We start from the raw sequence: 72,089 nt of genomic DNA, 5'->3' as shown, positions 1-72,089 counted from the left end.
AGGGATTCAGCTGAGTCCTATAGTAGGGACAGATCTCCTCTCTTTCCTTAGCTTTGGTAGCAGAACATAACAGTAAGTCCAGCCTGCAAATTCTCTAAGGAAAGATTTTTTTTTGTTCCATCATGGTGTCGGTTCAGGATTTGGCTAAACACCTGCAGGGACTCTCTCTGGAAGTGGCCGAGCTCCGTCAGCACGTGAGTAACTGTCCTGGAGCACATTTCTTGGAGCCTAAGGTATGTTTGCCGGATTTATTTTTTGGTGAACACCGAGAATTTTTTTCATTTAAAAATGCTTGCTTACTGTATTTTCGTTTGAGACCTAAGTCCTCTGGGGATGAATCCCAGCGCGTAGGGTTCATAATGTCACTTTTGCGCAAAGAGCCTCAGGAGTGGGCCTTTTCTTTGCAACCTAGTGATTCATGCTTCAGATCAGTGGATAGTTTTTTTTCTGCTTTGGGACTATTATATGATGATCCTGACCGTGTCGCATCAGCTGAGACTGAGTTGAGACGTTTAAAACAAGGATCGGGTAATGTGGAAAAATATTGTACACATTTTCGTCGTTGGTCCACTCAAACAGGGTGGAACGATTCTGCTCTGAAAAGTCTATTTCTTGCTGGGCTCAGTGAAAGGGTTAAAGACCTGCTAATTGCTTATCCTACACCTGAGGATTTGCAACAGGCTATGCAATTAGCTATACGGGTGGATAGAAGACTGCGTGCTAGGGTTAATGAGAGCAAATCCTCTGCTATGTCAGTTTCTGGTTATGATAATGTGTGTATTAACAGTGGTGAACCGATGGAGATTGGATCGGTGGCACCTCGCTCTCAAGAAAAAGACCGTCGTTTTTCGGAAGGCTTGTGTTTCTATTGCGGAAAATCTGGTCATTTGATTAAAGGCTGTGAGCTTCGTATGAAGAAAGAAAAAAAAATGGTCAGTCACACCCGTATTGCCTGTTTAAATTCCAAGGGTATATTTTTAGCTGCTTCCACGATTGCTCAGGAAAAATTGATGGAATTTCGGGTGTTTGTTGATTGCGGGTCTACACTGAATGTAATTGATGGGGGATTCATGGAAAAACTCAATTTAAAACCTGAACCTTTATCATCCCCCATTGCTGTGGTTTCTGTGGATGGCTCCCCTTTGAAGAATATTACTCTCAAGGTCAGTGAATTTCCTCTCACTATTAATGGTGTTCACCATGAGAAATTGGATTTGGTAGTGTTGAATAACTTGCCTTCTCCAGTAATATTGGGTTTGCCCTGGTTAAAATTTCACAATCCTGTACTGGATTGGTCTACCAGTGAAATTAAATCCTGGAGCCATAAATGTTATGACAAGTGTTGTAACGGGCGTATTGCAGCTTTGGATAGGGGAGAATTGCCTGTTCCTATTCAGGATTTTTGGAGAGTTTTTTCTGAGAAAGAATCGCAGGTTTTGCCTCCCCATAGAGACTATGATTGTTCTATTGAATTTGTCCCTGGAGCGACTCTTCCTAAGAGTCGTTTATTTAACCTTACTATTCCTGAGAGGAAGGCTTTGGAGGAATACATACAGACAAGCTTGGCCGCCGGTCACATTAGGCCCTCTAAGTCTCCTGTGGCGGTTGGATTTTTTTTTGTAAAAAAAAAGGACGGCGGTTTACGTCCTTGTCTGGATTTTCGTGAGATTAACAAAATTACGGTACGCAATCCTTACCCACTGCCATTGATTCCTGATCTGTTTAACCAGTTATTGGGGGCCAAGTGGTTCTCTAAAATTGACCTTAAGGGGGCATACAATCTGTTGCGCATGAAGGAGGGTGATGAATGGAAGACTGCTTTTAACACTCCTGTGGGTCATTTTGAGAATCTGGTTATGCCTTTTGGTCTTACTAATGCTCCTGCATTTTTTCAGAATCTGATTAATGACATCCTTAGACCTTTGATCGGTAAAAATGTGGTTGTGTATTTGGATGACATTTTGATTTATTCGCCAGATCTGGAGTCTCATTGGCGGAGCGTGCATGAAGTATTACAGTTATTAATGGACAATTCGCTTTTTGCTAAGCTGGAGAAATGTGAGTTCGCTGTACAGAGAATTAGTTTTTTGGGCTACATTATCTCCAGCAAAGGTTTTGAGATGGATCCGGTTAAGGTTCAGGCTGTGCAGGAATGGCCTAGGCCTATTGGTTTGAAATCGATACAGAGGTTTTTGGGTTTCGCCAATTACTATAGAAAATTCATAAAAATTTTTTCTAGTATTGTCAAACCTCTGACTGATCTCACCAGGAAAGGTGCTGATGCGGTTCAGTGGTCTTCTGAGGCCATTGAAGCTTTTGTGTATCTCAAGGAGAGGTTCACCTCTGCTCCCATCCTTATGCAGCCTGATGTTACTAGGCCGTTTTTGGTTGAGGTTGATGCTTCCTCTGTGGGGGTTGGCGCAGTATTGTCTCAGGATAACGGGGATGGATTACATCCCTGTGCCTTTTTTTCAAAAAAATTTTCGGAGACTGAATTGAATTACGATGTTGGTAATCGGGAATTATTGGCTATTAAACTCGCATTTGAACACTGGCGCCACTTCTTGGAAGGTGCGGAATTTCCCGTTCAGGTTCTTACGGATCATAAAAATCTGATATATCTTGATGCTGCCAAGCGCCTGAATGCCCGTCAGGCTAGGTGGGCACTGTTTTTCTCGCGGTTTAATTTCTCCGTTACTTACATCCCTGGTACTAAGAATGTTAAGGCGGATGCCTTGTCTCGCAGTTTTTCTCCCATAGTCGGTGCTGAGAAAGAGGAAAACATTTTACAAGAAGGTGTTGTGATAGCTGCTTTAGACTCCGTTTTGGAAGATGAGATTCTTAAAGCTCAGGAGAATGCTCAACATGGATAAAACAGAGTTCATCATCTTTCCACCCTCTCATTCACATCCCCCATCCGACCTATCCATCAACGTCAATGGCTGTTCACTCTCCCCAGTCCCACAAGCTCGCTGCCTTGGGGTAACCCTGGACTCTGATCTCTCCTTCAAGCCACATATTCAAGCCCTTTCCACCTCCTGCCGACTCCAACTCAAAAACATCTCCCGGATCCGTGCATTCCTCAGTAAAGACTCTGCAAAAACACTAGTGCATGCCCTCATCATATCCCGCCTCGACTACTGCAACCTCCTGCTCCGTGGCATCCCTTCCAACACTCTTGCACCTCTCCAATCTATCCTAAACTCTGCTGCTCGACTAATCCACCTGTCCCCCCGCTATTCCCCGGCCTCTCCTCTCTGTCAATCCCTTCACTGGCTCCCCATTGCCCAGAGAATTCAGTTCAAAACTCTAACCATGGCATACAAAGCCATCCACAACCTGTCTCCCCCATACATCTGTGACCTAGTCTCCCGGTACTTACCTGCACGCAACCTCCGATCCTCACAAGATCTCCTGCTCTACTCCCCTCTTATCTCCTCCTCCCACACTCGTATACAAGATTTCTCCCGTGCTTCCCCCCTACTCTGGAACTCTCTACCCCAACATATCAGACTCTCGCCGACCGTGGAAACCTTCAAAAGGAACCTGAAGACCCACCTCTTCCGACAAGCCTACAACCTGCAGTAAACACCACTGCACGACCAGCTCTACCCTCACCTACTGTATCCTCACCCATCCCTCGTAGACTGTGAGCCCTCGCGGGCAGGGTCCTCGCTCCTCCTGTACCAGTCGCTGACTCGTTTTGTTAAGATTATGTAAATGCTTTTGTTATGTATATCCCTATCACATGTAAAGCGCCATGGAATAAATGGCGCTATAATAATAAATAATAATAATAATAATAATGCCCCATCTAACACTCCTCATGGGAGGTTGTTTGTGCCTGGGACCTTTAGGAGAGATTTGTTTGTTGAGTGTCACGAATCTCGGTTGGCAGGTCATCCCGGAATCTCTGAGACCAAGAGACTGGTGGGTTGCAGTTTTTGGTGGCCTGGATGGCAGAAGGAAGTCATTAACTGGGTGCGCCAATGTACTATATGTGCTAGATCTAAGTCCTCACATACTCCTGCTGCGGGGTTGCTTTGTCCTTTGGAGGTCCCCAGTGCTCCTTGGACACATTTGGCTATGGACTTTATAACTGACCTTCCCCCCTCTGAGGGTTTTACTGTCATCTGTGTGGTCGTGGACCGTTTTAGCAAGATGTGTCACTTGGTTCCCTTCGTCAAACTGCCCTGCGCTAAAACTCTCGCTAAGACCTTTGTCAAAGAAATTGTCAGACTTCATGGCGTTCCTACTGACATTGTTTCTGATAGGGGTCCTCAGTTCGTGGCTCGTTTTTGGTGTGCCTTTTGTGACAGGTTGGGAATTCATTTGTCGTTTTCGTCCGGATATCATCCTGAATCTAATGGCCAGACAGAAAGGAAAAACCAGGATGTTGAGCAGTTCTTGCGTTGTTTTGTGGCAGACAATCAAGAGGGGTGGTCTGAGTTTCTGCCACTTGCCGAATTTGCTCTGAACAATCATACATCTTCTTCTGCTGGTTGTTCGCCTTTTTTTTGTTGTTCTGGGAGACATCCGTCGTTTGGGTCGTTCTCCAAGTTGGGATCTGCCGTGCCTGAGGAGGAGAATTTTTCCGGTGATTTGGAAAGAGTTTGGACGGATGTGCGTGGTAATCTTCAGGAGGCCAACAGAAAATCTAAAGACTACTTTGATAGGAAACGACAGGAGGTTTTGTTCGCTGTTGGTGACATGGTTTGGTTGTCCTCTAGGAATCTGCGGTTGAGGATTCCTTCTAAGAAATTGGGTCCCAAGTTTGTAGGGCCCTTTAAGGTGCTTCAGGTTGTCAACCAATCTGCTGTTAGGTTGGAGGTTCCTACCTCCTGGAGAATTAATCCGGTCTTTCATGTCTCTCTGTTAAAAAAAGCTGTTGTTTCGGATGGTGACGCCTCTGCCTCTGTTCCTCCGGTGGTGGAGGACGGGGAATATGAAATTTCTCGCATCCTTGACTCTAGATGGTATAGAGGTAGTTTGCAGTATCTTGTGGCCTGGAAAGGTTTCGGACCCGAGGATAACTCTTGGGTGAGGTCAGATGATGTTTCCGCGTCCAGACTTATCAGAGCGTTTCACAGGAGATTTCCTGATAAGCCTGGTCCTAGGGGATCCGGAGGATCCTCTTAGAAGGGGGGGTACTGTTAGAACCTTGCTGTTAGGTTTTTTTTCCTTTGCTGGTCACATGACCTTGTTGGCCTATTTAATCCTGCTCCGCCCTTCTGGCTTTGCTGGACTTCATTGTATATCTACTTTCTAGCTAGCCTGTGCTCTGTATCTATCTCTGTTAGTTTGCTTGGTCTACGGACCTCTATGTTCTATCTATTTTGTTTGTTCGTCTGTCTGCTACTATTTCTGTTAGGAGGTGTCCCATATTCCTTCCAGTCCTTAGTACTTGTAGGGATTCCCTCCCCACATCTATAGGTCTTCGTACAGACTAGATTAGGACTTTAGCAGGTCTGATCGCAGGATCAGGTTCCCTGTTACATCGTAGGGATTCAGCTGAGTCCTATAGTAGGGACAGATCTCCTCTCTTTCCTTAGCTTTGGTAGCAGAACATAACACTCTTCTTCTAACTTCTCCCATTTGAAGGGCAGCTTCTGGTTCTTGGCCTTCCGGGACTGGCCTATCAGGAGGTCCTGCATAGGAGCTGCCTTTTTGGTGAAACCGGGGATGAATCTGCGGTAATAGCCTACCAACCCGAGGAACTGCCGCACTTCCTTTACACTGGAGGGACTTGGCCATTCCTTAATTGCGGTGATCTTATCAGGGTCGGGAGCCACTCCGTCAGCGCTCACCACGTGTCCCAGGTACTGCACCTTTGGTTTTAGGAGGTGACACTTGGAGGGTTTTACCTTTAGGCCGTAGTTTGCCAGAGCTTCGAACACTTCCGCCAGGTGTTTCAGGTGGTCCTCATAAGTCTTGGAATATACGATGACATCGTCCAGGTACAACAGGACCGTCTCGAAGTTTTTGTGGCCCAGACAGCACTCCATTAATCGTTGAAAGGTTCCTGGTGCGTTACAGAGTCCGAACGGCATGCAGGTAAACTCGCTAAGTCCCATCGGGGTGGTGAATGCGGTCTTCTCCCGGTCCGCCTCTGCTACAGGAACCTGCCAGTACCCGCTAGTGAGATCCAAGGTAGAGAAGAAGTTAGCAGATCTTAAAGCAGCCAAAGACTCCTCTATCCTTGGTAAGGGGTACGCATCCTTGTGTGTGATACGGTTGATTTTCCGGTAATCTACACACATCCTCATGGTGTTGTCTTTCTTTTTGACTAAGACTAGTGGAGCTGCCCAGGGGTTACAGCTATCCCTGATCACCCCAGCCTCCTTCATGTCCCTAAGCATCCCCTTGGCGTGTTGGTAGTGTGCAGGGGGTACGGGTCGATACCTCTCTTTTATGGGAGGATGGTCTCCCGTGGGGATTTGGTGTTCCACCCCCTTGACTCGCCCGAAGTCTAACGGGTGTTTACTAAACACTCTCTCGTACTCTTGAACCACCCGATAGACTCCCTGTCTCTGGTGTGAGGGAGTGGAGTCAGTACCCAAATGTAGTTGCTGACACCAGTCCTCCATTGTTTCCTTAGAGCCGTTACTTTCCTCCGGGGAAGATGGAGGCAAGGGTTCTACGGACTGTATGGAATTTTGATTGATGGTATACAATTTGGCTAGCGTGGCATACCGGGGCAGGTACACTTCCCTCTTCCCGATATTTATTATGCGAACGGGCACCCTCCCATGGCGTACATTGACCACCCCCTGTGCTGTAAAAATGGTGGGCCTACTGTCTGAGTAAACTGGTTCTACCATTGCCTGGTAATCTCTACCTCTCAGACCAATAGCTGCCCGGCACCAAATCAACATTTCACTTTTTGGGGGCATGGCAATAGGGAAAGGGTCACACATTCTTACGCTACCAATCTCACCACCGGAGAGTTCTATCTATTGCCGTCGCATCAGTGCCCGGATCTCTTTCTGGAGCACTCGCTGCTGGCCGGAGCTGGCGTTCTTGGCAACCTGCTGTAAAAGGAAAATCACCTCTGCAAGACAATTTTCAATTACATTAGTTCCTAGAGTTATCTTTGGGTGACTCTCGTGTTTGTCAATGTCTACAATGATCAGTCCCTGTGCTGCCAGTTCGACTCTACCGATTTTAATGGTCACCTCTTTAAATCCAATCTGTGGCACGGGCTGACCATTGCTGGCGATGATACTCAAGTCGTCGTCAGGGTAGCGGGTGATATCCGAGTCATTCCAGTACTGCTTGAAGAGCACGTACGGGATGGTGGTGACCTGTGACCCGGTGTCCAGTAGGGCACTCATAGGAATGCCATCCAGTACCACGGGTAAGACTGGACGTCCTCCCACATATTTGTCGCGCCAGTTCGATGGGCCTGATGATCTTTTTCCTGGGGTTTGGCCCTCTACCCCAGGTTGTGCCAGTTTAAAAGACAGTACCTTGCCATATGTCCGGGTTGATTGCAGCGGCGGCAGATGGGTTGTCCGTCCTCGTTGTATCGGTCGCTGGGTCTTCCTCTGGCCGGTGGGGTCCTCCTTGGTCGACGCCACGGGATGTCCTCCGGTCCGGATGCCAGCTGGATCTTCCCTGGAGTGGAAACCTGTAAAGACTGCACAGTTCGGGTTAGCGCGGCAACGCTTTTAGCTAGCTCTTGGACCTGATGGTGCAGGTCTGGAGCCGGGTCATTGTTCAAAGCCTGCGCATCAGCTCCCACAGGCCCTGCCGACAAGGGCGCCGCCTCCTGGTGGTAAGTGGTAGTGGGGCGTCTGTGGGTCACAACGCCACCTGGTGCCGGTTCTCGGAGCACCCGGATGGCTCTGTCCTTGAACTGTGCAAATCCCAGATGAGGGTCCTGTAAGGCCATTGCCCGCAACTGGGTTCGGTGGGCATTGCAATATAAACCCTCTATAAATTGTTCAGTCAACAGCCTGTCCTCGTCTCCCACGCCGTCAGGGTCGGTCTGCTTAATGGCTCTCAGTGCCTCTTGTAGGTTCAGGGCATAGTCCCTTATACTCTCGTGTGCTCGCTGCTTGCACCCGTAGAATCTAAGCTTGATCTCGGCTGAGGTGCGGGTATCAAAGGTGTCCCTCAGCCGGGTTAGTATCCCTGCAACAGTCCTCCCCCCAGGTGGCCAGGACTTTACCTCCCTTTGGGCTGCCCCGGTTAATTGGGCCACCAGGATGCTCACTTTTTGCTCTTCTGTGAGGGGATACACCTGGAAGAGGCTATCCAGCTTTTCTCTAAAGTCATGCAGGGTATGGGACTCCCCTGAGTACTGGGGTAGCCAGGCCGCTCCCGGGATATAGGGCATGGTGAAAGGCATGACTGCAGCAGCGGTGGCGCTGGCGGGGGTTGAGGCAGTGAAGCTCTCCTCCGTATCCGACATCTTCCTCCCCCCTAGTGGACCGCAGTGGATCGTCAGGGTTGAGGACCTTCCGTCGCGCTCCTGTGACGTCGGCGTCTGCTGGGCTCCTTCCAGGACCTTACGCAACGTCCGGACGTGAGGCGGGGCTTCAGTTCTCGCGCGCTTTCGGAGTCCACGCCCCTCTTCTTCCCGCGCAGGCGTCTTCAAGATGGCGTCCAACGGCGGGAAAACTCCACGGATGGCGGGAAGAAGGCAGAAGATGGCGCCGGATGGCGGGAAAACTTCGCGGATGGCGGGAAGAAGGTAGAAGATGGCGCCGGATGGCGGGAAACCTCCACGGATGGCGGGAATCTTCACCACTGGTAAGTTTGAACAGTCTTTTTCAGGCACGCAGTACCCGGTGGTTGCGGGCACGAGATCCTGCCGACTACGCCAAAAGTTGACGCGCCCCTGGGCCTGTTTCGCGCTGCGTTGCGCACGTGGGAGCTTACCCGGAGCCGGATCTCTTGAGGGTTGTAGTCTCGTGGCGGTGATCCGGTCCGTGCCCAGGGAGTCAGACTAAGTGGCGCTGTATTAGCGGTAGATGTTGGACGACTACGCCACCCGTTGAGTACAGCTAAGGAGCTGCTGCTGCAGGGCAGACCGCTGAGGCCGGTGGTAGGATTGTGCAGCGTGATAGTATAACCCCCAACGGGAGGGGTATGGCCTCAGGGCAGCCGACGTGGATGATGGGGGTAGCAGGAACCACTCGGAGACGGTACGGTGTAGTTCAGGGTCTTTACTGGTGACAAAGATAGACCCTCCCGGAGTACTGGCTAGCGATTGAGGCCTGGTCAGTCCTTGAGCAGATGGGATCTCCCCTGGCCAGGCGGAGTTGTAGGCCTCCCAAACTAACGATACTCTTCCGGCTACCTTGCTAGAGGCGGGTATAAGTAGCCCACGTCCCTGAGTGTACCGTGTGGTGCTCACCCGTATGGCCGGTGACTCGGGGCCTTCTAGTAGCTTCCGCTCCACGACGGCGGTGCTGGTCCCACGCGTGTGACCGTGCCTTCGGGTTTCTGGGCCAGAGGACCTGCAATCCCCTGCCGGTCGGTTTCTGCTGCTGGATAGGAGTTAGTCCCCACAGCCTCGGACTCCGGGTCTGGTGATAACTTCTCAGTCAGGGCGAGCTCTGCAGCTGCCAGCCCCTGACTCCTTGTAGCACTGCTCCCACAGAGCTCCTGATGTTCTTTTCCTATATCTGCTTCTCTGTCTCTACTTCTTCTCTACTCCCTAACCCTGCCTCAGCCCTAGGTTTATATAGGGGAAGTTCTTCCCCTCCCAGGACTGGGCAGGAGGTGTGGCATGCATAGGATTCCTGACCAAGAGACCTCCCACCTGCTCTCAGACATAATATTGTTATTACTGTGGAAACCAGACCCCTGGGGTGCCACACATCCGTATGACATGCGTTTTTAACATCATCTTTTATGATATACTGTAATTCCAGGGCTGTGGAGTCGGTAAGCCAAACCTCCGACTCCTCAATTTCCTTGACACTGACTCCACGACTCCGACTCCCTCATACATGGCTCATGTTTAAGAGATAAATTTACTGTAGCACAGATTCATCTCCGCTAAAAGTCTAGACCCTTAGATCAGGAATAGGACAGACATTTATAGGACATTTCATAACTTTCCCAAATTCTTATGAAAAAATATTCCCCACAAACTGCATTGAACTACTGTACCCAATTTATTATATATTTTATACCGACTCCATCAAAATGGGCTCCGACTCCGACTCCACAGCCTTGTGTAATTCTCTATGTAATTTACAGCTAGTTTACAAACTAATAAAGCAATGTTATATACAAATACCGATATTAGATATATTAGAGATAGATCGAATATATAGATGTCCTGTAGACATATAATTTCACAAGATCCCTACATACAGGGTGGTCTAAAAGTAGGTGGCCGGAAAATAATACCATTTATTTTGATTTATATATAAAATTATATTTACTAACACAAGCATAACATTGACAATTAAATTTTATTCTGAACAATAATACAAAAGCCCTTAAATGTTATCAACGCAGGTGCTCAAACTGTTTTCCATTACAATTTGCACAGCTTTGAAGTCGCCTCTTACTCTTCGACAAACTTTTTTGCACAAGTCTCTTTGGATATTAATTTCTTGAAATGCATCTCTTATGTAATTTTTCAAATCGCTGACACTTTTTGGTTTTCGACTATAAACTTTGTCCTTGAGTACTCCCCAAAAGAAAAAATCCATTGGGGTCAAGTCTGGTGAACGTGCCGGCCAGTCAAGTGGGTCTCTTCGGCCAATCCATTTATTAGGAAATATTTCATCAAGATACTCGCGGACTACTCTTGAATAATGTGGAGGGGCCCCATCTTGTTGGAAATAAAGGTCATTTGAATTAGGCTGTTGCTGTAACTGGGGAACAACTTGATTCATTAGAATTTCGAGATACTTATCTCCTGTGACTGTTCCATCAAAAAATATTGGTCCTAAAACACCAAAACTTGAAATACTACCCCAAACATTGACACCAGGCTCATTTAGTTGTTGCTCTAATGTTAAATGCATGTTCTCATTATACCAGTAAATACAATTATATGTCTTAATATGGCCGGATAATTTGAAAGTAGCTTCATCACTCCACATAATGTTATCTAAAATTACTGGATTTTCTTCAATTTCGGTAAGCATAATCTCACTAAATTGCAGCCGCCTGTCTGGATCATCCTCCAATAAACCATGAATTAGACGTGGATGATAAGCTTTCCACCCAATAGATTTCAGGATTCGCATGATAGAAGCTCGTGAAATTCCCAATTCCAAAGAAGCTCTTCTGGTGGACTTGTAAGGAGTGAAAATTGGAATCTGATAGGCTGCTAAGGGCAACTGAGCCTGTTTTACTTTACACCATGTTTGATAAATCTCCCCCTTCATAACCTTATTACACTTTCTGTCCACCTACTTTTGGACCACCCTGTATAATAAACTTTCACCCTTTGGTGTGTTTCATGTAGCACTAACGGTGTTTAGCCTTATTTAACCCATTAAATAAATCTAAAAAAACGACGTGGCGCCCCCCCTATTGTTGATAACCAGCCAAGGTAAAGCTATGGGCTGATATGATCAGACAGAGAAAGTCCATGGTTATTGGGCCCTTCCCAGCCTAAAAATACAAGCCTGCAGCCCCCCCCCAGAATTGGCGCATCACATTAGAGTTGTCAAAGACAAATTCCAGGAAGTATGAAAAACTAAACAACTTTATTTAAAACATGACAAACCAAAAAGAGACAAAAAATGCAGTGACAAAAATGAGATAAAAACACAATAAAAAAACGCAAGTAACCTAATTTACTTAATAGGTGCAGAAAATCTGCAACATCAAAAACTCACTAAATAATCCTTGTAGGAACGTAGTCTAAGGTCGAGTTTAAAGTATAAGTATGGACCGCAGTGCAATGACTGGCCACGGGTCTCCTGGCCCGAACTTGACAGCCTCATGGGCATTCGGGTGAGGAGACCTGTCGCCAGTCCTTGTAATGTGGTCTGTGCACAGACTGAGATACATAGACATCTGAATTTGGCCTACAGGCTCATTGAGATGTCAGTGATTTTTCTCGTATGTGGAAAAACAGACGGCGTTTCATCAGTGTTTCGAATCAAAGATTCATAAGCGTTTGCTCAGTGTGTGAGATTTACCATCAGTTTTTCTTGTATGCAAAAACAAAAAAAACAACAAATGATGGAGGTCTCTCAGGATTCTCCTATCAGTTTTTTCACAAACCCCTAGAATAGCACTGGCGAGTTTGATGATAAAAATTGGACGTGTCCGTGGTCTTGTACATATCACTGTCGGCAAGAATACACGGACATGCGAACAGCAGCATAGACTATAATAAATACGAGGTTATCCCGTGAGAAACTGACATCTGAATGAGGCCTTTTGCTAAAATGTAAAAAAAATAGGCGTCACACAACCGCTATGATGAATCTACATCATGTCCATTTTTGAGGCAAGACACGGATCAAACTCATCAAATCAATGGCCCTGTGAAGAAAAAAACAAAACAGCACATGTATGCCATTCCTGTGCCACCCCAACGCTGTCTGTTTTTTACTGTTTAAGGCCTCGTTCACAAGTTCAGTATTTGAACGTGTGAATGTGGCCTATTCCGGTCCGATGTTGAGGATCAGAATAGGACGTCCTCAGTGGGTCTGTGCTATCAGCCACAGCACACAGACATTTACACGGATGTATGAATACACCCTTGGGCTATGTTCACACTACACTATTTTAGGCCCGAGTTCCGTCCATGAAAAAGACTGACATCACACAGACGTGTTAGTCAATGGCGCTGCTCAGAAGACACTTCTTGCATATGAACCAAATGTTCGATTGACCGAAACTTCAGCTCCTCCTGTATGTTGGATGAAACCCGTCTATGGGGGCGCAAACAAATCTAATCCTATATGGATACATCGCAATTCTTAAACTATTTGGTCCTGCAATATCGCCATTTTTTCTGGATTAAAGTCGGATCATTTCTTATTCGCTTGTGTGAATTAGCCTGATGGTGGTCTGCAATGTTAGGAACGCCAAGAGAAGCGAGAGCGGCCCCCTCTCTGCTCCTGCTCTGGAAATAGGAGCAGGTCTGAGGTGGGAGCCGCCCTGATATGGACCTGTTCGTGGTGGGAAGAGCACATTAGAAAATGCCAACAGTGCAATTTCCTACTAATTCTGCAATGTTGTCTCTCCTCTTATTGGCTGTGGTTCTCTATTCCAGCAGCAGGCTGCCTTCCTTCTTATGAGAACTCCTCCAGCTGATCAGGACAGACATCTGTGACAGAGAAATGACTGGACGAGCCTGTTACTTAGTGAATAAAACAAAAAAAAACTGAGCAAAGTTGACGCGCATGCGCAGCTTCTCATTGCGGGCCCGGCCGGGTGCGCGCTGACGTCACTAGGGATCTACGTCCCTTCTATTATGTGGTGCTCGCTGTGCGGAGACTCTTCGCCAGCCGGCGACTTTACCGGTTGCTCACGTTAACCGGTTTAATAATAAGGATTTCTAACTAAAGCTTGGTTATCGGTAGGTGCCTTCTTATGTGCTTGTAATGCGCATGTGCCGTTTACCTCTTCATACGGTATCACGCATGCCCCTTTAGAATTCCTACTGCGCAGGCTCGTTTTCCCATCAGCTTGAGTTTGAACTGCGCTTGCGTAGCGTCTTCTGTACCCCATATGGAGGAAAGAGCGATGATCGTATGCGCAGGCGCTTTACCGCCTATCGGCTTACGCCTGCGCAGTGCAGCTCTGCAGGGTTTCTCTCTTGCCAGATAGTGAGCATTCCTTGCTCCCCATATGCTGCCACATTATGAGCTGCCCTGCCTGGTGAGGCTGTAGGGGCTCTTGAGCAGTGGTCAGTAGGGGGAGCTGCCGATTACCGGGGTATTGGTACCTCGTAGCTCGAAGAGGAGTCAATTGGGGCCCCTGGGAACCTGAAAGGGGAGGGGCTACGAACCAGGAACTGACAGCTGCTTAATACATGGAATGAAGACTTCCTGTGGGTGATCAGCACTGAGATAATACTGACAGGACAGAGGTAGAGTGCCTGAGTGCTGTGTGTGTCATTGGTGACAGTATATACCCCTGCTGCGTGGTATATAGGAGCGTATGGATGTGGCATCCCTGCATGTTGTGTGATCGCCGGACCTGAGCCGTGCAACACCGGACCCATGTCCTCCACAAATGTCACTTTCCCTTCCTTATTTTTTTTTTAGTTTCGGCTTTTAATTCTGATTTCTGTAATGTTTAATCCATCCAAATTCATGATTGTTGTGATTGGCGTCCATCATGCCCCCTGCAGCACCTCCTCCTAGTAATCGATCATTATTTGATGTGTGAAGCCCATATGTACTGCCTGCAAAGCCGCCGGAGCCGGGATTGTGGACACGTAGGCCACTGGGTTGGTTGGTCGTAGAGATACCATTTCTTACAGGGATGCTGATCGGTTACAGTGACGCCTCCGCTCAGTGTGTGACACCTGCCTACATCTTAATATAAGATTCACTAACTCTGATTTTTTTTTTTTATTTTTTTTTTAAGGCTTCTTAGATCAAAGATTTGGGTTGGAATTAAATTGTCAACAATTGCTTATTCGGCGACTGCTCTGAGTTTTCTACGGTATTGAAAGGTAAGTTAAAGGGGCTATTCACTACCTTTGTATTGGGAGGTGTGAGATGCCAGGGACATTAGGTCTATGCAGGCAGTGCTTAACAATCACGTGTCCTGTCCTCATTTGTTGGACAGGTGGATGATACCTGTCCAGATGTGCACAAGACCTGATGATATCCATCATGTAAGCCTCACCTCTTGCATCAAAATATGGAAGCACGGGGTAATGGACAGTCCTGCTTAAAGGGGTTTTCCCACAAACAAAAGTTCATTTTCATCAATGGCTGTGTCTGACCGTGTACAGAACATGGTCTGATCATACCACATCTCCTGGGCAGGGGCGGAAACAAAAGAGCATACAGATATTACAGCAGGGGATCACAGCTGATTCTTTTTGGGAGGCAAAACATTTCACTGCCTATTTTTAAACAATGTTTTACTTCAAAGAAAGAATCAGCTGTGATCCCGTGCTGTAATGTCTGTATACTCTTTTGCTTCCTCCCCTGCCCAGGAGCTGTGGTATGATCAGACCATGCTCCTGCACGGTCAGACACAGCCATTGATGAAAATGAACTTTTGTTCGTGGGAAAACCCCTTTAATATTAGGTATAAGGGGGCTAAACACTTGAGGTGATGAATCGCCTACTGATGCCTTGAATGGAGGAACTGTGGCTAAGCACTGCACCCCTTCATTTGGGAAGTTGTAAGGGTACATCTGTATCAGGAGGTGAGTGGGGCTTGCAACGTCACGTCTACAGATGCCTATTCATTAGAACATGATAGATGCAAGATACTTGTCTTACATAGACGACCCGTCACCTGCCCCACTCTCCTCCCAATATAGAAGTGAACACAGCCGGATTACCCCATGAAGTTTAATGCACTCTGCTGTTTGCCTTCACTTCTGGGAGGAGATTACTAAACATGACAGTTCTCTGCAGAGCATTACAACACATTCATCAATGATGGTCACTACCCCAGAGAAGCCCCCAATGATATACCTTCAGATACACTTCAGCAATTGTGCTGCACACCACTTTTCCACATTTGGTGCTAAAAGTCACGCTCATGTCCAATAGCAGCCTCATCCCCTGACCATCCTGACGTGTGGTGCCTCTCCTCTACCGATGTGGAAGTGAGAGGTGTGGTACAACCCCTTTAAGGACTCTGTATTACGGCACGTTGTGTTCTGGTATAGAGGGAAAAATATCCCCATAATGTGTGCCATAACCCAAGTATGTAGAAAACCGATTTATGGCCACATGACTGAGCCCTAAAGATTCTATATTGTTTCCTCAGGAGAAGGCCCTTCGGGCTCCTTCCTCCGCTTCACAAACGCTTTCAAGCTGGCGATGTCGCGAGTTCCAAGTCCCCCTCCCCCGGCTGAGATGTCCAGTGGTCCCGTGGCTGAAAGCTGGTGTTATACTCAGGTGAGTTACCTTGTACTACCAACCATTTAATGAAAAGTATCTCAGACTGCGGATCCACAGTCTAAGGATGGTAATTGTTCTCTTGTATTTATCACCACAGATAAAAGTTGTGAAGTTTTCATACATGTGGACAATCAATAATTTCAGCTTCTGCCGGGAGGAGATGGGCGAGGTGATAAAAAGCTCCACGTTCTCATCTGGAGCCAACGACAAACTAAAATGGTAAGAGTGCGGCTTTTTTTGCATTTTTGAAGATCCTGCAGCAACAGACATCCAGGAATTATCTTTTAATCTGGCAGCACGGTGGCTCGGTGGTTAGCACTGCAGCTTTGCACCGCTGGAGTCCTGGGTTCAAATCCCACCAAGGACAACATCTGCAAGGAATTTATATGTTCTCCCCGTGTTTGTGTGGGTTTCCTCCCACACTCCAAAGACCTACTGATAGAGAATGTAGATTGTGAGCCCCAATGGGGACAGTGCCCATAATATCTGTAAAGTGCTGTGGGATATGATGGTGCTATATAAGCGAACATAAAATTATCTGTATCAATGATGGGGAAAAAAGGAGCATTTTAGTATTAGACTAGGAAACAATTATGGAATTCATGTTCTCTTGTAGCTTCAGTGTCAAAAATCATCATATGATATTCTGCAGGGTAGATGTATGGATATATATGCTTAGCGGCAGTAAGACCAGTATCTTTGTCCAGATGAGCATACTTGTCACTTTTGTGGTGCCCATGCAATCTGGATGGGGACAATGGCTGTCGTACTATAAATCTCTGATCTCGGCCGTGTAACTCCTGTGAATCCCGCAATCACCAGCATTCACAGGGCATGACAGAGTGAGGTGCACTTTGGTCAGATTACATGAAATATCAATAATGCTTTCAAGGTCCATATCTACAAATAACTTTATTAATTATTAGTCCCAAAATCTTGAATAACATACCTGTATTTGGTATCGTCATCATAGCATATTCCATTGCCCTTCTCATTATAAGCAGATCAGTGGTGGTCCAGGTCCATAGACCATCCCCACACCAATCACTAAAACTCCCCTCTCTAGAGAAGTGCGCAGCTCAGGAGGCATTTAGCCTATACTTCCTATTGACAGTACTCCGTGCTGTGGGTGCGCCGGGGCAGGAGCTGTTCACTGCTGCCTCCTGAGTCGTGCGCCCCCCCCCCTTCAGCGTTTTTTTTTTTTTAGCAATAGTTGGGGGTTCTCAGTATCCCAACCATTATCGATTTGCTTGTAATTACAATTCCAAAGAAGTTTGTAAAAACTTTACAAATGTTTATTTGCTCTTTAAATGTATGCACTCACCCATACATAGCCCCCCCAAAAAATGACATACAGTTACGGATATATCAAACAGCTGGAATGCAAAAAAAAAAAATGGAAAACTTATTCTGGTTCTCAAGTCCAAATTGGTCCGGTATTAAAGGGATTCTTTGGAATTTAACACAGCATTCAGGTGTGATTATTGGTGGTCAGACCGATGTACCCCGCTTGTTGTATAAAATATAGATTACCTGTTAATGTTCCTTGGAGCATGGTAATGTCATCTCCTCCGTTATTTGCAGGTGCCTACGAGTCAATCCTAAAGGTTTGGATGAAGAGAGTAAGGACTATTTATCGCTCTATCTGCTTCTAGTCAGTTGTCCAAAGAGCGAGGTCCGCGCCAAATTTAAATTTTCCATCCTCAATGCCAAAGGGGAAGAAACCAAGGCAATGGGTATGCGGCGTATATGTCCTTTTCCTTTTCTCCTTGTCATTCTCGCCGGCCTCTGAAGTCACCATACTGTTATGTGTTCCCTTCCAGAGAGTCAGCGGGCATACCGCTTTGTCCAGGGGAAGGACTGGGGTTTTAAGAAGTTTATTCGTAGGGATTTCCTGCTTGACGAGGCCAATGGTTTGCTCCCTGATGACAAGTTAACGCTATTTTGCGAGGTATGGAATTATGCTAAACACGGACCCTTAAAGGGAATCTGTCAGCAGGTTTTGCTATGTAATCTGAAGACAGCAGGAGATAGAGGCTGAAACACTGAATTCAGGGATGTGTCACTTCTCAAAGTCAGTGCTGTTGTTTACTAACTGAAGGAGTTATCACTAGGAGATTAACATTGCCGGACTAGTCCGACTCCGCCCCCTCCTGTTATAAGCAGTTCACTGTCTATAGACATTGTACACAGAGGCTGGTGGGGGCGGGGCTAGCTTTCTTAGCTCTGCTTCATTCTAAATCTAAAAGCTCTGATTGTGTCACAACGGCTGCACCCAGTAAACTAAGTGATACATAGCTGGATTCAGCTTCTATTTGCCTACATTACGCTGCTCTCATATGAGGTTGCAAAAACCTGCTGAGATTCCCTTTAAATGCAGGCTACTTTCAGTTAAAGGGGAGTGAAGTCTGTAATATAGGCTTATAGTGGGAGCACTTCAAGTGATTCTTTATTTTGTGTATAGTTGCACTGTAAGGGAATTGAACAACAGGTTCCCGCACAGACTAAAGCTTGGGGTTCTCATCATCAGGACCACCTAATATTTCCATACTGTGAAGACCCTTTTCTAACAAGGGATTGTCTGAAGTGGACAACCTCTTATAAGGGTTTTTCATTTTATGCAAATGTTATTTAAAGAGTAACCGTCATTTTAATTTTGATGTGATAAATCAATAGTGCACGTCATAATAAGAAACTTTGTTTTATATAGTATCAGAAATCTGCTTCTTTCTCCCCAATCTCAAAATTCTCACTGGGGACAGCTAAACCTGTCTTCAGTGAATACAGATTTTCCCATTACTGAGATAGGAGATGAAAGTTGGTGCTCATAAAGTTCTCACAGAAAAGGACATGAATTCAAAAAACATCACAGAAAAAAAAACAGCATTACCAACACCAGGTCAGATTACCAAAGCACTAGCAGGATGCAGCAGACCCCCATGATAAAGGCGGGGGCAACACAGGGGCAAAATACTGATGCGACAGCCACCCCCTCCATGAATTGGCAGATATGTGAGTGGCTGTGTAGTATTACCAATGCACACAGATCGGGCTTGCATAGGACGCCAGTCACACAGATAGGTGTGATGCACAATGTCTGGCTTACAGCCTATTAATGACGCCCATAATTTTAAATCAAGTGGGCTGCCCAGCACTATATACGTGCACCCCACAAGACAGACACCCCAATTCACCCAACCAACACTAAAGGGCCTAGCTGCATCCTGCAAATAATGAAAAATGTGCAATAAAAAGATGAAAAATAATGTGTAAAATAAATACATTGCATGAGGTATTGGTCGATATTTTGGCCAAAATATGCAAACTTGCAACCCGCATCAAGGGTCCTCATACTTGTGAGTCCCTACTCTAAAATTAAAAACGGCGCACAGAAAGGACATGTATTCAAAAAACATCACAGAAAAAAAAACGCTGCATCCTGCTTGTGATTTGGTAATCTGACCTGGTGTTGGAAAGGCCTACTTTTTTTTTTTTTTTTTCTTTCTGTGATGTTTTTTGAGGTCATAAAGTTCTATGGAGAGCTGTAACTGTTGTCTCCGGAGAACTTGCAGCAGATTGTCTGTGTCTGCCTACAGCTTCTTCCTCCTCTCCATAGAATTTTATAAGCACCAACTGCCATCCCTTATCTCAGTAATGGAAAAGTCTGTCTTCACTGAATACAGATTTTACCCATGACAAAGATCAGTCCTGGCAGAGAAAGAAGCAGGTTTCTCTGATAAGATATATTAAAAAGTTTCTGATTTTCATGTGTACTATTGATTTATGAAATAAAAATGAAAATGATGGTTCCCTTTTAGGCATTATAAAAAGAAGTTCTATCTAATATGTTTTGTCTTTTGATCCTTCGGCCTTTTCAAGACCTCTGCTTACTGTTACTGAATAGGAAAATTTGTGTTTAGACTCAGAAGCTGAAAACTTGTACAAGCCTACTCCTTCTCACGCCTGATGGTTTGTTAAAATTGTATCCAGTCTGTTCAATCTTTGCAAAAATCTCCTGTCCTGATAATTTTACTGGAGTCCTGGCTCTTTAACTCTTTGATGAATGCCTAGACTGGATACAATTGTATTTAAAGGGTCATTCCGAAGATAGTAAGTTAATAACTCTATGGGACTGAGAAAGCTGAGAATAGCACTCCGCTGTCTTTGTCAGGTTCATAGACCATGAATGAAGCGGAGGTGGAGCATCTGCACCATAGAGGATCAACAAAGGTCCCAGCGATCAGTTTCCCCCCCAACAATCAGTACGTTATCCCCCATCCTATGGGCACGACCCTTTAAAGCAGATTTGTGTGTGTGGCACCAAGCGCAGAATATTAGACAGCTGTATGAAGTCTTCATTATCACGTGCTTGATTAATGATGTAACCCGTGTCTCGCCCCCTAGGTCAGCGTGGTTCAGGATTCTGTGAACATTTCTGGTCAGAACACAATGAACATGGTGAAAGTCCCAGAATGTCGTCTAGCTGATGAGCTGGGAGGGTTATGGGAGAACTCTCGCTTTACAGACTGCTGCCTGTGTGTGGCCGGGCAGGAATTTCAGGCGCACAAAGCCATCCTCGCAGGTCGGTTTATTACATATGCAGTGGTCCTATGTATAACGTGTCTCTGCCGGGTTTATAATAACATACAGGGGAACTCCTCTTAAAGTGCTTTAGATATCATAGATACTTGACCCTAATTAATTTTCACCTAAAGGACCCTTGACTAAGAGTATAACCCCTTTGGCACTGCGCAGAGATTTCTAGTACAGAAAATCTCACACACTGCCATTGACGTAAATGGACTTTGGATTACAAGTTTGTCAGATTTCTGGTAACAGAAGCCTTTAAGAAGCCACAAAAGGGGTGTACAAGACACCAGAGCCTTTTATTCTGCAATGAATGAAGGTTGGAGATCTTAGAAGTCACCAATGTGATATCCTCATATGTACCTATGCCGCCAGGATTGGTGGATCTGCTGGATTTCCCCTCTAAACCACTATATACATAACATGATCTGCTGGTAATCTCTGCATTCCGGCGGAAAGGGAATTGAGAGGTGGCTGTGCTTATGCGTGACTCCCTCCATTCACTTCTATGGGAATTCTCAATTCAATCTTGACCAGTGTATCCTTCAGACATAGCTTTTTCCTGTAGATATAGTCAGTAAAATTTGGGATGAGAATACTCCCTTTAAAGGGAATATATATCTTCTGTTCACACAACTAAAGGTAAATCACCTATTAGGCTAGCTTCGTGTCCGTAATTCATGACCTGTCTACGTTCTGTGATGTCCAGACCGGCTGTGGGTCTCCTGACCTTATGTTTATGAAGCCGAGTCAGGAGATCCACGGCTGGTCCAGACATCGCTGTCTGCACACGGACCGAGCATGAAGCCGGCCTCCGATGAATATATTCCTCCTTTTAAAGAGCATATGTCACAGTGATGATCTAAAACTGTAGCTGAAGGGGAGACATACCTCATCCATAAAGACAAATTACTGGGAAATCAATACTCGGCCCAGCCCTTATTCAGAATATTCAGGGACATTTCTTTAATCCGGCATTTTCCGACTTGTCACCGGCACAGTAATGTAACCTGACTAAGGACTGCAGAAGATGGATCAGGGAGCAGCTACTAGGAAAGTCCTAAATGTTGGAATATTAGCAGAACAATCTCTTTAATATCACGTTCAGTCCATATAACCCAGTGATAGAGTCCTGACTGCAGAGTTTTGCTGGTTCCTTAAGAAAGCATCCACAAAATTTTCCCTGGTGTCTGATTGGCTGCCATCTGATTTCCTTTTAATTAAATCCACACAGTGTTAAATTATTCCATGATTGTTAGGAGAAGAACTGATAGGGGCGGCAGCAGTAAATATCCAAATGTCGCCCATTGTTTATTGCAGGTAATTAATAAAAATAAGGGGTGGGAGGTTTAGGAATTGTCTCTTTCCAAAAGAATTAAAGTGACAGCCTCTATAAGGGTCAAGACCCAGCTTTCCAAGAAACTTGAATGGCAGATGTGTACTGGTATAGAGATGATTGCTATTCATTCTCTGTGGAAAGCTGAGTGACAACCTTTGCAAGTAATGTAATGGCAAAACCAAAGAAATGAGCCGGAGCATAAGCTGGTATACATGTAATGTGTAAGAGCATGTTCACACTGTGGCCATTTCACAGACAAAACCCAAGAAAAAAACAAAATGAGCAAATGCCCTGTAGTAAGTAAATAGTAAATGTAAATATCATAAGGTACTTGGTTATCGCTATTTTGATCAAAACAGCATAAAGCTATCCCACCACGACAAGGTGACCCAATTGGGACGGAGGTAATGTAACGGGTGACCGCTATCACTTGTACATTTATGGCCAATCTAACACAGGTGAAGCTTCTCATATGCGACCCACCTACTCTGGCACAAACAGACTGGGGCCAGCTTCAGGGGACACCGATTCACCTACAAGCATTTGTTAGTCTGTGGGTGGAAGCCTCGGACCCCGAGGGAGCAGTATACAGTTGGGAAAAAAAGTATTTAGTCAGCCACCAATTGTGCAAGTTCTCCCACTTAAAAAGATGAGAGAGGCCTGTAATTGACATCATAGGTAGACCTCAACTATGAGAGACAAAATGAGAAAACAAATCCTGAAAATCACATTGTCTGATTTGGAAAGAAATTTTTTTCACATTTTGGTGGAAAATAAGTATTTGGTCAATTACAAAAGTTCATCTCAATACTTTGTTATATATATCCTTTGTTGGCAATGACAGAGGTGAAACATTTTCTGTAAGTCTTCACAAGGTTGGCACACACTGTTGCTGGTATGTTGGCCCATTCGTCCATGCAGATCTCCTCTAGAGCAGTGAGGTTTTGGGGTAGTCGCTGGGCAACACGGACTTTGAACTCTCTCCAAAGGTTTTCTATAGAGTTTAGATCTGGAGACTGGCTAGGCCACTCCAGGACCTTGAAATGCTTCTTACGAAGCCACTCCTTTGTTGCCCTGGCGGTGTGCTTGGGATCATTGTCATGCTGAAAGACCCAGCCACATTTCATCTTCAATACCCTTGTTGATGGAAGGAGGTTTACACTCAAAATCTCACGATACATGGCCCCATTCATTCTTTCATGTACACGGATCAGTCGTCCTGGTCCCTTGGCAGAGAAACAGCCCCAAAGCATGATGTTGCCACCCCCATGCTTCACAGTAGGTATGGTGTTCTTTGGATGCAACTCTGCATTCTTTCTCCTCCAAACACGATGAGTTGTGTTTCTACCAAACAGTTCTACTTTGGTTTCATCTGACTATATGACATTCTCCCAATACTCTTCTGGATCATCCAAATGCTCTCTAGCAAACTTCAGACGGACCCGGACATGTAATGGCTTAAGCAGAGGGACATATCTGGCACTGCAGGATCTGAGTCCCTGGCTGTGTAGTGTGTTACGGATGGTAGCCTGTGTAACGTTGGTCCCAGCTCTCTGCATTTACGTGTGGTTCTGGGATCTTTGCTCACCGTTCTTGAGATCATTTTGACCCCACAGGTTAGGATCTTGTGTGAAGCCCCAGATCGAGGGAGATTATCAGTGGTCTTGTATGTCTTCCATTTTCTAATTATTGCTCCCACAGTTGATTTCTTCACACCAAGCTGATTGCCTATTGCAGATTCAGTCTTCCCAGCCTGGTGCAGAGCTACAATTTTGTTTCTGGTGTCCTTCGACAGCTCTTTGGTCTTCTTCACCATAGTGGAGTTTGGAGTGTGACTGAGGTTGCGGACAGGTGTCTTTTATACTGATAACAAGTTCAAACAGGTGCCAGTACTACAGGTAATGAGTGGAGGACAGAGGAACCTCTTAAAGAAGAAGTTACAGGTCTGTGAGATCCAGAAATCTTGCTTTTTTTGTAATTGACCAATTGACCACCAAAATTTGAAAAAAATTCTTTCCAAATCAGACAATGTGATTTCCAGGATTTGTTTTCTCATTTTGTCTCTTGTAGTTGAGGTCTATCAATGATGTCAATTACAGGCCTCTCTCATGTTTTTAAGTGGGAGAACTTGCACAATTGGTGGCTGACTAAATACTTTTTTTCCCCCACTGTACAAACTCCATACACATGGTGACTATGCCATTATAACAGATGATTGGGATGTAAAGGTAGAAGGCTAAACCATAATGTGTATGACCCCCCCCCCCCCCCTCCCCCGTTCTCTAATATCCTTGCATATATTCCTTTATCATTATTATTAGCAGTGTGGACTTTACTGTGTGAATTCAAGGGATTTTCCAGGCTGAAAAGAAACTTCTGCAGTCTTTCTATGTGAATGCAGATTGCCGAGCGTAATCTGCATATTGTCAGGATTCCCCTGTATTTCCAGCACGGGTGGGTTATCACGTGACCGCATGTCGCATAGTTGTTGCGATCACATGTCGACTAGATTCTCCTTTGCTTCTCTGAATAGAAGGTTGGAAAAAGCAGATGAAAATGTAGTCCGGACATGATCTTATGTACGCAACTCGAACAGTTGCGGTCAAATGACCTTCTCTAGTCTCGAATTAGAGGGGAATCTCGACAGTGTGCACATTGTACACTCTCACATTTCGACAATCTGCAGTCATAGAGTGAAATTTCTTTCCAGCCTGAAAAACCTCTTTAAGGTAACTTTGTCCCTTTAATAAAACTTCTTGCCTTCTGCTTGGTTAGTTTAGTCTTGTCATAGGGACACTGTAGGGATTGAACGATCTATCCAGGTCCTAATTGATCTATAATGACAAAGGATATAGATAGAGATTTTGTCCTTTGTAAGTGTTGTCATTGGGACATAGTAGCTCTCTTAGCATCCGTCCTGAACTTTAAAGGGGTTTTACAATACTAAGACGTTCTTCACCTTTCCTTAGGTAGGCCATCGATATCAGATCAGTACTTTGCATGTCTTTTTTTTGAAAAGTGAGCGACAACCATGAAAGCTCATGCAGGTGCTGGCACCCAACTTTCCTAGGTGCCAGAGTGGCACGTGATGGGTTGCCTTTGTGACTCGCGCTGTTGCCAGTTTGCAGCTTTTGTAATGGAAGAAGGTTTCTTCATTTGAGGAGTGTTTGTGTTCTCACTGTTTTCTCAGTTTTCCTCTTGGGTTTCGATCCAGGGGGAATAACAAGAACGCAGGGAAGGTGTTGGCAAAGTGGCTTTACCACCTGTGACAAACCCTCTGCCACCTCCGAAAGAGAGAGATTAGTTATTCGAAGACATGGGCCCTGATTGATCAGACAGTCTCACCACTTTTCTGGAATAAAACTGCTTTTATTGCTGCAAAATATATAACGTGTCTTACACCAGCACACTTAAAAAATGCCAGACTTGATAAATTGGGAGCTATGTGTAGGATTAAAAAAAAACAAAAAACTTTTTTTTCTAAAAAAAATAAAAATAAAAAATGAAATAGCGCCACTTTTCTCTACAGGTTGTGTCTGGTATTGCAGTTAACCCCATTCAAGTCAGAGGGATTGAAATAACCCCTATACCTATAATAATAATAATAATAATAGTTTATTTTTATAGCGCCAACATATTCCGCAGCACTTTACAAATTTTAGGGGGGACTTATACAGACAATACAGAATAAGCATATCTCATATCGAACGGAGTGAGGGCCCTGCTCGCGAGCTTACAGTCTATGAGGAAGTGGGGGAGACACAAAAGGTAAAAAGTACATATATTGTATAATGCAGCCTTGATATACTGAATAGGATAAATAATAATACATGGACTGGTCGCCAGCCAGTATGTGTGCAGTCCTGACAGAGGCTTTTATGTGCATGGTTGGTTTGAACCCGAAGTTGAAGAAGATTTTAATATGGGGGAAAGCTGGGATGGACAGAGTGTGTTTAGGTGATACGCCAGTCTAAAGAAATGTGTTTTTAGGGTTCGCTTGAAACTGTGGGTATTGGGAATTAATCGAACTGTCCTGGGTAGTGCATTCCAGAGAATTGGCGCAGCACGCGAGAAATCTTGGAGACGGGAGTGGGAAGTTCGGATTATGGAGGATTTTAGTTTCAAGTCATTTGCAGAACGGAGGGCACGTGTAGGGTGGTAGACTGAGACAAGGGAGGAGATGTAGGGGGGTACTGAATCATGGAGCGCTTTGTGGGTAAGCGTGATAAGTTTAAAACGAACTCTATATTGGATGGGCAACCAATGCAATGACTGGCACAGGGAAGAGGCATCTGAGTAGCGGTTGGCGAGGAATATGATCCTGGCTGCTGCGTTCAGGACGGATTGGAGAGGGGAGAGTTTAGTAAGAGGGAGACCGATTAGTAGAGCGTTGCAATAGTCAAGACAAGAATGAATAAGAGCGACAGTAAGAGTTTTTGCCGAGTCAAAGGTGAGAAAAGTCCTGATTCTTGAGATGTTTTTGAGGTGTAGATGACATGAACGAGCGAGTGATTTGATGTGAGGAGTGAAAGAAAGATCTGAATCAAAAATGACCCCAAGACAGCGGGCTTGTAGCTGGGGAGTAATGGTTGAGCCACAAACGGAGATGGCAATATCGGGCACAGGTAGATTAATGGAGGGAGGAAAGACGAGTAGTTCAGTTTTTGACAGATTCAGTTTTAGGTAGAGGGAGGACATAATGTTAGACACAGCAGAAAGACAATCACTGGTCTTTTGTAGTAATGCAGGGGTGATGTCCGGAGCAGAGGTGTATAATTGGGTGTCATCAGCATAGAGATGGTACTGAAAACCGAATCTACTGATTATTTGTCCAATAGGAGCGGTGTATAAGGAGAAAAGAAGGGGGCCTAGGACTGATCCTTGAGGAACCCCGACAGTAAGAGGAAGTAGGGAGGAGGAGGAGCCGGCAAAAGACACAGAGAAGGAGCGGTCAGAGAGATAAGAGGAGAACCAGGAGAGAACCGTGTCCTTGAGGCCAATAGTGCGGAGCATAGTGAGGAGGAGCTGATGATCCACAGTGTCAAATGCTGCAGAGAGATCCAGGAGAATCAGCAGGGAGTAGTGACCATTAGATTTAGCTGTTAGTAGATCATTAGAGACTTTAGTGAGGGCAGTTTCAGTAGAATGTAAAGAGCGGAAACCAGATTGTAAAGGGTCAAGAAGAGAGTTGTCTGAGAGATAGCGGATTAGACGGGAGTGGACCAGGCGTTCCAGGAGTTTAGAGATAAAGGGAAGATTGGAAACAGGTCTGTAGTTGGCCGTGCAGTTCTGGTCGAGGGATGGTTTTTTAAGTAATGGTTGTATGCTGGCGTGTTTAAAAGAAGAGGGAAAGATACCAGATGAGAGGGAAAGGTTGAAAATTTTAGTTAGGTGAGAGGTGACAGCTGGAGCAAGGGACTGAAGGAGATGTGAGGGAATAGGGTCGCTGGTGCAGGTGGTAGGGCGAGAAGATGCAAGGAGCCTGATCACTTCATCTTCCGTGACTGGTTCGAAGTCAGAAAATGAGCAAGATACAATGTGGCGGGGGGGAGCATGCATAACATTTGGGGATTGGGAGAAAATTTCCTGTCGGATATGGTCAATTTTTTCTTTGAAATAGTTAGCCAGATCGTCAGCGCTGAGGTCGGTGGTCGGGGCCTGTGCTGTTTGATTGAGGAGAGAATGAAACGTGTCAAAGAGTCGTTTAGGATTATTGGAAAGTGAGATGAGGTTGTTAAAGTAGGTTTGTTTGGAGAGGTGAAGGGCAGAGTTATATGTTTTCAGCATAAATTTATAATGGAGGAAATCTTCGGGCAGATTTGATTTTCTCCACAGCCGTTCAGCGCACCTGGAGTACCTCTGGAGAAGACGTGTTTGAGGCGTGTGCCAGGGTTGTCGCCGTCTATGCCGAATTGTTCTTTGTGTAGGAGGTGCGGCTTCATCCAGGGCGCATAGCATTATTTTGTTATAATGCTTCAATGCAGATTCGGGACATGAGAGGGAGGAGATTTGGGCCAATGATGATTGCAACCTTTTTATAAATTTCTGGGTGTTAATGGCGCGTAAATTTCTATAAGTGTGGACGGTGGGAGTGTCTTGAGTAGAGTCACAGTTCTTGACAGAGAATGAAAGAAGATTATGGTCAGAGAGTGGAAGGGGAGAGTTAGTAAAGTCATGTACTGAGCAAAGCCGGGAGAAGATCAGGTCCAATGTGTTCCCGTCCTCATGTGTAGGAGAATTAGCAAGCTGTGAAAGGCCGAAGGAGGAGGTTAATGATAAAAGATGCGTGGCAGATGGGGAAAGAGGGTCGCCAATTGGGATGTTAAAGTCTCCCATGATTATCGTGGGGATGTCGCAGGATAGAAAATTTGTAAGCCAGGCAGCAAAGTGATCCAGGAATTGACGGAGGGGACCTGGGGGCGATAGACAACCGCCACTCGCAGGGAGAAGGGCCGGTAGAGTCTGACTGTGTGGGCCTCAAAGGACGGGAAGATAAGGGAGGGTACAGGGGGGATAACCTGAAAAGTACATTTTGTTGAAAGAAGCAGACCAACACCTCCACCTGATCTGTTGTCAGGTCGCGGGGTATGAGAGAAATGTAGGCCACCATAGGAGAGAGCTGCAGCGGCGGGGGTGTCCGACTGCTGGATCCAGGTTTCAGTGAGAGCCAGAAGGTTGAGGGAATTAGAGAGGAAAAAGTCATGGATGTAAGAGAGTTTATTACAAGCTGAGCGTGCATTCCAAAGGGCACAGTTGAATGAGACAGAAGATATGCAGGGAATATTAATGAGATTAGCAGGGTTTCTGAATGTAACAGGGAAAGAGTTAGTGTTATTATTACTGGAGGGTCCTGGGTTAGGAGAAATATCACCTGCGATTAATAGAAGGAAGATACAGAGAGTGAGCAGATGATTGAGTGATTTGTGAGAGCGTTTCCTGCGTTGTATGGTGGGAATGAATGGATCTGCGTGGTATAACATTGTGAAGAGAGCATGACAACTGTACATAGGAGAAGAGAGGAGTGAGGGATTAATATGGATGAAGTGTGCCGCATTTGTGGGAGAACGGTGAATGTGGATGATTGTAGCAACCAGAGTATAAATGGCACAGATACAAATGGTGAATACTGTTTGCCAAAAAGATGACCTGGAAGCAAGTTTGTTTGTTTGTCTTGCATGTCTTACCTGTCTCCTGCCCTGTCCAACTGCCATTTTCTAACTGCCAGGGCACTTTGCTAAATTATGGCACTTCGATAAAGTATGCATAAATGCCCCCGCATAAATGCCTCCCCTTAACTAAGTCTCAATATATAGGGACGTATCTGCTTAGATCTGCACAGATTTAACTCATTAACAATCAATCACTAGCTTAAAAGACAACAGGAGACCATAAAGTGCAGGGAAAAAAAAAAAAACAGACTAGTAAACTCGGCATGGATCATAAACTCTTAAAGTAAGTGTGATGACCTTTAAGTATCATGGAATAAAAAAGCTAGAGGAGTGAAAAAATATATACCAGAAATTGATAGGCTGCAGAGCATTGCATGGAGATATAATGCAGTTTTCAGGACAGATCACACAAGCAGTGAAAAATATATACCAGAAATTGATAGGCTGCAGAGCATTGCATGGAGATATAATGCAGTTTTCAGGACAGATCACACAAGCAGTGAAAAATATATACCTGTAAGAAGAGAAGAAAGAGGAATATTAGCAATGCCATTTTCTAACTGCCAGGGCACTTTGCTAAATTATGGCACTTCGATAAAGTATGCATAAATGCTATATGCATAAATGCCCCCGCATAAATGCCTCCCCTTAACTAAGTCTCAATATATAGGGACGTATCTGCTTAGATCTGCACAGATTTAACTCATTAACAATCAATCACTAGCTTAAAAGACAACAGGAGACCATAAAGTGCAGGGAAAAAAAAAAAAACAGACTAGTAAACTCGGCATGGATCATAAACTCTTAAAGTAAGTGTGATGACCTTTAAGTATCATGGAATAAAAAAGCTAGAGGAGTGAAAAAATATATACCAGAAATTGATAGGCTGCAGAGCATTGCATGGAGATATAATGCAGTTTTCAGGACAGATCACACAAGCAGTGAAAAATATATACCAGAAATTGATAGGCTGCAGAGCATTGCATGGAGATATAATGCAGTTTTCAGGACAGATCACACAAGCAGTGAAAAATATATACCTGTAAGAAGAGAAGAAAGAGGAATATTAGCAATGCCATTTTCTAACTGCCAGGGCACTTTGCTAAATTATGGCACTTCGATAAAGTATGCATAAATGCTATATGCATAAATGCCCCCGCATAAATGCCTCCCCTTAACTAAGTCTCAATATATAGGGACGTATCTGCTTAGATCTGCACAGATTTAACTCATTAACAATCAATCACTAGCTTAAAAGACAACAGGAGACCATAAAGTGCAGGGAAAAAAAAAAAAACAGACTAGTAAACTCGGCATGGATCATAAACTCTTAAAGTAAGTGTGATGACCTTTAAGTATCATGGAATAAAAAAGCTAGAGGAGTGAAAAAATATATACCAGAAATTGATAGGCTGCAGAGCATTGCATGGAGATATAATGCAGTTTTCAGGACAGATCACACAAGCAGTGAAAAATATATACCAGAAATTGATAGGCTGCAGAGCATTGCATGGAGATATAATGCAGTTTTCAGGACAGATCACACAAGCAGTGAAAAATATATACCAGAAATTGATAGGCTGCAGAGCATTGCATGGAGATATAATGCAGTTTTCAGGACAGATCACACAAGCAGTGAAAAATATATACCAGAAATTGATAGGCTACAGAGCATTGCATGGAGATATAATGCAGTTTTCAGGACAGATCACACAAGCAGTGAAAAATATATACCTGTAAGAAGAGAAGAAAGAGGAATATTAGCAATGCCATTTTCTAACTGCCAGGGCACTTTGCTAAATTATGGCACTTCGATAAAGTATGCATAAATGCCCCCGCATAAATGCCTCCCCTTAACTAAGTCTCAATATATAGGGACGTATCTGCTTAGATCTGCACAGATTTAACTCATTAACAATCAATCACTAGCTTAAAAGACAACAGGAGACCATAAAGTGCAGGGAAAAAAAAAAAAACAGACTAGTAAACTCGGCATGGATCATAAACTCTTAAAGTAAGTGTGATGACCTTTAAGTATCATGGAATAAAAAAGCTAGAGGAGTGAAAAAATATATACCAGAAATTGATAGGCTGCAGAGCATTGCATGGAGATATAATGCAGTTTTCAGGACAGATCACACAAGCAGTGAAAAATATATACCAGAAATTGATAGGCTGCAGAGCATTGCATGGAGATATAATGCAGTTTTCAGGACAGATCACACAAGCAGTGAAAAATATATACCTGTAAGAAGAGAAGAAAGAGGAATATTAGCAATGCCATTTTCTAACTGCCAGGGCACTTTGCTAAATTATGGCACTTCGATAAAGTATGCATAAATGCTATATGCATAAATGCCCCCGCATAAATGCCTCCCCTTAACTAAGTCTCAATATATAGGGACGTATCTGCTTAGATCTGCACAGATTTAACTCATTAACAATCAATCACTAGCTTAAAAGACAACAGGAGACCATAAAGTGCAGGGAAAAAAAAAAAAACAGACTAGTAAACTCGGCATGGATCATAAACTCTTAAAGTAAGTGTGATGACCTTTAAGTATCATGGAATAAAAAAGCTAGAGGAGTGAAAAAATATATACCAGAAATTGATAGGCTGCAGAGCATTGCATGGAGATATAATGCAGTTTTCAGGACAGATCACACAAGCAGTGAAAAATATATACCAGAAATTGATAGGCTGCAGAGCATTGCATGGAGATATAATGCAGTTTTCAGGACAGATCACACAAGCAGTGAAAAATATATACCTGTAAGAAGAGAAGAAAGAGGAATATTAGCAATGCCATTTTCTAACTGCCAGGGCACTTTGCTAAATTATGGCACTTCGATAAAGTATGCATAAATGCTATATGCATAAATGCCCCCGCATAAATGCCTCCCCTTAACTAAGTCTCAATATATAGGGACGTATCTGCTTAGATCTGCACAGATTTAACTCATTAACAATCAATCACTAGCTTAAAAGACAACAGGAGACCATAAAGTGCAGGGAAAAAAAAAAAAACAGACTAGTAAACTCGGCATGGATCATAAACTCTTAAAGTAAGTGTGATGACCTTTAAGTATCATGGAATAAAAAAGCTAGAGGAGTGAAAAAATATATACCAGAAATTGATAGGCTGCAGAGCATTGCATGGAGATATAATGCAGTTTTCAGGACAGATCACACAAGCAGTGAAAAATATATACCAGAAATTGATAGGCTGCAGAGCATTGCATGGAGATATAATGCAGTTTTCAGGACAGATCACACAAGCAGTGAAAAATATATACCAGAAATTGATAGGCTGCAGAGCATTGCATGGAGATATAATGCAGTTTTCAGGACAGATCACACAAGCAGTGAAAAATATATACCAGAAATTGATAGGCTACAGAGCATTGCATGGAGATATAATGCAGTTTTCAGGACAGATCACACAAGCAGTGAAAAATATATACCTGTAAGAAGAGAAGAAAGAGGAATATTAGCAATGCCATTTTCTAACTGCCAGGGCACTTTGCTAAATTATGGCACTTCGATAAAGTATGCATAAATGCCCCCGCATAAATGCCTCCCCTTAACTAAGTCTCAATATATAGGGACGTATCTGCTTAGATCTGCACAGATTTAACTCATTAACAATCAATCACTAGCTTAAAAGACAACAGGAGACCATAAAGTGCAGGGAAAAAAAAAAAAACAGACTAGTAAACTCGGCATGGATCATAAACTCTTAAAGTAAGTGTGATGACCTTTAAGTATCATGGAATAAAAAAGCTAGAGGAGTGAAAAAATATATACCAGAAATTGATAGGCTGCAGAGCATTGCATGGAGATATAATGCAGTTTTCAGGACAGATCACACAAGCAGTGAAAAATATATACCAGAAATTGATAGGCTGCAGAGCATTGCATGGAGATATAATGCAGTTTTCAGGACAGATCACACAAGCAGTGAAAAATATATACCTGTAAGAAGAGAAGAAAGAGGAATATTAGCAATGCCATTTTCTAACTGCCAGGGCACTTTGCTAAATTATGGCACTTCGATAAAGTATGCATAAATGCTATATGCATAAATGCCCCCGCATAAATGCCTCCCCTTAACTAAGTCTCAATATATAGGGACGTATCTGCTTAGATCTGCACAGATTTAACTCATTAACAATCAATCACTAGCTTAAAAGACAACAGGAGACCATAAAGTGCAGGGAAAAAAAAAAAAACAGACTAGTAAACTCGGCATGGATCATAAACTCTTAAAGTAAGTGTGATGACCTTTAAGTATCATGGAATAAAAAAGCTAGAGGAGTGAAAAAATATATACCAGAAATTGATAGGCTGCAGAGCATTGCATGGAGATATAATGCAGTTTTCAGGACAGATCACACAAGCAGTGAAAAATATATACCAGAAATTGATAGGCTGCAGAGCATTGCATGGAGATATAATGCAGTTTTCAGGACAGATCACACAAGCAGTGAAAAATATATACCTGTAAGAAGAGAAGAAAGAGGAATATTAGCAATGCCATTTTCTAACTGCCAGGGCACTTTGCTAAATTATGGCACTTCGATAAAGTATGCATAAATGCTATATGCATAAATGCCCCCGCATAAATGCCTCCCCTTAACTAAGTCTCAATATATAGGGACGTATCTGCTTAGATCTGCACAGATTTAACTCATTAACAATCAATCACTAGCTTAAAAGACAACAGGAGACCATAAAGTGCAGGGAAAAAAAAAAAAACAGACTAGTAAACTCGGCATGGATCATAAACTCTTAAAGTAAGTGTGATGACCTTTAAGTATCATGGAATAAAAAAGCTAGAGGAGTGAAAAAATATATACCAGAAATTGATAGGCTGCAGAGCATTGCATGGAGATATAATGCAGTTTTCAGGACAGATCACACAAGCAGTGAAAAATATATACCAGAAATTGATAGGCTGCAGAGCATTGCATGGAGATATAATGCAGTTTTCAGGACAGATCACACAAGCAGTGAAAAATATATACCTGTAAGAAGAGAAGAAAGAGGAATATTAGCAATGCCATTTTCTAACTGCCAGGGCACTTTGCTAAATTATGGCACTTCGATAAAGTATGCATAAATGCTATATGCATAAATGCCCCCGCATAAATGCCTCCCCTTAACTAAGTCTCAATATATAGGGACGTATCTGCTTAGATCTGCACAGATTTAACTCATTAACAATCAATCACTAGCTTAAAAGACAACAGGAGACCATAAAGTGCAGGGAAAAAAAAAAAAACAGACTAGTAAACTCGGCATGGATCATAAACTCTTAAAGTAAGTGTGATGACCTTTAAGTATCATGGAATAAAAAAGCTAGAGGAGTGAAAAAATATATACCAGAAATTGATAGGCTGCAGAGCATTGCATGGAGATATAATGCAGTTTTCAGGACAGATCACACAAGCAGTGAAAAATATATACCAGAAATTGATAGGCTGCAGAGCATTGCATGGAGATATAATGCAGTTTTCAGGACAGATCACACAAGCAGTGAAAAATATATACCTGTAAGAAGAGAAGAAAGAGGAATATTAGCAATGCCATTTTCTAACTGCCAGGGCACTTTGCTAAATTATGGCACTTCGATAAAGTATGCATAAATGCTATATGCATAAATGCCCCCGCATAAATGCCTCCCCTTAACTAAGTCTCAATATATAGGGACGTATCTGCTTAGATCTGCACAGATTTAACTCATTAACAATCAATCACTAGCTTAAAAGACAACAGGAGACCATAAAGTGCAGGGAAAAAAAAAAAAAACAGACTAGTAAACTCGGCATGGATCATAAACTCTTAAAGTAAGTGTGATGACCTTTAAGTATCATGGAATAAAAAAGCTAGAGGAGTGAAAAAATATATACCAGAAATTGATAGGCTGCAGAGCATTGCATGGAGATATAATGCAGTTTTCAGGACAGATCACACAAGCAGTGAAAAATATATACCAGAAATTGATAGGCTGCAGAGCATTGCATGGAGATATAATGCAGTTTTCAGGACAGATCACACAAGCAGTGAAAAATATATACCTGTAAGAAGAGAAGAAAGAGGAATATTAGCAATGCCATTTTCTAACTGCCAGGGCACTTTGCTAAATTATGGCACTTCGATAAAGTATGCATAAATGCTATATGCATAAATGCCCCCGCATAAATGCCTCCCCTTAACTAAGTCTCAATATATAGGGACGTATCTGCTTAGATCTGCACAGATTTAACTCATTAACAATCAATCACTAGCTTAAAAGACAACAGGAGACCATAAAGTGCAGGGAAAAAAAAAAAAAACAGACTAGTAAACTCGGCATGGATCATAAACTCTTAAAGTAAGTGTGATGACCTTTAAGTATCATGGAATAAAAAAGCTAGAGGAGTGAAAAAATATATACCAGAAATTGATAGGCTGCAGAGCATTGCATGGAGATATAATGCAGTTTTCAGGACAGATCACACAAGCAGTGAAAAATATATACCAGAAATTGATAGGCTGCAGAGCATTGCATGGAGATATAATGCAGTTTTCAGGACAGATCACACAAGCAGTGAAAAATATATACCAGAAATTGATAGGCTGCAGAGCATTGCATGGAGATATAATGCAGTTTTCAGGACAGATCACACAAGCAGTGAAAAATATATACCAGAAATTGATAGGCTGCAGAGCATTGCATGGAGATATAATGCAGTTTTCAGGACAGATCACACAAGCAGTGAAAAATATATACCTGTAAGAAGAGAAGAAAGAGGAATATTAGCAATGCCATTTTCTAACTGCCAGGGCACTTTGCTAAATTATGGCACTTCGATAAAGTATGCATAAATGCTATATGCATAAATGCCCCCGCATAAATGCCTCCCCTTAACTAAGTCTCAATATATAGGGACGTATCTGCTTAGATCTGCACAGATTTAACTCATTAACAATCAATCACTAGCTTAAAAGACAACAGGAGACCATAAAGTGCAGGGAAAAAAAAAAAAACAGACTAGTAAACTCGGCATGGATCATAAACTCTTAAAGTAAGTGTGATGACCTTTAAGTATCATGGAATAAAAAAGCTAGAGGAGTGAAAAAATATATACCAGAAATTGATAGGCTGCAGAGCATTGCATGGAGATATAATGCAGTTTTCAGGACAGATCACACAAGCAGTGAAAAATATATACCAGAAATTGATAGGCTGCCTATGACCAATTAGGTCATATGGACGTCATCGAGGAGGGTCCCTTGCCTTTGGTTTCTCCCTATGAGACCCCTGGTTACTCGAGCTGTCCTTCTATTATATCTCCTGAATAGCTGCCATATAATAAAACATTTGGCTTCCCCTGGCAAAATCAGCTCCTTGATCAGAAACCCCCTTAAGGTCGCTGAGCTACATTACCAGATGCTGCCTGTAGACAAGGGTGGCGCTGTTTCCCTTACTAAGTATTTGAAAATATTTGGATCTTTCTATAAGACTGAATTACAAATAAGCATTGACTTTTTTTTTCTTTTTTAAATCTTTTTCTTCTTTAATTTCTAAAAATCCCATTGAATGTTGTTCCCAGAGCTGTATAATGTTGCACCTGTGTATTCCTGCTTTTTGCCATAAAAATATCATTTTCATTGAAATTGGAGCTGTTTGCAGCTGGTGCTTTAGTCACTTTATAGAGAGAATTGTCATGAAATATGGCCGTATGTGGGATTAGCATATTACTAGGCACATCCTGAGTGCAGGTTGATAAGCAGGGAGGGGGGTTTATATGCTTATTGTCTTTCTTGTTGGGAAGGTAGATGGGGTTTAGCTTCTTTATACAAATCTAGAAATTCAAAGAGTATCCAATACCTGGAAGATTCTTAAAGGGATATGCCATAAATATCTGACAGGTGTGGGGTCCTTCCTTGGCAAACCCCTGATCGTTATTGCTGCAGGTTGTAGGATTGAATGCCGAGCACTACATTCATACATGGCCATCTTATGCATAGGGTGGGGGGTGTACCTCCTCATACCCTATGGGGGTATATAGACATCATAATGGAAGCCCCTGTTATGACAAGTTCAAGTAATTAGTGTTTTGCATAAACAACCATCCTACATGTACCCTGCAGTGTAATCTGCATCTGATCACCACTGGGTGCCATATTCTAAAATGGGAAACTATTATCCCATCTATTTAAAGGGTACCCACCTCCTTTCTTGGGGGGTTGGGGGCGTCTGCTCATTGGTTCTGCTCAGCTTTCCACAGAGAAGAGCAAGCAGGACCCAAATTCATAAGAAGTTTAAATCTGAGGAGAGCAGGGCCAAGTGGAAACATATGAATAAAGTGCCAATCACCCCCCTCATTTTGATTTCTGGCCATACACATGTCCTAGCTGTCAACCAACATATCGCTGTCTCTCCTGATCCCCCCCATACACATGAGCACTCTGACAAGCGCTCGTGTGTTTTCTATGGAGAGAAATTAGAAAGCTGGCAGAGGGTCATCTCCCCTAAAAACTAAAGGCTAAAGGGTCCCACGTTGGAATTCTAACTGCCTAATCGTTGTTTCCCCCCATCATCTGTTAGGAAGCGCCCATACCAAGCAGATGTTCTCCCTGGTCCTGCAAAAATCTAGAAGTTTGTCCGACTTTCACCTAATGTGTTTGGGGCCATTAGCTCTCGGGCTGTTCTGTTTAATATATATCCCTACGATAGGAGTAGAGCATAGTATACTTTAGGGAATTGTTATCTAAGCACTTTTCTGTTGCAAACCTCCATACTGGAAGTGCATATAAAATCTTCATGTGCCTGTACCTTTAAGGTAACGAGCAGGCAGCAGCTCTGCATTTGCTTTCATCTACGTCTTCCTTACAAGTCGTCTGGTTACTTCTGCTCTAAGGAAATTCCCGACTTGTTTTTGTACTCCTGCTCGCTCGGTGGTTTCACAAAGTTTGCAAATGAGTCATCATGGCGGCCATCAGTGAGCTATTTCTCTGTATACGCACCGCTGGGACTGTGATCGTTGCGGGTGACCCTGAAGCGCGTTAACAGTACGACATTACAAGCACTCTTGTCATATTGATCTCTGCAGAGTTCAGTGTCACCGTGAACGTGGGCCTTTAATGCTATGGATAATTCCAGTCTTGACTTTATATTCTGTGACAAAGGCAAATAATGAAGCAATGCTCGGTGTGGAGGTTGGAACAGCTGCCGATCCTTGCAAAGTGCTATTATTCACAGGTAGAAAGAGTCACTCTGTGAACTGTCTACAGCCGCCATTCTGTACCCCACATCCATGTGCAGCCATCCATGATGTTCACCCAGCTTTCCCTGGTTCCTGACTAGCTGTATCCTCCAGATCCCTGCAGAACTAGGCATTTTTCTCATCCTAGAGTTTAGGAAAGCTGTACCAAAAATGCTGGCAGGGGATTTAAAGGGGTTTTCCCATTCTGGAAAATCTCCTTTTTCCCTGTTGTAGTTGGTTTTCAAAAACTAAAACGGAACTTTACTCGCCCTCCCTGGGTCAGAGTCTCCGCAGCTCTGATGTCGTATAGACAGTACCTCAACCAACAACGGAGCTCAGGTGCGCGTTCCGATTGGCTGCAGCGCTACAGGTACCAGGAGCATAGTGAAAAAAGGAGGAAAACTGGAATTTTTAAGGCTAAAAGGTACCAGGAGCAGCAGTGTAGACTTGGTGAGGGACCCAAGGAGGGTGAGTAAAGCCGAGGGGCAGGGGTTTTCTCAAACTGGAAAACCCCTTTAAATATGAATCTTTTTCTCAAATGTTTTCTCTGACTGTAGCATACAGATGTTGCTTTATTTAAATATTTTTTTTTTTTTTAGGAATAACTAATTATCTCCTATACATAGGATAAGGGATAATTCTGACCACTGGTGGTTTGATTGCTGGGTCCCCCAAGCGATCCCGAGATCGGGACTCTGGATTCCCAATAACAGGGCTCTGCAGCACCCTCTTGATTGGAGTGGGGATGCGTTTACTCGGCCTCCGCTCAACTCATTGTCTATGGGACTGCTGGTAATAGCAGAGGGCTGTACCTGGACCTATAGTCCGAGTATGCTCACGTCTTCTCCATTCAGGACTGCAGACTGCAGAGCCCCGATGCAAAGATAAAGGATAACTTAATTTCTGGGAATAATCCTTTAGCCTAACCGCTCGCTCACTGCTGCACATTTTGCATTTTAATGCCAAGTGCATAATCACTCCAGGATACCCGTATAGCACAATGTGGTGGCTAATTTGGCGCATGATACATCTGTATGATCGGTTGAGCTCAAAACTAAATCACCCTTTTATATATGCCCTTACACACCACAGAGGGGCTCCCCCGATCTCACTTCTCCACATGGCAGAACAGAGATCTTCTCTGACAAGCCTGGATGGCCATACATTACATGCCAAGCCGACTTCTTGGGAAATATATGCCTAAAGCCCCTATACACAGTAGATGAAAATAGGCCCATCCTGCCATTTATCTGATATGAATGAGGCCCTACTGACTCTTCCCTGTCAGATGATATTGGGGTAAGAAAGGATCAAGCAGTTGGAATTTCAGGGTCCAGTCCCTCTTCTTGTTTTCAGGGGACTAGACGATTCGGCAGACAAATCAATATCGTCTGGTTCAGCCAACATTAGTCTAATGTGTATGAGGGGCTTTAAAGGGAGTTGGGAGAGAGCGTTCTGGCCATCTCCCCTGTATGGGCGGCTTTAGGCTTGGCTTCACCTAGGTGATTACAGCCGATCGTGGAGGCAAGCTCCATATTAAAATGGGGTGGTCTTGGTCACATGTCTCTTTTAACACTTTGATCTCTCTAAAGGGAACTAATATAACTATAGGTGGAGGAATGGCATCAACTTGTATGTTCATATTCCTATATAAATGGTATATATACGTACTTCCACTTGTAGCTACTGTACATGTCCAGGGAAAAGTGCATTCAGCACCATTTTTTAAAAGGAAGACGGTTCTTTGATATCCTTTTAAATGTAATCTGTCTTCAGGTTTTTATGTAATCTGAGGGCAATATGAGGTAGGGGCTGAGACACAGATTTCAGGGATGTGTCACTTATTAGGCTGTGTGCTGTTGTTTCAATACAATGAGTGTTTTATCACCAGGAGATTAACACTGCAGGACTACAGCTCATGTGCAACCAAGTCCGCACGACTGATTAACAGCTTACTGTCAATATAAAATGTACACCCAAAGCTGTGGCGTGGGTGGCGGCAGTTTTCTGAGCTCTGCTACATCTCAAAACTCTGATTGTATCAGCTGCTGCACCCAGTAAACTAAGTAATATGTTGCTGGAATCGGGGTCTCTTTTCCTACATTATGTGGCTCTCAGATGAGGTAGCAAAAACCTGGTGACAGATTCCCTTTAAACCATTAGTTATAGTCCATGTAGTTTGCTGTAGTCTATGCAATCTTGCATGTTGGATGGTCCTACTTCCCCTGTCAGATTTTGAGGCGACTATATGCTTAAGTATGGCCACACATATGGCTAAACCAGCCCATATTTCATCCAATACCAGTGGAGATTGATGGCTGTTGGATTATCAATTATTTTGGATTAGAAGACAGGTTACAGTATTTAATGGTAATTTATAGTGGGTTATGTTATGGCAAAGTAATCCGAGAGACTGCGGGGACGAGTTATAAGTGTCCGGGCCATGACTTTATTACAGGTTTATTAGATGTAATTCATTTTACTGCATAAGTGAGATCCGTGATGGTAAAATAAATTTAACTTTTTATCACTAACCTCTAAGCTTCCATGTGCCGGTCAAAACTCAGGGAATGTGTCCTAAGATAATTGCCAATAGTTTTTATCAGGTTTTTTTTGACAAATGTATTTTATAACTTTTTTTTTCTTTTACCCCTCCCTATAAAAAAATAAAAATCTTGCAGTTTTCACACTGGCCACTAGGGCTTTTTTAGACTCACTTTTTAGCCTCAATGGTCAGACTCCCGACCCCATCGTTTGAATTGAAACATCTAATGAGCGTGTGCAAATGTCGTTCTGATTGGTGGATCCTGTGCTATCAACTGCGTATAGAGGTGATATGTGTCATTAAAAGGCTATGTTCTCACGTGTCAGTTTTGGAGCATTTTTTTTTTCTGTAGCCAAAACCTTCACTCTTATCAGTACAAACACTGCGTATAAAACGCAGGAGACAACTTATTTTTTTTTTTTGCTGCATTTTTCAGACGGATTACTTTTGTGATTTGTCTACTGCTCATGTTAATAAAGTTAGTTTTATTTACCAAAAAATGCTTCTAAAAATGCATTCTGCTTTTTTTTCTTTTTCTTTTGCAGCATTTTTTCACATTCTCATTGCTATTTATGGGTGAAAAAAAAACCTGAAAGAATTGACACGCTGCAGATTTTCAAAAATGCAGCAGTTGTCAAATTCAGTCACGAAAAAAAAAATGTGCATGTGAGATTTCTGAAATCTCATAACTTTGCTGGTACTGTACAACTCCACTTTCTGCAGAGAAAAAAAAATGCTGCAAAAATGCCACATGTGAACATAAGCCTAATACTGCCTCTGATAATGCATCTGCTGAAAACTCTTCGTTGGGGCTCACAATGTAAATTCCCTATCTATAAGTCTTTGGAAGAATCCAGAGTACCCAGAGGAAACCCACACAAACACGGTGGAGAACAAGTATGAGCCCAAAAATAGCCCCAGTGGCCTCGGTGAAATTTGAAAGATTACTATTTTTCAAAAAAATAAATAGATTGTAATATGAAAAAAATGTAAAAACCCTTTGCCAAAAATTAGATAAAAATACATGTAGCACAAAAACCATATATAAACAATAGGTCATTATCTTAGGCCACATTCCCTTTAACGTGGTATTCCCATCTTCAAGATCCTATCCCAATATGTAGTAGGTGTAATAATAATAATAATATTAGCAAATCAGAAGAACTATTCTACATTTCTATGTCACTTGCCCCATATACAGGGCTCTGCAGTAGCTTAGGTATCCATGGTTACGATACTCATGTACTGACAATTAGGTGTTAGTGGTCATAACCATGGATATTTAAGCTACTCCAATGCCCTGCACATGAGGCAAGAGAAATAGCGAATCAGAAGAACTATACTACATTTCTAATTGGAGGTATTTGCTAATATTATTATTATTATTACACCTTCTACATATTGGGATAGGATCTTGGAGATGGGAATACCCCTTTAAGCCTAAGTGGGCAGTGCAGAGCTGGACCCAATGCTGATGTGGAGGTCTTCATTTTTTACAAGGTGAAAGGACTAGTAAAACCTAGTAAAGCGGTGGTGTAAACTCTGCAAGCTATCCTGTGGATAGGTGTTAACTGGATGATCGTTGGGGGCCTGATTGCTGGGACCCCCACTATCCCAGCTGTGAAATGCTATCAAAATGAGGTGATGGCCGCCAGTGCTCTAATCATTGCCTATAGGACTGCAGGAGAAAGCCGAGCACTGTACTCTATTTCTGGCAGTTCCAGAGAAAATTAATAGGTCTGTGACTTTATTCCTTGCTGGTATAGTCTCTTATGTATTTATATGTGTGGGTCCTTTACACATCGGTCGAATATGTCCAGTTTTTGCTCTTTATTCTTGCTGCACCTCTGTGTTGTTTTTTTTTTGTTTTGTTTTTTTATCTAAATACTCCATACGGTTCCAGAGATATGGGTCTTTTTATTTGGTGATCATTTTTCTGGCCTTTAATAAGGGGTGTGGCTCACAGGATTCTCTGGGGGCGTGTCTCTAGGCTTCTCTGCATTCTTACTCTATAAGCCACACCCTCTTGATGGAGACCATTAAAAATTTGCACTAAAAATAAAGTCCCATATCTCTGGAACTGTATTTCGGATTTAAAAAATAACAAAAAACGAATACTCAGGGGATCAGCAGGAAGAAAATAACAGCAAGAACTGTCCACTTTTGACCTGGCGACCAGTCCCCTTTAAATCTACAGCAGATGAAAATCATTCATTCCTTTAAACTTTTATTTGTATGATGCAGAAAGCAAAGTCATAAAGTCGGCGTAATGCTGAAGTGGGTGTGGATGAAAAAGCTAGTAGCCAGCTATCTGATTATAGCGGCCGCTTCCAAATGAGGGAACCAATAATTCAGCTGCCTTGGATCGCAGCCACTAAATATCCTCAGTCTGGCTTCACACGGGCAACTAATAAGAATCATCAATTTGGCTTCGGGCAAAGCATCAGCCTTCTGTTTTCTTAATATAGATATACACAGACATGCTTGGCCAAGTAGAACTGCACCTATGGTAATTAGCTTAGTCAGTGCATTGAATGTGTAATGGATGATGATGAGCCCAGGATCATTTTATATATTTTTCTTTTTACTTTCTTTTTTTTTTTCCCCTCCTGTAGCCCGGTCTCCTGTTTTCAGCGCAATGTTTGAGCATGAGATGGAAGAGAGTAAGAAGGTAAGATATTGTCATTTAAGGTTTGCTTAACCTTATAACGACCAAGTGCCATAAATGTACAGTCCATGGTCGTGTGCTTTAACCCCGCAACACTCTGGGTTAAAGCTACTGCAATCAAGCAGGAGCAAGTCCGGTCCCCAGCTGTCAGATACAGCCAGAGACCCTGGGGAGGAAATGACAGCAGTTTATCACTGCTTCTGTCTTCTATTTCGCTGGCTACATATCTCTTAATGAGCGCTATGCAGTGAATAGAAGCAGCCCTGCCAATGCTTCTGCTTCTATAGGACTTAGTGTCCCCACACTTGGACATCTCCTTTAAGGCATTTTCACACCTGGTCATTAGGGGCTTAAGATTTTTCTTGTATACTTGTCAAGTGGATTTGTTATTACCATTCTTCACTGAAGTTATAGGCTGTGTTCTCATAAACTAGACCAGTAAATTTGTTATTAGCTTTCTTCAGAGAAGTTATAGGCTGTGTTCCTATAAACTTGTGCCGTGGAATCATAGCTATCTCTCCAGGCCACAAAAAAGTTTGCCTGAAACTTATTTAGGGTGTCGAATAAAATATTACATTTTATAGTTTTTTGTATTTTTTTTGTGGGGCCCTTTTTTCTTAAGAGGTCAGCCTTTTTGGGAGTGGAAGAAAGATTACAGTTTGCTGCTTACAGTGGCCTACAGTACTGATATTCACCACTGTGCTAAATCTCATTGCAACAGGACTTTCATTTCGGCCTTGAGTGTGTATGTATGTATATATAATATGCATGCACACACAAAATGTATTTATTTATTCAACAGTGTATTTTTTTTATTGCTTTATTTTAAAGCATCACTCTTTTTTTTTTTTTTTTTAAATTTCACCGCCAGAGTGGTATCACTAATGTATATTAGCCCCTACTAATATACTTACCAACCGCCGTCTTCTGCTGTTCTCGGCCCCGCTCCGGTCGTCTTCTACTACTTGTGACCTGCTGGATCGCTCCAGTGTTTGCTGGGCGAGCCGGAGGCCACATCTCATAAGTGTATGAGAGCCAGAATGAGACTCTCAAGAGACTTATATTCAGAGGTTGTGACAGCTACCTTTGACTTCTGGTCAATCAGGAGCTGCGGTCACAAGATGGCATAATTGGACCGGGAAGAGCTGAAGATGGCAGCTGGTGAGTATATTACTACAGGCTCAGAAAAGACATTATAACCAAAAACTGGAAAAATAAGCCCATATTAAATTTAGACTAAATTCTATTAAATTAGTTGTTGGAGGTACCAAAAACACCAATAGATAATCATATAACTACCATCAAATCAAATAAAGTACAAGAGAAAAAATGACAAAATGTATCAAACCTTTATTATAAACAATCAATTATACACAAAAGTAAAAACCCATTAAAAAACCCACATAGAATGAAAAATTGGGCAAATTGTGGACAAAATGATAATTCGATAATTACATTTCCATCTGTTGAACGTGGAGTCATAGGAAAATATATAATAATCAACAGTACACAAAGTATTAATTTTATATGTTCTATATATCAGGGGTCGACAAAGTTGTTCAGAATCTAGGAGCCAGCCCAAAAATTTAGGAGCCAGAATTTTTTTTAAGCAAACTTGGTTTTTAATTTAACAAAAAAAACATTACAAACGTTATAAACAACATTTTACTTTTAAAGATAATAAATATTATATTTTGATATTTTAGATTTTAGGCAACATTCTAGTGTTTTTCACTTTGCTTTTTGTGGCCATGAACATGCCTTGTGATTTTAGAGCTGAAGTACCAGTGGTCCACAGTTGACAAACTGTACATATAGACCCCCTCACACACGGCGTCTCCCCGGGGAGCACGGCCTTTGTATGTACTTACACAGGTATCGGGAGATGAGAACGGGCCCCCGGCCACAGCGATCCTTCCCCTTAACCCAACTCTCCCTGTCCAGTCCCGGAGCATAAGGGGGGCGGAGCAAAGTGGAGAAGGCGGCCTGAGCGATACTGTCCCTGCTTCCTCCGATTGGATGACTCCGTGCAGGAGGTGGGATTGGATTGAGAGTATTTTTTTTTCTTCTCAACTCAACTCCTCAAGCACCAGGCAACATTTTCTAGGCGCCAGACAACATTTTCTAGGCGCCACTGGCGACCAGGAGCCTGAGTTTGTCGAGCCCTGCTATATATGCAATATTGTTATAACAAGTATTCTATCATAGAGAGTGCTAGAGACTCTGATAAAGAACGCAGGTTTAGCGTTCGAAACACGCTGCTGTATCCAACCTATATGGAAACCCTTTTTACTGGAATACATTTTTTTTGCAAATTTACGAAACTGGAATCCCTTCATCTTTAATTTTTACTTTCTATGCAGTATTGCTCCCTGTTATCTGCTGGATTGTACTGCTGAGAGGATGACTAGCCTTCAGTAATCATTGACGGGGCTTCCAGGAATGTGTGTAATATATATACACATACATGTGAATGCTATTAGTAGTTCTGTGAATGAGGATTAGTTCCCCTTTAATAGGGGATTAGCGGTGTTAATTTGGCAGGCCATTATCCTTTATACACGGGCCGTCTGACAGCTGTGCGCTTCCGGCCCAGTGTAATTCATAGCGGCCAAGCACTGTAGGTTTCTACGTTTCGGTCTATTATGTTGATATATGGTAGTGCTTGTACCCACTTGGACTTATGATGACGTGAGGGATGATCTGACATGAATAAAGTTTGGAATATTTACTATTTGTTTTTCAAACTTAGAATCGTGTGGAGATTAAAGATGTGGAGCCAGATGTCTTCAAGGAAATGATGTGTTTTATATACACCGGGAAGGCATCCAACCTTGACAAGATGGCTGATGATCTTCTGGCTGCTGCAGATAAGGTATGATTATCACCGGCACTAACTGATTTATTAATGAGGACTAATTATCAATCACGATCAGGACTGAGAGGCTTCTTTACACCAGGAATCAAAGGCAAGGAGATAAGGGTATTCTCCTACCATCAGGTGAAAGTAGGTCTCCGGTTATGAGAATACCTGGGATGGAGCTGTGCCCAGAAAATACCCTGGTTGGCAGGGCTGTGGAGTCGGAGTCTGAGTTGGAGTCTGTATAAAATGGACCGACTCCTAAAATATACACTGCTCAAAAAAATAAAGGGAACACTTAAACAACAGAATATAACTCCAAGTAAATCAAACTTCTGTGAAATCAAACTGTCCACTTAGGAAGCAACACTGATTGACAATCAATTTCACATGCTGTTGTGCAAATGGAATAGACAATAGATGGAAATTATTGGCAATTATCAAGACACCCTCAATAAAGGAGTGGTTCTGCAGGTGGGGACCACAGACCACATCTCAGTACCAGTGCTTTATGGTGATGTTTTGGTCACTTTTGAATGTTGGTTGTGCTTTCACACTCGTGGTAGCATGAGATGGACTCTACAACCCACAGAAGTTGCTCAGGTAGTGCAGCTCATCCAGGATGGCATATCAATGCAAGCTGTGGCAAGAAGGTTTGCTGTGTCTGTCAGTGTAGTGTCCAGAGGCTGGAGGCGCTACCAGGAGACAGGCCAGTACACCAGGAGGGGGCCGTAGGAGGGCAACAACTCAGCAGCATGACCGCTAACTCTGCCTTTGTGCAAGGAGTAACAGGAGGAGCACTGCCAAAGCCCTGCTAAATGAACTCCAGCAGGCTACAAATGTGCCTGTATCTGCACAAACGGTTAGAAACTGACTTCATGAGGGTGGTATGAGGGCCAGACGTCCACAGATGGGGGTTGTGCTCACAGCCCAACACCGTGCAGGACGCTTGGCATTTGCCACAGAACACCAGGATTGGCAAAGTCGCCACTGGCGCCCTGTGCTCTTCACAGATGAAAGGAGATTCACACTGAGCACATATGACAGAGTCTGTAGACGCTGTGGAGAGCGATCTGCTGCCTGCAACATCCTTCAGCATGACCGGTTTGGCAATGGGTCAGTAATGGTGTGGGGTGGCATTTCTTTGGAGGTCCGCACAGCCTTCCATGTGCTCGTCAGAGGTAGCCTGACAGCCATTAGGTACCGAGATGAGATCCTCAGACCCCCTTGTGAGACCATATGCTGGTGCGGTTGGCCCTGGGTTCCTCCTAATGCAGGACAATGCCAGACCTCATGTGGCTGGAGTGTGTCAGCAGTTCCTGCAAGATGAAGGCATTGAAGCTATGGACTGGCCCGCCCGTTCCCCAGACCTGAATCCGATTGAGCACATCTGGGACATCATGTCTCGCTCCATCCACCAACGTCACGTTGCACCACAGACTGTCCAGGAGTTGGCGGATGCTTTAGTCCAGGTCTGGGAGGAGATCCCACAGGAGTCCATCCGCAACCTCATCAGGAGCATGCCCAGGCGTTGTAGGGAGGTTATACAGGCACGTGGAGGCCACACACAATACTGAGCCTCATTTTGACTTGTTTTAAGGACATTATATCAAAGTTGGATCAGCCTGTAGTGTGTTTTTCCACTTTAATTTTGGGGGTGATTCCAAATCCAGCCCTCCACTGGTTAATAAATTTGATTTCCATTGATGATTTTTGTGTGATTTTATTGTCAGCACATTCAACTTTGTACAGAACAAAGTATTCAATGAGAATATTTCATTCATTCAGATCTAGGATGTGTTATTTGAGTGTTCCCTTTATTTTTTTGAGCAGTGTATAATAAATTGGGTACAGTAGTTCAATGCAGTTTGTGGGGAATATTTTTTCATAAGAATTTGTGAAGTTATGAAATGTCCTATAAATGTCTGTCCTATTCCTGATCTAAGGCTCTAGACTTTTAGCTGAGATGAATCTCTGCTACAGTAAATTTATCACTTAAACATGAGCCATGTATCAGGGAGTTGGAGTTGGAGTCGAAGGTTTGGCTTACCGACTGCACAGTCCTGGCACCCATGCATGGTGTGATGGAGCAACTGTGTTTCGAGGGGGCACCTTGGATGGTGCTGTTCCAGGAGGGATATAGGACCTGGACATAAGCACCCAAGAGAGTGACATCTGTACATAAGGAGGGGTACCTGTACATGAGGGAAGGGCACCCTGTCTGGCTTGTGTGAATGAAGGGGAGTACCTTGGTTGCCACCAATGCATGGTGTGGAGGGGCACCTAGGATGGGGCTTTCCATAAGGAGGAGGGGAGGCAACATAGGGTCTGTCACTCAGGAGAGGCACCTGTGTATTGTAGGGAACCCTGAATGGCACCTTGTATAAGGAGGAATGGAGCCTGTACACTGGGAGTAATCCAGGAGGGGCATCACTACATGGGATGTTGGCACTTGGAAGGGTCACTTGTTCATGGATCTGGACACCCTGGATTGTGCCTGTATATGGGGGGGGGGGTTTCTAGATGTCATCTGTGTTTTGGGGGACACCCTAGATGTCTGCTGTGCATAGGAATAGCATCTGTATGATGCCTGTGCTTGAAGGGGGGGGGTGGTTACGCTGGATTGAGCCAATGCGTTAAGGGGCACCTGGATGGCTCCTGTATCTGGCGGGACACCCTGAATGACGCTATGCACTTGGGGGGCACTCTGGATGGCACTGTGTATTGGAGCATCCTAAACAGCATTGTGCAGTGCATTGAGGAAGGGGAGAACATCTTGCTTCGCATTTTACATTAAGAGCTGCACTGCCTTTCTTGTGGTCGCTCTTCATTTTGGCGGTGTAGTGCTGATGGGTTGCACATAGAGATAATGGTACCTGGCTGTTACTATGGCATTAGAGTCCATGTAACCTTCTGTGTAGTAGTAGTGGGGGCAGCAGGGGCTTGTCACACTCTTGGAACCCGTCTGTAGTAGCTTGTGCTGTGAGAATAGCCCGTCTGTAGACCACCGGTCAGCTATTGCTGGGAGGGAGACTGCGCATTTATTTACCTGCGATATTGTACTATTAATGGTGCCCATCCAAATCTCACAGTGTTTGCTCCGTTGATGAGAAGCTCCCCATAGAGCAGAACCTCCGCACAGGTCAGGGTCATATTGTCCCAGCTTTACTGGTTTATACTGGTTTAGATTCAATCAAATGATTAACTCCTGGCCCAGAGAGGCCTGAATCCTCCCAGCAGAAATCTTCACCAGTTCAGCCACAAGTTGCAGTACAGGGTTTCTTTATTTCCTTTTGTCTTCTGAATCATCTCCTTGTAAACATTTTATAAGTACAGCAGAAGAAAAGTTCCTCATCCTCTCCCTGCTCGTAATCCTCCACAGTCTCTGCAGTCAGGAATAACAGACAGCCGGGCTCGCTCCTCCGCCAGTCTCAGGGGCATATCTGGTGATATCTGACACTGCGTTATTGTTTGATTTGCTACATAGACCTCTCATTTGAGTCTGTGAAAGCTAAGGCGGCAGAGCTGGGCTGATTGCAGCAGGCTCTCCACTTTTATACCCATAATGCACTGGGGGAGATTTATTAAAGGGGGTTTCCAGCACTTCAGTATGCACGGCCTGTCCTCAGGATAGACATAATGGCCTATCTCCTAGTATACATGCTGATCAATGATTGAAGGGGCCACGGCACTCCAGCGAGCCCCGAGCCTTTTTGAGCATTCACAGCACTGTACTTTCTGTATATTTGTTTGAATAGGACCGAGTCATAGAGAGCTGCAGTACTAGGTACAGCCACTGCCAAATCTATAGCGCTGTTCCTGGTAAACAAATAAAGGGGATGTGGTGCTCCCTGGATCACTGGTCCCTTTTAATAAGGTGATTTACGGGTCATGCCCGGATTCAGACGCCCACTGATCTGATATTGATGGTCTAAGAAAAGGCCAGTAAAGGGTACGTTTACTCCAAACCATTAATATGACCAATAAAAGATAAGCAAGTTGTTTCTTTTATGACCCCAAAGCAATGCTGTAGCAGCAAGAAGTCCTGTATGTATGTGTATTGGGGTGAGACCGTGCACTTCCAGCTGTTCAGCCTCACGCTATATTCCCTGCTTAGCGACACTTTCCTATCATTACTTGACATGTCTTTCACACTAATGTACCATCCCCCTGGTGGTGGTGATCCGTCCCCCCTGGAGGTGGCGATCCGTCAGTGAAACATTTTCGGGGGACATGTGCTGCATTATTGAATTTTACATAATCGATCCTTACTATCTGTCTATGGTAACCCGGGGTGCCAGCGCAATATAAGGAGATAAGATATTGCTACTCGGCATATTATAAACCATGAAATAATGGCAAATATGAATTATTTTAATCCTCATGTCATTATATGAACTTTTAAATTTAATAAAGGTTACATTTTATTAACTTGCTAGAGAGGGGTTAATATAATGGGGTTATGCCCTTCTGTTTTTTTACAGGTTTCCTTTACTATTAAAGAGGTTTTCCACTACTTTAACATTGATGACCTATTCTTTTTCTATTCACTGTCTGATCAGTGGGTGGGAACCCTATTGCTCCACTATTATTTTGCCCCAGCTTTAATAAATTTCTCCTTTTTGGCTATATTTTTTTTCATTTGTAGAATTTAATTTAATATATGCAAATCCAGTCCGTGTACTCTGTTAGGGTAAATTGATATGGTAGAGGGTGGTCTTCATGGGTCTGAGCGACTTGTAGGCAGTGGATCATGTGGGGGTCTTTGAGCTTCCATTTATGACTGGTCAGAGACTGTTTAATAACCTGCGGCTTGTCATTGGTCCTACCATACAGGCAGAGCAGACCCACCATCCACCATTGCCCCTCACTTAGGGAGTCGCTGATTGATCCGGGAGAACAGGGTAATAGAGAGGCGTTCTGTCTTTGATGCCATTGGGTTATACATAAGAGGAGGGATGGAAAAGGAGAATGTATTTCAGCTACAGGCGGATTTAGCGGCCGTGTCAATAATGCAACAAGTTGTAGTAATTACAGCTCTTTGAGGAGACGACTTCCAGCCGTCTGTAGGAAGCCACAGGGATGCGGTGTAAACGCTGTAAAGTAGATATATATACGACCAGACTGCGGGGAAATTGAACAAGACGAGTGTTTTTCTGCTGCTCATCAGCTGTTAATGTGTGAGGCACAGCTCCGGAGGAACGGACGCTGCACCTTCTTTTTTTTTCAGGTTCTTCAATCCTAGGCCTGAAATGGGGTCATCCCGTAATGTGGCGAATCCACACTAATGTATAAGGGAATTGCCTGTATAGCAATTTCTTTATATATTTCTGTGATTGGGGAAGTCTTGATGTTCCTTATAAGTCCATCTGCAGACATTTGGACGTTACAGCAAGTTTTGCTTGTTGCTTTTGACAGTTAAAGTGTTATTCCCATCTCCAAGATCCTATCCCAATATGTAGTAGGTGTAATACTAACAATATTAGAAAATACCTCCAATTAAAAATGTAGTATAGTTTTTCTGATTCACTATGTCTCTTTCCTCCTGTGCAGGCTTTGCAGTAGCTTAGGTATCCATGGTTACGACCACTAGCAACTATATCAATGGTCGTAACCATGGATACCTAAGGTCATGCAATGCCTGCACAGGTGGAAAGAGACATAGTGAATCAGAAAAACTATACTACATTTCTAATTGGAGGTATTTGCGAATATTGTTATTTATTACACCTACTACATATTGCGATAGGATTTTGGAGATGGGAATACCCCTTTTAAATAGATTTCCTGAGACTTTAAAACCATTTCCACAGGTTCATGCTTGGATCGGGAAACCCGGCTTAATTTTTGGGTGTCCATCAGCTAACTGCCTCGTAGACATATATGAAGGAGATAATACAGGTCAAAAGACCTGACGCTCGGGCTGGGAGCATGGTGTGTGTTCGTTTCACAAACTTGGCAAACTGGCTTAATATTGATGACCCATCCTTAGAATAGGACAATACTATTTGATTGGTGGAAGGCCGACTTCTACCACCCTCACAAATCAGCTGATTGAAGGGGCAACAGTGCTGCGGTGACTTCATTGCTAACCAGAAATAGCGCCGTAGTTCAGTAGTGGCTGAGTCTGGTATTACAGCTCACTTTATTCCCTTGATTTAGATTAAGTTGCAATACCAGGAACATCAACGGTAAGATGTACGGAGCTGTGCAGAAAGACCGCTGTGAAGATATATTAAAAAGTTTCCACTACGTCACTCATTATTGCTTTGCATTGGCAAGTGTATGCCAGGACACGTGCACGGCCAGCAGGTATAGTGTACATGTCCTGTTCTAATGAATTCAACAAGTGCCCAATATCTGCCAGTCATGAACACATTGTGGCAGTCACAGGCCAATGTCTGGTCATCAGCACCAATTACCTCCCGATGTGGAAGTGGAATTATTCGGTACTGATTTTGACTTAAAAAAAAAAAACAACAAAACCTAAAGATTCTAAAAAGTGGGCATTCTCTTTAACCCTTGCCATGCTAGCAGAGTCTAAGCCGATTATCCTCCTGTCCACAGTATGCTCTGGAACGTCTGAAGGTGATGTGCGAGGAGGCTTTGTGCAGCAACCTGTCCGTGGAGAACGCCGCAGAGATTCTGATCTTGGCTGACTTGCACAGCGCAGACCAGCTTAAGACTCAGGCTGTGGACTTTATCAACTAGTAAGTGATTTTATCTTTTAATTTGTACATAGTTCTCCATTATTAGTAATCAAGATTATTATTGCCCATTTAGAGGGCACCTGTCATCAAACTGTTGTCTTCCTGCAGCCACTACTAGGGGGCACATATCGCTCACTATATTGGTATATATTGAAGCCAATTGTAAGTGTGTCCTGTAAGCTCCCTCTAGTGGTGGCTGCAGGAAGCCAGAATATTCTCATTTATGACTATACAGAAAATTTGAAGCCATGCCTCAGCCTACAAACCCAATAGACCTATATACATTGTAAGGGCTTGTGACTCTACTCTAAGCCATCTGCATCATGTTCCTCTCCTTCTGTTTCCCTGTAGCCATGCATCTGATGTCATGGAAACTTCAGGATGGAAGTCTATGGTGGTCTCTCATCCACACCTGGTGGCAGAAGCATACCGTTCCTTGGCCTCGGCTCAGTGCCCTTTCCTGGGCCCTCCTCGCAAGCGCCTGAAGCAATCCTAAAATCGAGCTCTTGTACAGATAATCCACTCTTGATCTGGAGCCACTCTCTCCTCTTCCTCATCGCATGAGAGACACTGGTGGGGGAGGGGGTGAGAGAGGAGGTTTCTATCTTTACCTCCCCGACATTGTGTGTGTTGCCACCCTACTCTCCTTTGCCACGTGGCCAGACTGAGCCTTCTGTCTCCCGTATCCTGTGAGGAGCAGGGAGAATAATAGACTTGCCCTCCCTGCGGGTGTTTCCCTGCTGGAACTTTACCTTAATTTATAGGGGCGGAGAGAAGTTTCTGATCTCCATGGAGGACTTTTGGAGTAGACGTTCAAGGGCTGAGACTGCAAGCTTTCCACAGCTGCTCTCCAACCCCACATTTTTGTTTTTCCCAAACAGTGCAGGGGCTAAACTTATTATTTTTTTTTTTTAAAGAAAGCTTTTTAATTTTGCTTTTAATACCGTTCCATAAGATTAGAGCATCTACTCACTATAAACTTTAATTTTCCAAGTTCGTTATCATTGACCGTTCAGTCTGCGGTGAGTTTGCTGGATACAGTCTCGGGGTCCTCATTTCATTAACTTTCAATTACCCCAGGAATATTAATTTGATCAGGTCCTTTAACTTCATATAGATATATCATTGAACGATGGGGTATTATAGATGCAGTTTTTAACCAATGGTTGGTAAGATAAATTTAGACCAAAACAACCCCTCAGGTTGTACCCCAGCCTTTATCAGGGTGTGTCTGGCATTGAGATGCTGGATCCAGCAACCAGAACCACCGACTGTTTGACATGGCTGTGATGTCACCTACTTTGCTTTGACCTTGTCCTCACCTTCTTGTACCTGCAGGAGCTTCTATGTTACGTTGTGAGGCTCAGCCACTGATGCTTCAAAGCCAGTAGAGATTTTTTTCTTTGTTTTTGGAGACCATAAATAATTCCTATTTTGTATTGTGCATCACTATCCTTTAAACGCATTCCATCTTACGAGAGTACTGTGGAATTAAATATTCCCGTCATTAGGCTAATCTCACTATGGGGCACACGGGGAGGGGGGTTGCTTTCTGAAGTGGTCCGTTCTTTATCATGTGCAAAGAATATGCCATCCTGTGAAGCTGCATTCACGCGGTTATGTAGCTGGCATCTTGGGAGTAGAGTGATTGCTGAAGATTGCTTACAGCAGCAAAACCTTTCCACCTTGAAGGGGAGATATTGAGAATGAAGATCTCGCTTTTCACTGAACACAGGTGACGGCAATGTAGGAATATCTCCGTGGGTGTTATACATATTTTTCTGTCCTGGCAATGAGATTTTAACTTTAAAGGGGTTGTTCAGGGTTAACAAAACAACATATCTTCTCAATTCGAAAAACCAGCACCACATCTGTCCCCAACTTTCTTATTGGTATTCTAGTAAAAGGGAACCTGACACTTGATTCATGCTGCCCCAAACCAAAGACATCATGAATCAGAGCCTGGCTGTGCGGTTACAGCATGTATATATTACTCTGAAACTCTCCAGCTTTTCATAGAAATCATCATAGTTTGGAGAGGCAAGATGAGTGTAGTGCGGACCCAGGCCTGCCTCTCTTCGCCCTATACCAGGTGATTGACAGGTCTCCCTATGTACACTGATGAGACCTGTCAATCACACAGAGTGGTGTGAGCAGAAGCCTGTCAGGGATGTTATTGGACTAGTCTCCTCTCGGCCTATAGTCCCTGTCTCCTCTCGGCCTAGAGCCCCGGTCTCCTCTCGGCCTAGCGCCCCTGGTCTCCTCTCGGCCTAGAGCCCCGGTCTCCTCTCGGCCTAGAGCCCCTGGTCTCCTCTCGGCCTAGAGCCCCTGGTCTCCTCTCGGCCTAGAGCCCCTGGTCTCCTCTCGGCCTAGAGCCCCTGGTCTCCTCTCGGCCTAGAGCCCCTGGTCTCCTCTCGGCCTAGAGCCCCTGGTCTCCTCTCGGCCTAGAGCCCCTGGTCTCCTCTCGGCCTAGAGCCCCCGGTCTCCTCTCGGCCTAGAGCCCCCGGTCTCCTCTCGGCCTAGAGCCCCTGGTCTCCTCTCGGCCTAGAGCCCCTGGTCTCCTCTCGGCCTAGAGCCCCTGGTCTCCTCTCGGCCTAGAGCCCCTGGTCTCCTCTCGGCCTAGAGCCCCTGGTCTCCTCTCGGCCTAGAGCCCCTGGTCTCCTCTCGGCCTAGAGCCCCTGGTCTCCTCTCGGCCTAGAGCCCCGGTCCGGCTCTTCAAACTATGTTTTCTCTGAAACGCTGGAGCGTTTCAGAATAAGATATACCTGGCTGCAATCATGCAGCCAGGCTCTGATTCATCTGATGAATGAAGTTACAGATTCCTTTTAAGAACCATTTACGTCAATGGATATGAGCTGCAGTTTCAGACACAACCCAAGGACAGGTTTGCAGTTGCATATGGAAGAAAGCAGCTATGTTTTTTTTTTTTATTTTGTTCAACTGTGAATCTTTTCATTTGTTCACTTTTTTCCACTATGTACAAACCTTTCTTCACAGTCTAAAATTCTGTGTGTGTCAGTTTCATAATACAACTTCATTGGGGCCAGTGTTTAGATTTTCTATTACAGAGCGCCAAATCCTTAAGTCATAGACTTAGAGGGCACATACCAGTCTAATATATCCTAGGAATTGTCTCGATTCTAATGCTCAGTAACTTTCTATACACTCTTTCTGTGTGGGAAGTAGTCCTTTTTTAACATTCTTCCTACACTATAGGTGCTGGAACTTCTTTTGCCTCGCTTCCCAGTATGCACTGCACCTGCTCTTGTACAGTCACTTGCCTGTGTTGAACTGACAGCACACTTCTTTTTTATGCCTATATGCAAACAGTTAAACAGGAGCAGAGAGACAACAACCGCCCCCTTTGTATTATGTCACAAGTTCTTTGCTACTAGAGAAAGATTATTCTTGATGATAGCAAGTTGGACATCTATGGAGACACTTAGTGGCTAGCACTTAGGATTTATTTTTGAGAGATAAAACAACCTCATTTTTAAATTAATTGCTTGTCTATTTATCACATTTAATATCAAATGAGGGGAAGTTATCTGAAAGTACAATGTCCATTTAAATGATAAACATTTGCTTGCCTACAGCCACCACAAGGGGGAGTCGGTTGATAAATCAATGTAAATTATACATTGAATTCAATAATAGAACGTTATTACAGTAAGCTCCCTCTAGTGGTGGCAGTAGAAAGTCAGAATTTTATATTTTATCCATAAGGCTGTATTGGCATTTTGGAACTGTGTAACAGAAGAATTCTAACTATTTTGAAGGCATATTCAGAAATTTATCGCTATAAACTTTTAGACCTACAGACAAAATAAAGTTTAAAGTTGGACATTCACTTTAAATTTAAAGGAGTTATCCAGGACTAGGAACTAACAGGTAGATAGTTGCTGTCTACCTGACTGTTCTGCATGGAGTCGATCGCTGCCGGCTCACCTGGCAACTCTAATTCACCACTTGAGGACGGAGCAGCTCTTCCAGTCTGCTCTGTCAATGGGGCGTCTGTGCAGATGTTGTGCTGATTGACATCTGGCAGTTGGCTCCCCACAGTTGGGCCGTTGGCTCCCCACAGTTGGGCCGTTGGCTCCCCACAGTTGGGCAGTTGGCTCCCCACAATTGGGTAGCTGGCTCCCCACAGATAGGCAATGGAGAGCCAGCTTCCCATCAGCATGACATTGGCAGAGATGCCCCGTCCACTGAGCAGAAGAGACGACGCTGCTCTGCCGACATGTCAGCAGAAGCCGCAGAATCTCTAGCAGGAGCGGTCTATGAACTGCCTGTTCGTTCTTAGCCTCATAGCAAAAAATAAGTCCCAGATAACCCCTTTAATCTTTAAAGTGATTGCCCCCCCCCCCCATTGTAGCCTGTGGAGAAGAGAACACTACACAAATAATTAGTTCTATATCTGCCTTTTGTCTCTGAATTCTGTGGCTCATTGCATTAAAGCAAACTCAGATTTGTATAGAAGAAGCACTTCACTTTCACTCTTCTAATTAATCCAGAGCTCTCGTTGATATACATCCACTGAAAGCCTGAGATACTTTCAGGAGTTACTCGGTGTAAGCAGAATACCTAACAATACAGTCAGCCTTGTCAATAGCCCTGGAACTGAGGTTACCCATCACTTTCTTTGACCTTCCATTTTTTGCATTCCCGAGCCTCCCCTTAGCTCAGCACAATGTACAGAGTGGAGTCTTTACAATGCTTAATGGTTCCATTAAGTGAAAGGCTTAGCCTGTGGATGATATTGGTTTCCTTTGCTTTTCAAAGAACATGCTGAAAACATAAGTTTCGATTTTATTAGTTTTTGATAAAAATCAGTTTATGGTACCTGCATTAGAAGGAACGACCCTGAAATATGGCAAAAGGAGGGTGGTTGGTGGTGTCTGGGTTGAAGTGAAGAATGGCTCCCTATGTGCTAGAACTCTTACTAATGTTGTACGAACCCGCCAATATCGACCGTTTTGGCCGACTGTTTATTATGTATGGGGCTCCTGATAGATCATTTTCAGGGCAGTTAAGGATTCGGCATGTGCGTTTTCAGACAGCTTATCCTTTTGTTCTCTAGAGATAAACTGCTGCCAGAGACATTTGGCAGCGGCTCTTTCATAGAGAACACAGGATAATTCAGCAGAGCAAGCGCTTCTGTGTATGGGAGAGTCGAGCCATTGTTCGGGTGACAACAATCAAAAGTGTATGGAGAGGCTTATAAAGGCTTCTATCATCAATACCTTAGACCAGACCTGGGCAAAGTGCAGCTTGGAGGTTACATGAGGATCTTAGGCAGTCCCTGTGTGGCCCGTCGACTGGGACAGCCAATGGACTGGAAACTGGGGGCATCCTACTGAGTTGGGAACTGTTGAATAAAGTACAAAGGCTGTAAAAGAGAAACAGTATGATTTACTGTTTTTTATAGTCTTTATAAAATGCAGTAAATTATATGGTACTACTGATCAGGCTTATTGTAGCAAGTATTCTTATCATAACGTGTTATCAGTAGCAGCTAGTCAATAGAATTAATTCTTCTCAATTTTAAGTGATACAAATTAATCTAAAATAGTATTAACCCCTTTACCACCGAGGGTGGTTTGCACGTTAATGACCGGGCCAATTTTTACAACTCTGACCACTGTCACTTTATGAGGTAATTACTCTAGAACGCTTCAACGGATCCCCCTGATTCTGAGACTGTTTTTTCGTGACATATTGTACTTCATGATTGTAGTAAAATTTCTTCGATATCACTTGCGTTTATTTGTGAAAAAATCGGAAATTTGGCGAAAATTTTGAAAATTTAGGAATTTTCAAAATTTGAATTTTTATTCCGTTAAATCAGAGATTTGTTACACAAAATAGTTAGTTAATAAATAACATTTCCCACATGTCTACTTTACATCAGCACAATTTTGGAACCAAATTTTTTTTTTATTACTGCGCTATAGGGGTTAAAATTTGACCAGCGATTTCTCATTTTTACAACAAAGTTTGCAAAACCATTTTTTTAAGGGACCACATCACATTTGAAGTGACTTTAAGGGGCCTTTATGACAGAAAATACCCAAAAGTGACACCATTCTAAAAACTGCACCCTTCAAGGTGCTCAAAACCACATTCAAGAAGTTTATTAACCCTTCAGGTGCTTCACAGGAATTTTTGGAATGGGGAAGAAAAAAATTAACATCTAACTTTTTGAACAAAAATGTTACTTTAGACCCAAATTTTTTGATTTTTTGCAGGGGGTAACAGGAAAAAATGGACCCCAAAATTTGTTGTGCAATTTCCCCAGAGCACGCAGATACCCCATACGTGAGGAAAAAACACTGTTTGGGCGCACGGCAGGGCTCAGAAGGGAAGGAGCGCCATTTGACTTTTTTGAATGTAAAATTTTCTAGAATAATTAGCGGATGCCATGTTGCGTTTAGAGAGCCCCTGATGTACCTAAACAGTGGAAACCCCCCATAAGTGATACCATTTTGGAAACTAGACCCCTCAGGGAACTTATCTAGATTTGTGGAGAGCACCTTGAACCCCCAGGTGCTTCACAAAAGTTTATAACATGGAGCTGTGAAAATAAAATTTTGACATTTTTCCCACAAAAATGTTTTTCAGCATCCAGTTTTGCATTTTCAGAAAGGTAACCGAAGAAATTGCAATATGCAACTTGTGCAATCTTTCCTGAGTAAGCCGATAACCCATATGTGGGGGAAAACCACTGCTTGGGCGCACGGAAGGGAAGGAGCGCCATTTGACTTTTTGAATGTAAAATTAGCTTGAATAATTAGCGGATGTGCCCCTGATGTGCCTAAACAGTGGAAAACCCTCACAAGTGACACCATTTTGGAAACTAGACCCCTCAGGGAACTTATCTAGATGTGTGGTGAGAACCCTTAACCCCCAGGTGCTGCACAGAAGTTTATAACATGGAGCCGTGAAAATAAAAAAATCTAACTTTTTCCACAAAAATGATCTTTTAGCCCCAAATTTTTTATTTTCACACGGGTAAGAGGAGAAAATGGAACCTAAAAACTGTTGTGCAAATTCTCTTAAGTACGACAGTACCCCATATGTGGGGAAAATACACTGTCCGGGCGCACGTCATGGTTCAGAAGGGAAGGTGCACTGTGTGACTTTTTGAAAGCAAAATTGGCTGGAATCAATAGCGGACGCCTTGTCGCATTTCAGGAGCTCCTGATGTGCCTAAATAGTGGAAACCCCCCACAATTGACTCCATTTTGGAAACTAGACCCCTCAAGGATTTTATCAAGGGCTATAGTGTACCCAGAGGTATGACAGAATTTGATAACATTAGGTCATCATATTGAATAAGTTGTCATTAGTCTTGAGCGCAAGTGCTCGCTACTTGAGTTTGCATCGGGTACTCAGGTATGCACCATATCTCACGGGTGCTCGAGTGATATGTTCGAGCCCCCACATGTTTCATGGTTGTTAGACACCCCAAAAAAAAAAACATGCGGGGATCGCTTGTGCATGGCAGGCGATCCCAGCAACGTTTTTTTTGGCCACAAAGCATATGGGGCAGAGACTCGAGCATGTCACTCAAACACCCGGGATACTCAGTGCATACCCGAGCACCCGATGCAAACTCAAGTAGCGAGCACTTGCGCTCCACACTGGTCGCCATATCATCATTATTTTTTTTTTTCTTTACTTTTGAAAAAATACCAGCACTAACCCCAACCCTAATCCTAGAGTTTATTTTTTTACACTGTTCCTCCTGTGGTATAAGTGATTAGACGACTTTGTTTTTCGGGTCGGTGCGATTACAGCGATACCAGATTCATATCGGGTTTTTATGATTGACAGCTGTCACACACTAAAAGATGCTTTTTTTGCATCGCCATATTTTGAGAGCTTTAATTTTTCCATATTTTGGCTGACAGTCATGTGACAGCTTGTCTTTTGCGGGACAAGTTGATGTTTTTATTGGTACCATTTTTGGGCATGTGACATTTTTTGATCGCTTTCTATTCCAATTTTTGGGAGGCAGAATAAACAAAAACCGACAATACATGTGGTAAAATTGATAAGGTAGCTTTATTCTTTGGGTCAGTACGTTTACAGAGGTACCGCATTTATATTGTTTTTTATGTTTTGGCGCTTTTACACAATAAAAAGTATTTTCTAGAAAAAAAAAAAATTTGTAGCGCTTTATTTTGAGAGCTATAACTTTTTATTTTTTGGGTGATGGAGCTGTATGGCGGCTTGTTTTTTTGCGGGACAAGATGACGTTTTCAGCGGTACCATTTTTATTTACATTCGTCTTTTTGATCGTGTTATTCCATTTTTTATTTGGCGGTATAATGATAAAGCATTGTTTTTTGCTTCGTTTTTTTTTTTTTTTTCCCACCGTGTTCACTAAAGGGGTTAACTAGTGGGACAGTTTTAGGCTGCGTGCCCACTATGCGTTTTTTCAGCGTTTTTGCCGCGGAATTTCCCCAGCGAAAACTCTTAAAAAACGCTTGGTAATACGTGCCCCATGGTCGACAATGATAATCCGCATGTGCTATGCTCAAGCTGCGGAAATTTCAGCTGCAGATTATCATTGCGGAAAAATACGCAGCATGTCCATTAATTTTGCGGACACACAGCGTAATTGCCACCATTGACTTGCAATGAAACGCATATTATCCGTGTCAGCACATTTGCACATACGGATATTATGTGATTCTATGTGCGGATGGTACCCGGGTCTGGAGAAGAGGAGACTCTCCTCCAGTCCCAGGTACCATCCAGTCCCAGGTACCATAGAACCTGTTAAAGAATTTAAAATAAAGATTATACTTACCTTCCGATGGCCCCCGGTGTTTTCTCCGCTCCGTCTGGTCTGTTGTATGGGTTGCGGTAGTGTGAAAGGACCTGCCATGACGTCATTTAGTCATGTGACTGACATTGGCGGTCACGTGACCTGTCACATGACTCATTGACGTCACCGCAGGTCCTTTTCACACCACCGCCACTCATACAACAGACCAGACGGAGCGGAGAAAATACCGGGGGCCATCAGAAGGTAATCTTTATTTTTTACCATTCTTATTCTCTTTTTTTTTTTTTAAAAAACCACTTAGATCGCAGCATTGTGGGGGTTAATGTGCAGGGAGCGGTGCGGGACCACTCACTGCACATAGCACTGGGTGTCAGCTGTGACAATCAGCTGACACCCGGCGGCGATCGGCCTGCACTGCTTGTGTGGACGCGATCGCATTATATGTAATAGTACGTAGCTGGTCCATAAGTCCCAGGGCACAGCTACGTACTATTACTGACGTCGTTGGAAAGGGGTTAAGCAGAATTAATTTTGGTCTGTTGGTTCAACTCTCCACAACAGTCACGGTCTCTCATATCTTTACCTCAAAAAGTCGTTTGTTTCGTAAAATGGTGCAAAATTTCCACCAAAACAATTGTCATCTTTCGAATCACTCCAGTGGACACTGAAGTACACAAATTCTGATTTTTTTTTTTTTCAAAAAGTCGCAACTGATGAATAAACCGAAAACATCTGCAAACTAAAAACCCCATAGGCAATGGCGAATATAAAAAAGAAAAATATAAAACAGACTTCAAATAGACATAAAAACGGCACAAATGCAATAAAGAGTCGGGTCCATAAACGTAATATACTGTTTTTCTTAACTGCCTCTTCAACCTTAGGCCTTACATTCCATCTCTTTCCAAATATTTTGGAGACTCCTAGAAAAATGAGATGATCTGCTGAAACAGTAGAGAAATCTCCATGCCCCATGTCCTCTCTGAAATTAGTTCCTGCAATCCTCTATTTCCAAGCAACCTTGGAGCCAACATCCTGATGCTGGGTCCAAAGTATATATATCATCACTATGCAACTGCTCTTTGCAAACCTATAAATGAATTACTTTTGTTCTAGAAGTAAAAACGGGTTTAGGTCCTATTTTGATCAAAGTGTATGAGCCCATCTTCCAGCAACAAAGCGGCTTGTTTTAGATAGAACCACATTCTAAAGATGCCTCTCTCTGTGGCTAGACCTAAAATGAACTTTACTCTAAATAAAAACAGTTTTGGAAAGGGGGTGTATAATATGGTACATGGACCTTGGAGATAGGCAGACCCCAATAGGCTGAGGCTAACGTCTTGAAGTTTTCGGTGGTTGCACCCAGAAGTTAAACAAGCACTCCCATCAAAGTTTTTTTTCATCCTCCTTTAATATATTGCAGTCATCATATTATATAGCACTGTGTACTTACAATTGCCCATTTTGCCTTTCTACCCAGTTAATTTTTCTCTTTTCTCAGCTCTATGTAGAAACAGGAAGTATCTTGTCCCTGCATTTATTATTCCCCTCTTCAACTCCTGACCCAGCTGCTCCCTCCTCCCCCTGCCATAGACTTTTGCAGTGACTGACTTGTGTAGAGAAAATAGACCTCCTGTTTCTACAGAGTTTAGTAGCATTCAGCTAGTCAATTTTTAAAGGTAATCTGTCACTAGAAATAATGCTATTAATCTACAGGATAATAGATTTATTATGCCGCCCCCCGCCAGCATTCGGTTTCAGTCATGGGGGCGGGGGCGGCGCTGGTTCAGTCACCGCTCTGAGTACAGGTGGTTGTAACCACGCCACTGGCCCTGAATGACACCCCCTCAGCATTGGGGCTCAGCTGTCAGTCAGGGCCGGGGGCGCGGTTACAGTCTGTATTCTCAGAGCGGTGACTGAACCTTCGGCGCCCCTGCCCCCATGACTGAAACCGAATGCTGGCAAGGAGGTTAGTAACACTACTAACCTGCAGATTAACCGCATAGCTGGATCTTAATAGCGTTATTTCTGGTGACACGTTCCCTTTAATCATGTGATGTCATAGACCTAATGGAAAAGAGAAGAATTACCTGGGTAGAAAGGCAAAATGAGCAATTGTAAGTACACGGTGCTATATAATATGATGATTGCAATATATTAAGAGGATAAAAACATTATTGGGAGTGCTTCTTTAAAAGAGTTATTCTATGAAAAGCATAGGACAGGTGATTAAAATGTTCGATAACCTGGTCCCCTAATAACTAGTGTGTGTGTGTGTGGGTGGGGGGATTTTCAGTTTGAACATTCCGGTGAAGTCTAAATGGAGCATGTAATGGTGTCACGTGAAGCCTAGTACTCGCCAGATGCTGGCATTCCCTTTCTGGCTGAAGAAGTTGGCAGTGCCTTGTCAAGCAGCCATGGTGTACTGACTCGGATGCTAGACCAGCATCCTGCAAATATTTTTGTTCAACTCTAGTGTTCACACGTGCACTATTGCTCCATTCAATCTATAGGAATTATGCTAGTTTCTCTTTGATAATGAAGTGCTACATTTGTGATGTGTTTATCGTAAGCAGCTGTATGACATAAGCATCCTTAAAGAGAACCTGGCACCAGGTTTTTCCTACCCCATCGGAGAGCAGTATGATGCAGGAGAAGAGACTTTGATTCCAGTGATGTATCACTTACTTTACTGGAGTTTTGTCAAAATCACAGTATTATCTGCTTCAGATCTAGCAATACTGTATAACCTGCAGTCATACAGCCACTGATTGGCAGCTTTCGGTGTACACTGTGCATAGGCAGAAAAGTGCCAATCAGTTGTGGGGGTGGGGTTGTACAGCCCTCATGAATATGGAGGACTATGTGACAGCAGGTTTAATAGTCCTCAAATGATAATTTCCTGCTGATAAAACAGTGATTTTATCAAAACTAAAGTAAGTAGCCTAGTATCTGCCACATCACTGGACTCCTAATCACTGGACTCATAATATAGAGTCTCTGTCTCTATATTATGCTGCTCTCGGATTAAAAAAAAAACGATGGTAGATTGCCTTTTAGTGCAGATAGTTTGAGTAGTCCCGATTTTAAGACTTTAGGACTTAAGTGATACTGCTATAAACCGTCAAGATGTGTCTGCGACGTTCAGCTCTAGATGAGATACTGCCTGGATTTGGTGCGTTATCTACTAGGAATGGAGGCAGCCGTTTATCTGAATCAATTTTCATGAGCTTGCTTCCTATCAATTTACGGGGAGCCAGTATCTCATGATTATTAGTTATAAAATGCAGCGCTGATGTTAATGGTTCTTGGTGAATAAGTAGGCTGTATTTTGCTGAATATTGCTTCAGAGACAACGGCTAAAGACTGGTGATTAGTGATTAGCGAACGAGCTCGCCACTGCTCTGTACTCGCCCGAGCATCACTGTGCTCGACAAGCTCGGCGAGTATTTCCGGGTTGCTCGGGCAGGAAGTCTGGTCCGCACCCTGCATGGTTGCCGCTCTTTAGAGAGCCAATGAACAGGCAGGGATTGCCTGCCACGCACTGTAATGTCGTAGTAATGTTTGTTGTGGGCATTACAATGATTGGCTGGCCGCACAACATCATCAGTGCTATATAAGACTGGGCGCTGCAATGCTCGTCACAGTCACTCCGGAATCAGGCAGAGTAGGGAGAGGTGCTGCGGAGTCAGGGAGCGATTTGCTTTTTTTATAGTTAGTATAGGTATTCCACAACACACACACATATATATATATGAACTAACAGTCCTTCAACAGTCCTTCTGAAGACTAATACAGCTGCATATCTTCAGTGGTGATTGCAGGAGTTGGGCGGGCAGGCAGGCAGGGTATGTGGCAGATTGCAGGTCTTATAGTGCAAGAGGGTCCATTGAACGTCCTGTTAGTATAGGTATTTCACAACATATATACTACCCCTGGCAAAAATTATGGAATCACTGGGCTCGGAGGATGTTCATTCAGTTGTTGAAAAAAAGCAGATCACAGACATGGCACAAAACTAAAGTCATTTCAAATGGCAACTTTAGGGCTTTAAGAAACACTAAAAGAAATCAAGATTAAAAATATGGTACTCAGTAAGGGTAATTTTTTTCAGACCAATCAGAGGGAAATATTATGGAATCACTCAATTCTGAGGAAAAAATTAAGCAATCATGAAAAACAAACACACAAAAGAACACTCCAATACATCACTAGTATTTTGTTGCACCACCTCTGGCTTTAATAACAGCTTGCAGTCTCTGAGGCATGGACTTAATGAGTGACAAACAGTACTCTTCATCAATCTGGCTCCAACTTCTCTGATTGCTGTTGCCAGATCAGCTTTGCAGGTTGGAGCCTTGTCATGGACCATTTTATTCAACTTCCACCAAAGATTTTCAATTGGATTGAGACCTGGACTATTTGCGTGTCTTCTTTCAAGGAATGTTTTCACAGCTTTTGCTCTATGGCAGGATGCATTATCATCTTGAAAAATGATATCATCATCCCCAAACATCCTTTGATGGGATAAGAAAACTGTCCAAAATATCAATGTAAACTTGGGCATTTATTGAAGATGTAATGACAGCCATCTCTCCAGTGCCTTTACCTGACATGCAACTCCAAATCATCAATGACTGTGGAAATTTGCATGTTCTCTTCATGCAGTCATCTTTATAAATCTCATCGGAACGGCACCAAACAAAAGTTCCAGCATCATCACCTTGCCCAATGCAGATTCGCGATTCATCACTGAATATGACTTTCATCAAGTCATCCACAGTCCACGGTTGCTTTTCCTTAGCCCATTGTAACCTTGTTTTTTTCTGTTTAGGTGTTAATGATGGCTTATGTTTAGCTTTTCTGTATGTAAATCCCATTTCCTTTAGGCGGTTTCTTACAGTTCGGTCACAGACATTGACTCCAGTTTCCTCCCATTCGTTCCTCATTTGTTTTGTTGTGCATTTCCTGTTTTGGAGACATATTGCTTTAAGTTTCCAGTCTTGACGCTTTGATGTCTTCCTTGGTCTACCAGTATGTTTGCCTTTAACAACCTTCCCATGTTGTTTGTATTTGGTCCAGATTTTAGACACAGCTGACTGTGAACAACCAACATCTTTTGCAACATTGCGCAATGATGTTCCTTCTTTTAAGAGTTTGATAATCCTCTCCTTTGTTTCAATTGATATCTCTTGTGTTGGAGCCATGATTCATGTCAGTCCACCTGGTGCAACAGCTCTCCAAGGAGTGATCGCTCCTTTTTAGATGCAGACTAACGAGCAGATCTAATTTGATGCAGGTGTTAGTTTTGGAAATGAAAATTTACAGGGTGATTCCTTAATTTTTTCCTCAGAATTGAGTGATTCCATCATTTTTTTCCCTCTGCTTGGTCTGAAAAAAATTACCCTTACGGAGTACCACATTTTTAATCTTGATTTCTTTTAGTGTTTCTTAAAGCCCTAAAGTTGCCATTTCAAATGACTTAAGTTTTGTGCCATGTCTGTTATCTGCTTTTTTTCAACAACATTAAACAACTGAATGAACATCCTCCGAGCCCGGTGATTCCATAATTTTTGCCGGGGGTTGTATATCCAACTGAACTAACAGTCCTTCTGAGGACTAATCCAACTGCATATAATCAATGCTAGGCAGGCAGGCAGTGTATGTGGCAGACTGCTGTGTATGATACAGCACAAGAGGGTCCTTTGAATGTCCTGTCTGCTGCTGTGATAATTACAGATATTTGTAGACATAGCCCCAGCTATCAGGAGCCAGGGCAATTTTTTTTTTTATCTTAATCCTGGTTATTTGCCTTAATAGCAAGCCAGAGTACACCATTTTTCAGCTCTATTTGCTTGTTAGCACTGCAGAATAAAGCCAGATCTGTTCCATATTTCAGCAATAAACATCCAGCAATTTGAACTGAACGTGGAAAATATTGGCCTCCTTTTCTATTCTGTTGCAGTGTGTCGGTCAAGCTATTCACACTGTGTCTGTTAAGAATAGTATTAAATGCTATTTAAAACCGTGGTTCTCTGTCAGACATATCACCTATAAGACTGTTCCAAAATCAGCCATTTCTTCCATTTCCATTCTGTTGCAGTGTGTCGGTCAAGCTATTCACACTAGGTGTCTGTGAAGAATAGTATCGGTTGGATCTGCTTGTCAAAGTACGCCGCCTGTGTATCCATTTCAGAAAGATAGCTACAGCTTCCGCCGCCCTTGCCGTGCTTCAGCAGCGTTTGCAGCTTCCAGCTCACTGACTGATCTGTGATGTCCCCACACGTTGGAACTCTACATTGCAGATGTTGGGAAGGATTTGTGAGCAGAAGAGGGCAGTTATAGGCTACCAGCATCAACAAGGCCGTCGGTATTCATGTCCACACATAAGACCACAGGAGTGGACATGAATGTCAGACATATGAACCATCCTACAAAACTTTGATGACTCCACCAAGATGGTCAGCGGCGATGATGCCGTAATTAGCGTCACCATCCCGCTTCTTTGTCTTCTAAAATGCTCTCAATTAAAGAGAATACATTGCAGGCGGAGCACGATGAGATGGAGCAAGGAACCATACAGGGTGATTCCACACAGACCAGCCTCATCTCATCCCAACGTAGATTGGGTGACAATGAAGAAGAGGAGGAGGAGGATGATGAACATGAGCTAGTTTCCTGTGCTACTGTATAGACTGTACTACCTGCACATACCGACTGCTCAGCGTGGATGGCCTGAAGACAGGGAGGAGGAGGAAGAGAAGGACGAGGAGAGCATGGTCAGTCGTCCTCTTGGTGAGGACTCGGAAGTCTTGCCTCTTTGCAGTCTGGCACACATGGCTGAGTTTATGTTATGCGGCCTTTCCCATAACCCTCGCGTTGTCCAAATTTTGGGTGACAGTCATCATTGGTTGGTGACACTTCTAGACCCCCGCTACAAGGAGAACTTTCTGTCTCTTATTCCTACACAGGACAGGCCTAATAAAATGGGGCAGTACGAGAAGGCCCTTGTTGCGGAATTATTTAAAAAATTCCCATCTGAAAACACTGGTGGCAGAGGTCACAGTTCATTGGACAACCAAGGAATACAGGTGAGAGATACAGAAATGCAATCTAGCAGAGGCAAGGAAACACTGTCAAAGCTCTGGGACAGTTTTCTCAGACCCTCCCATCGCATCAAGCCCTGATGTGTGGGGTACTCTCACAAGGAAGGAAAAGTTTCGGAAGATGCTGAGGGAGTACCTTGCCAACCGTACCAACGTCCTCCGTGATTCCTCTGTGCTTTATAATTATTGGATATCCAAGCTGGACACGTGACATGAACTGGCTCTCTATGCCTTGGAGGTCCTGGCCTGCCCTGCCGCTAGCGTTTTGTCAGAGCAGTTTTTTAGTGCCGCGGGTGGAATTATAACCGATAGGCGCATCTGCCTGTCAACTGAAAATGCTGACAGGCTGACTCTTCCTAATAATGGCAAAATTGTTTTCAGGAGCCCTCCGACCTCTAAGTCTCTTGCAGGGGGCATTGGAGTGCCTCCAAATTTTAGACAGCCATTGTAGTCACTGAATAGGCAAACAGTATGGGAGACCCGCTCCTTTCTAATGAGAATATGTTGTTACTGTGGCCCACCTCTTTGTGTCTTTAAATTGTTATTGAGGTTTTTCCTAAATTTTGCCAGCCGTTGGACTCACTGCATACCCTATAACTGAATAGCAGACCCTCTCCTTTCTAATGGGAACATGTCATACTCGTTACTGTGGCCCAGCTCTATGTGTCTTTAAATTGTTATTGAGGTTTTTCCTAAATTTTGGCAGCCGTTGGACTCACTGCATACCCTATAACTGTATAGCAGACCCTCTCCTTTCTAATAGAAACATGTCGTTAATTTGACCCAGCTCTGTGTGTTTAAATTGTTAGTGTGGTTTTTCCTAAACTTTGGCAGCCGTTGGACTCACTGCATACCCTATAACTGAATAGTAGACCCTTTCCTTTCTTATGGGAACATGTCGTACTCGTTACTGTGGCTCAGCTCTATGCGCCTGCGCAATAGAACTCTGTGGCGCAGTGCACGGAGAGACAGGCCGGGATGAAGCCAAGCGCACTCCATGTGAGCGGCGCTTTGCGCATGCCCGGGTAGTCAGGGAGCACAGTACACGTCATATGCAGGGGAGGGGGGAATATGGTAACTAAGCATATAGACGGGGATTTCGGGGAATAATAAACAGGTGGGGATTTCTTGTCGTCTGGCCTGTGCAAAATGGAGTTTATAAAAACACTTTTCTCAGCAATCAAACCTCTACAATGCGCCATACAGGTATGTGTAGATTTACTTTTCTATAACCTGTATGCCCATAGTAGAGGTCTGATATCTCCCAGGGGGTGACAGATTCCCTTTAAATTGTTAGTGTGATTTTTCCCAAAATGTTGGCATCCCTTGCAGTCACAGCATGGGCATTACCACTATAGGAGACCTGCTCCTTTATAATGGGAACATTTTTTATTACTGAGACCCAGACCCTCCTCTGTGTGTCTTCAAAGGGGTATTTGGTTGCGTCCAAATTTTTGGCAGCCCTTGCAGTCACAGTATAGGAGACCCACTCATTGACTTCTGCACAACACAACTGGTGGTCCCAATCCCATTTATAAGGCAAGAAATCCCACTTATTAAACCTGACAGGGCACACCTGTGAAGTGAAAACCATTTCCGGTGACTACCTCTTGAAGCCCGTCAAGAGAATGCCAAGAGTGTGCAAAGAAGTCATCAAAGCAAAAGGTGGCTACTTTAAAGAACCTAGAATATAAGACATATTTTCAGTTGTTTCACACTTTTTTGTTAAGTATATAATTCCACATGAGTTAATTCATAGTTTTGATGCCTTCAGTGTGAATGTACAATTTTCATAGTCATGAAAATACAGAAAAATCTTTAAATGAGAAGGTGTGTCCAAACTTTTGGTCTGTACTATACATTGGGCTCGTTACGCGGACCGAGCACTCGAGCATTCCAATTTGCTTGACTCGAACAATGAGTACCCGAGTATTTTAGTGCTTGCTCATCACTACTGGTGATCAGTGATGTGTATGTCTACGTATAGCCAATGGAATCATAAGAGAGACATCACTATCTTCTCCCGTCATGGGTCCTCCATCATCTCCAATTATGGGTCCTCTCAAGTTTTTTACTGTAAATGAATTTTTCAACAAATGGATTTCATGACCTGTCAATGAGTATTTGAGATTTTGTATCCCAAAAATGTATTGTTCCAGGACATTAGAAAACTACATACTGGGAGAAGACTAAGCTGATTCATCATTCTTCCTTTTGGAGTAGTAGTTTCTTAAAATATTTTTGGTATTTTTATTTTTTGCATTATTCATTTAGTTTTTGAAGAATTGCGGCATAAGTATTCATTTCTATGTGATACAGATCAAAATCGGTTCATTCTCCAGCATGCTTGTGGACATATCACTTAGACCACCATGAATAGTTTCAACACAATGGTGGAGAAAATGTCTAGATCGCCACATCGGTTGAAGTGGTTTTCCTAATTTAAAACAGATCTCCTATACTCTGAACCTTGAGTCTCCCCATGAATATGTAGCGCCCCGAGGGTTCGGTTGCTACAGAGGTATTGCATCTCACCCAGAGGTGTGATATCTCACTTCCAGGTAAGGATGGAGTATGGCTCAGGACCCTAACACCCACATGCACTACACCACATTGGGGGCAGGGTGACAATGCTCCCAAGTGTGAGCACAACTGCACCTGTCCCTGGCTGGAGTGGGGGGAGGGAACACCTAGAAAGAGGGAACCTGGTAGTGTGTGGGTGGGGAGAGTAGATCCTGGGTGCACTGGGTAGAAGATATATAAGGTGGGCACCATCTTAGATCAGGGTTCAGTTCAGTCAGAGAGAGCAGAGGGAGAAGGAGGCTGGGAGCAGAGGCTCTGCATGGGCTCTGCTCCGCAGGCAGGCCAAGTCTCAAGGCCTGAGCCTGGAGGAAAAGAAAGGAGAGGAGAGGAATGGAGGAGGCACCAGGAGTGGAGTGAAGGGACCCCAGGGGTGCGGACCGGCCAGCCACCACCGCACGCCCGCCGCTACCAGAGTAGGGGGGTCAGGCCAAGAAAGGGA

The 72,089-nt window shown here is 43.4% G+C and overlaps 1 protein-coding gene across 2 annotated transcripts; it reads left to right on the top strand.

The window, feature by feature from the left end:
• The first annotated feature begins 13,384 nt into the window (after positions 1 to 13,384).
• On the top strand, positions 13,385 to 55,099 carry SPOP (speckle type BTB/POZ protein). 2 transcript variants are annotated; one of them, XM_073683224.1, is made up of 11 exons: positions 13,385 to 13,513; positions 14,530 to 14,617; positions 15,898 to 16,028; positions 16,129 to 16,250; positions 17,616 to 17,767; positions 17,855 to 17,982; positions 20,436 to 20,613; positions 43,542 to 43,597; positions 46,347 to 46,469; positions 53,022 to 53,164; positions 53,516 to 55,099. In XM_073683224.1, exons 3-11 carry the CDS (start codon positions 15,951 to 15,953, stop codon positions 53,658 to 53,660), a joined length of 1,125 nt encoding a protein of 374 aa, XP_073539325.1. In that variant the 5' UTR covers positions 13,385 to 13,513; positions 14,530 to 14,617; positions 15,898 to 15,950; the 3' UTR covers positions 53,661 to 55,099. The 2 variants fall into 2 exon arrangements, with proteins under 2 accessions (XP_073539325.1, XP_073539324.1); XM_073683223.1 differs by lacking the exon at positions 13,385 to 13,513 and adding an exon at positions 13,689 to 14,026.
• Positions 55,100 to 72,089: the final 16,990 nt, after the last annotated feature.

The sequence above is a fragment of the Phyllobates terribilis genome, unplaced genomic scaffold (assembly GCF_046119375.1).
Source record: "Phyllobates terribilis strain yellow unplaced genomic scaffold, ASM4611937v1 Scaffold_5__5_contigs__length_657084704, whole genome shotgun sequence".
NCBI lineage: Eukaryota > Metazoa > Chordata > Amphibia > Anura > Dendrobatidae > Phyllobates > Phyllobates terribilis.
Note: the sequence above shows the minus strand (reverse complement) of the source record. Positions and strands in the feature narration are given on the sequence as shown.

What these genes read in the sequence shown, in the direction of transcription:
- SPOP (XM_073683224.1), top strand. Translation starts at nt 15,951, where the DNA reads ATGTCGCGAGTTCCAAGTCCCCCTCCCCCGGCTGAGATGTCCAGTGGT. An exon ending in GCCAACGACAAACTAAAATG is followed by an intron (nt 16,251 to 17,615) that starts GTAAGAGTGCGG and finishes CGTTATTTGCAG; the next exon opens with GTGCCTACGAGTCAATCCTA. An exon ending in GCACAAAGCCATCCTCGCAG is followed by an intron (nt 20,614 to 43,541) that starts GTCGGTTTATTA and finishes CCCCTCCTGTAG; the next exon opens with CCCGGTCTCCTGTTTTCAGC.